Here is a 70,085-nt window from a genome sequence, read left to right as displayed (position 1 = left end):
CACCCTCAAAACAAGTTTGGGTTTTTACAACCCAAACAAATCTTGGATACAAAATCCATCATAGGTGTGTAACCCTCAATCAAATACTCTCTGATATATCCGTTTTGGGCACAAAACTCATTCAGTGAGTTCTCAAGAGCACAAATCCAATTTGGGTACAAAACCCACAGATAAAATCATTGGGGGATTAATCTCACAGCAAATATAAAAAACTAAGCTGTGCTTGAAAAGGAAGACAACCATGTTGGCTGTGGCTCGGCCTGATGCTGCAGATAGCAGTAGCAAATAACAAAAAAAAGAAGCAAGACTCCTGTCGAAAGTGAAAAGGGGAGAAGAGTCAAAAAAAGGGGAAAGTGGCTGACGCCACTTTGTTGAGAAAGCTTCGGTGGTATTGATGGCAACAACAAACAAAACTTAAGGGGGGTATATTCAATTGAGATTTTAAAAGATTATTTTGAGATAAATAAGTCATGTGGTATTCAATTAAGACTTTTAAATAATCTAAACAAGTCTTGTGGTATTCCATTAAGATTATTAGGATTTTTAAATGAGGGTGTCGAAATCTAGTGGTATTCAATTAAGACTTTAAACAAGTAACAAAATGTCTTATGATATTCAAAACCTTGCTAATTTCAAAGGATTTTTTAAAATGTGAGATTGTGTGAGATTTTTTAGTGGGAGATATAAATACCAAGCCCTATATCAAATCCCACCCTAACCCATCAGACTTTTCAAGTGAGATTTAACACAAAAAAATTATTTCCTCATCTTGACCTCCGCCCAAGCAGTTGTGTATTGGGGTATGAACCATGGCAACCAAACCACCACTAACGACCACTGGGTACAGGAAATGTTCTTTCCTCACCTTTCCTCACATGAAGAACAAACCACCTTCAAAACTAGAGCTACGTGCTGTTGGGCTATAAGCTTCTAGCATGTGGACCTCCACACATCTATTTGACAAAGCTGGATGGCTGGGCAAAAATTGCCCACCATCTGTTCGACACAAGCCCCCAAAGGGTGCAGCTTCTGTTTAGATTAATTACTAGAAAATTGTTAATAGAATTCTTGTTGTGGAAGAGGTTGGCATTCAAAGGCAACATGTATTTGGGATGGTGGTGGTGTGGACCCAAATGCGGTGGTGATGCAAGCAAAGGCTTGGCTGGCTGAATATCAGCAAATAAGGGATGACTTGGTCTCCAATATCCCACGCTTGGCTCCAAAAAGATGGGTAGTTCCAAGAGATGGCTTTGTTAAGATTAATGTCTTGGTGCTTGGAAAGCTGAGGATCGTAATGGAGGTCTGGGAGTGGTGGTACGGGATGAGCGGGGAACCTTCATTGCAGCTTGTGTGCGGCCAGTTAGAAAGGCTGGGTGTCCTGAGCAAATCCAGGCGCTAGCTCTCTTAGCTGGGATGCAATTGAGTTTCAATGATATTTTGATTCATGATATTTTGTTTCAAGATTGTACCCTATTTGAGTTTCAATGAAATTTCATCTTTTATCAACAACAAAAATAGATTTTGATACAAATAAATGATTTTGACAGAGGTGAGAACCAAAAGCATTGAAATTGTTGGCATTGATCGATGTGATGTATTGAGTGTACTTGCAAAATCCATACAAAAGTGGAATGGAACTCAATAAACCACAATACACAAATGAGAGAGTGTGTGGTGACTATGGAGAGTGAAGGTTGGCTTTGTGGGTGTTGGGACGGTGAAGAGATATAAACAATATTAGCGTTTCATTTGTAAGGTTCTATTTAGATAATAAAAAAATCTTATGTCGACTCTGAAAGAAATTTATGTGGTCCTTTCAAATCTTATAAATTTTGTAATAAAAATCTTTAAAATCCATAAGTAAAAAATCTTGATTATAGAAATTCATTAAAAAAATCCTATAAGTAATTATATTCTACTTAAATCTGCAAGACTTTTTTATCTCTAAATAGTCTTTTAAAATCTCAATTGAATACACCCCCTAAAACTAGTTGGCTTCTGGGTGTGTGAACAGGCAAGGAAGAAATTTAAAAAAAAAAAGGAGTGGCCACGCTTTTGGTTGGCAGTTCCATATGGCAGCTTAAAGAAAAGGAGGTTTGGTGTCGTTGGCAGAGACCAACATGGAGAAGCGAAAAAAATAGCACCATTACTCAATTCTCTCCTCCCTCCACAAAAGCCCAATATATTTAATGGGTGGCCAAACAATTACCCATTAAATTTATAAAGGCCCAAATTCTCTATTATATAATTTACGGATCAATTTTAAAATCTGCATAGCCATATTTGAATCCAAGTACAAATGCCAATTGTCGAAAATTAGTGGGTTCATCAAAATTGCTCATTATTGTTCTTGGACATTGACAAAAAGAAAAATGGTACAAAACCATCCAATTTTCCTCATGGGTTATCTACCCATGAAAATTTCATTGAGATTAAATTCAAATCTCTCAAACAGAAATTCTCAATTAATGGGCCACACTCACCTATTAATTTCCAATTTTTCTCATGGGTCATCTACTCATGAAAATTCCAATGAGATTAAATTCAAATATCTCAAATACAAATTCTCAATTAGTGGGCTGCACTTACCCATTAATTTTTAATTTTTCTCATAGGTCATCTACCTATGAAAATCTTCAAATCGTCTCAAAGACACCAATTCTAAATTATTGGGCCACACTTACCCATTAAATTCCAAATTTTGAAACTACGCTGGTTTGATCCCATTGAGGGTACGTAGGCAGTCTAACATCTCAATAGACGCAACCGCAACCAAATTCTCATCAATCCAATCTCCACACAAATCAACTCCGAACTACGTTGGTTTGATCCCTTTGAAAGGGTACGTAGACAATCTAGAGATGCAATGTAGATGCAACCATCCCAAACACAATTCCATATCGAATCCCTGGTTTATTCAGCTAAATTCACTCAAACACTCCTCAATCAAATTCATTCAAATTCCTTCTTTTGCGATGAGTTATTTATTCATTATGAATCATTGAACTACGAGTCGCTTGATTCCCGAGAGGGATACGTAGGCATCCTGATGTTGGACTTGGGAGCAGCTGCAAAATCAAACACACACGTTCTGTTTCTTTATTATGGAATCAAAGGGCGTTCCCTTGAAGCAAGGGATTGTAATTAAGAGACACTACGTCTCAAATGGGTCGACCTAAAATAATAAAACCCCATCAATTAATTAGTGGTGGTGAAATTATGTTGGGAGATTCACATTTTCCTTCAACAACAGATATGAATATTTGAAATGAAGTTCAGATTTGAGATTGGATATTTGGGAATTACTGGGCATATTGTATTTCTTTTCAAGGGTTTGGTTACGAGAAAAAGGATTTTTGGGTTTTGTTGATTATATTTTATATTAACGGGATTACTTTGGAATTTTCGATTATACGGTTTTACTTAAATGAATAAATTTAATTTTTTCAAGAATTTGAGGAGTATCAATTAAATAGTTTTCCTTATCGTATATCTTGATATAAGTATACTGAATTGAATTATTTTCAAGTATCCGATAGTATATGTGTATGTATACAAAAGGATTTTGTTGCATAGTATTTTGACATTATTTTCTAAAACGAAGGGGGTTATTATTTTGAATATAAATTATGTTTAATGCTTTGTTTTTGTCCACTCACATTTCCTGTTTTGCTCCCTAGGTTTTAATTATTCAAGGTCGAGACCACCACAACGAGGCATTACCGCTTTCCGCACTATATGAATTCCTCTTTTATCTTCCTCAACCTTCCTTTTCCCCGGTTTGTAAACTTAATCTTTAGTTGCTCTACTTGCACGTTTTGAGTTTGGGTAAAGGGTGTAAAGCTCATTTGATTAGTCTTAACTCTTGTGCATACCTTTACCTTGTTGCATGCTGGAAGTTGGGTTTGTTCTGGTGCTTGTTTACAGTACTGTAAATGGGGAATTGTTCCAGTTACAAGAGAGACTTTGTCGAAATTTGAGTAGAAGTTGAAGTCCCTATCAAGTTAAATTAGGGCTTAAATGGCTTTTTGGTAAAGTGAGTCAGGCATCGGTTAGATGCCGAACAGGAAGTAGGTTCATCACAGATTTCGAGAAAACATTTGAGGCTGGTCCTGTCAAACTATAGAGATCAAAAGTGACTATTTGCCTATTATACATGTTGTTGTAGTATTATTATAAGATAAGCAAAAGTACGGTTGAATTCCTCAATCCAACTTGTGTGAGGTTGTAATATTGTTGCATACCACCTAAGTTACAAGATAATTCAAGTATCGTATTAAAAACACATTAAGATATTTCAAGTATGTATATATGGGTTAGATTAGTTAATCAAGGCAATGTGTCTTCCTTTTTCTCTTTTGCACCCGAATTTGACATCCATCTCCGTACGTTAGAATAAGGGATTTGGAATATCACATTGCTAATGCAAACATATAAAATTACATTACGTACGTGGGTAAAGTAATTGAACTTAATTAAATCGAAATAGGTCAACTATACAACATAATAGGGAACAAATCTGCTAATTAATATTAACAATTGATGGCAACAAATTGCAATTTGTTTGAAAGGTCGAGTGCTGGCATTAGTTGAACCTCTTTAACCTATGGAATGATTATGAAATAGAAAACGTGGACAACTAATTAGTTGAAGCAACCATGACATAAAACATTTCTTTTTATTGTTTTCTTTATAATACAACAGTAATAGCAGGGATCAAATATCCCATATGGGTATGGCTCCACACAAAAGATTTATAAAAAAGTGCAATAAAAAATCCCATGTGGGTCTCGTGTACGCCTGGTGATGCAAGCTAAAGCAACCTCTCTCAGTCGCCGACCATGACATGAAAATGAAACCCTTAGCTTGTTGTAAAAATCTCACCTCTATGTTTGTACAGACTTGCAAGTCGTTTAGCTTTACTTACCTCTGCTTTTAAGTATTAGTTTCACACTATGAGTATCAAACAAACAAAGTCTGGTCAAATTATATATGCTTGCTTCACCTCACTCACCTAAGAAGAAGGAGAAGAAAAAGTTTAGTCAATTATGTACTGTTTGACGTCGGACGTTTCAATTAGCAAAGCTGTATCTATTATTATTCCCTAACTTGAGCATTTGACTGACGTGTGGTTGTTAGTTTTATACAAGGAACATTGTCACCTGGAAATTTTAGACTCTGGCCAACTGTGGCCATGGATACTACGTACGTAAATTTTATATGAAAACAACCAAAATTCTGTACAGTGAAGTTAATTAGCGTACATGATGATCTTCGAAAACTATTTGGGTTTGGAACAAACAATTGCATGTCAAACTTTTGCTCTAAACTAAGACGATCCATATGTGGTCGGCTCTGGAATGAGTGAGGGTCAAACAATTTTGTTGTTTCTAAAGTTGGATCAGTCAAAGTTATGTTATCAAAACTAATTGCAGGATTAACTCACTCACATGTACCTTTTTACAAGGTTGTACTTATTAGGAATGAGTTTGGAATGATTTGAATTTCTGTTTTTCTCTTAGTTTACTAATACATGGGTCCAATTTCTAACTTCCCATATGTTTAGTGATGCATAAGAATTGTCGATTTTTACACGGCTGTACTTATATGTCAAGAATTGTCACATTTTTATCAAAACATCATCTTTCAAAATGTAAAGAAAATGAAAGATAGAAACATTGGATGAGAAAATGGCTTGTCTGGTTCTATTTGGTTTCCTCTGTTTTGCTAATGAAGTTTCAAAAGAAAGAATCTGCAGAATATATTTTGTATGGAGTTCTCCAACTCCAATCCGTGTGCGCTTTCACATCAATCCCACATCAAATATCTTAGCAAGCATTTTCCCTCAAGATATATGTTTTAAATTAAATAAAAAAAGCATATTTATTTTGTATTTAAAACCATACATCAACAAGGCTAGTATACTTATTTGATTCCTTAACTCGTCCACCACTTAATACTTAATTAATTATATAAATATAAATATAAATATATATTAGTGTGACAATCACAAGGGTTTCTTTCATTTTTGTTTGGTTTGGGCTTCCACAGATTGGCACTTGCATTTTCAAAGTAAGCCTGCCAGCCTGCCTCTCATAATCTGTCAGCTAGTAAGACCACAAAAAAATAAAAAATTGGTCAACTAATATATAAAAATGTGAAAAGGAGAACAAGTCAACATTTGCATGATTGGAAACCACTGTCTATGCATTAATTTGAATCGGACTAATAGCCTACCACCATAACTTTTAAAATATCATGATCAGTATCTTTGAAACTAATTTCGGTTTTTCGTTTAATTATGTTAAGAAGAGTGAAATATTGACTGTTGTATTGAGTTAAAACTTGATCCCCACACACAGAATCAGTCAGGCATAGGGTGCTGCTGACTATCATATATGAGTAATAAATGGAATCCTCCGCCGGTCATTCTCGACCAATATCATCTGTCTTAGTCTCTATATAGATAGTCAACTACCTAACAATTATAAACCGTAGAGATAGTCTAAATTACTCTAAATTAAACTAATTTACTGAGAATGAGACTCGAACTTGAATACAAAAAGACAAACTCATTGCTCTAATCAATTGATTTAACCCACATCTATATTACTTAAATTTTTATTAGTGTTTTCTGTTACATTATTTTGTTTATGTTAAAACTACATGGTCGTTAAGGATCCAAAATGATATTGAAATAAGAAGTTGTAATTGTCATGTTAAAAATAAATAAAAACTCCCACTTTGAAGTGCCGAAGTCGAACATCTACGGGGGAACATTTAACCATAAGGATCCGCTTTCTTGTATTGAAAAAATTCTTTCAATCAACAACTGTCGGTTGAACTCAAAATCTCCTCCAATGAACATTAAAAATTCCTTTAATAAACGTATAAGACAAGCCAAAGAAGTCGGTCGGGTGGGTAAGGTAAGAGGTATGCAGGGGACAGACAAAGTTCTGTGCAGTCATTTTGGCTTTTATGGGAAGGAAGATTAAAGATATCTGCTAATGTATGCGTACTTTTTTGATGATGAAAATCCATATGTGCGCATATTGCAGCGTACATATGTACATGTAATCTTCCTAAGAAGGAAGGTAATGATTCGTGCTATACCAATAGTAGACAAGGACCACTTATAAATTTACATGCATACTGCATTTAAAGAAAAAATTACATGCATTTCCCCATGTTCAAGTGACTTGTATAATTTATTTTGCTTTTTTCTTAATAAAATAAATAAACGGAAAAACGTTGAAAACAAGCATGACATTAAATTTACTATAAAAGCTAATAACATCATCAGCGGAAATAAAGAAGTTCAAAAGTCAATGTTGGTATACTATTACTCGTTGTGGCTCCACTAGCATTGTGGTCCAATGATCCAACTCGTCTTTCTTTTAAGAAACTTCAATAGCATTTTAAGAAACTTCAACAGAGCATCCACAATGATGCTCTCTATTTCTTAGTTAAAATTTGGCTAAAAATATAAGAAAGTTATTTTAGGAGCTCTCTAAAAAATTTCAACTATAACTATACTCCCTAATTTGGAGAGTCATAAATGCTATAACTCTTTTTTCATTGGTTCATCTCTTTTTAGGAGGTGGATAGGGAGCGTGGTTGGAGTTGTATTTTTATCATTCCTCCCTAAAATTTGTCTAAGAATGTGGTTTAAGGAGCCCATTGTGAATGCTCTAACAAGCTACTTCAATTTCTAAATAAGTGCCCTAAATAATTTTAAGAGGCACCTCAAACCAAAAACATATGTGCCTGGCCATTGCATAACGAGCTACTCGATGTGCCACACTAGTTGCATCCGAACATACATAAATTTAAAATTAAAAGTAAAAAAAGTGAAACCTATTAAAAAACAATAATCATATAGACCACCCAAAACCGTCAGGACAGATCTCGGCATTTTTTTTTTTTTTCTTTTTTTTAAAGTCATTCATTAAAAGATCATTCAGGCAAAAATTAACATGACACCTAATAATTCCGCAAAAATGGTATATAATTAATTAGAGATGAAGGGCATTATTGGAAACAATGAAAAAAAGAACATGAGGGCAAAGCATAGGTTTCTTAAATGGTGATTTTAATATATTATATATTGCTGTATTTTAGTATTCATGTAGCCCACCATATTAGAATAATGGAACCTGGACTCAGCCACCAGGGTAGACCATTAAAAATGTATCACTTTCTGTCAAATAAATTTACTATAATGTCCTAGCTTGTGACCTTGTCGTCAATTATATATTTTGTCTATAAGCTCCAAGGTTTGACAAGTGGTACGTTGATTCGCATTCAGATTCATTAGTATGCCACTCACTGTCACTGCGATTTCGTCCTGATCGTCGTCTCTGCAAGATTGATATGTATTAGCAACATTTGTGAGACACTGCAAGTTTGATATGTACAGAACAAAAAAATTATATTGTTTTTTTATAAATAAAATCCTTATTATTCAAATTTTCATAGGACAAAAAATAAGGAAAAAAACCACGTAATCAAATAGCTACTTGAAACAATAATTAATTATTTAAGTTTTTAAAGGCTCGAAGGGTGCAACTTAAATAGTTTTATTTTGTATTTGCATTACATGTTTATTTATTGTTGTTTTTTTTTATTTCGTTTATATCTTATATACTAAATGCATTTTGAGGGTTACGGTTCATTACGTCCCCCCAACTAGGTGTATCATTTTTTGATGAATTTCACTCATGATCGAAGAAACTCAGCATAGGTATCCCAACTAAGAGTGCAAACTCAGAACAAAAAAAAAAGATAAAAGATAAAGCTAAAAAAACCGAGCCATAACAATACAAATAAAACTCTCACAAAGTAGAGGTGTAAAACTCTCACAAAGTAGAGGTGTAAAGCTCTCACAAAGGAGAGGTGAAAAACTTTCACAAAAGAAGAGGTGAAAACTACACAGAAAACTCAAAAAGTCTTTGCAACTTATTCCTAAACCCTAATAGGTTGTATTCATCTTCCTCCAAAAACCCCTCCCTTGACTTCTCCTAAACCCTAAACTCGCCTCCTCTTCATTCCTTGCTCCCATCCCACCAAGCACCTTCCTCTCATTTTTATGTTTTTGTTGATATGGTTATTGTAAAAAAAAATTAATATGTAAAGAAATTTGTAATTCATGTGGTTGATATCATTTATTTTAGCACCGAAATCTTTTGCTCAATTCCACCCTCCCATTATATATATATATATATATATATATAGTTAACATAAAATGAGCGTGTATATTTAGTCAGTTAAAAAAAATAAAGAAACTATTGGCTCAAAAGAAAAGAATATAAACGTACTAGAAAAGATAATAAATATGTAGAACGCCACAACGAGTAGACGTTGTCGCATTAGAAGAAGAGAAAATCCCCGCATACTCCCTTTTGACTTGTTCACTGAGATTGAAATAAATAAAAATTCAAAGATGAGGTAAGAGAAGTTGGTGAACATGAAAATTTAGATGATGCTATTGCGACCATAGTTACATGAATATAAACCCTTAATCTGGGAGATTAAAGTTTAGCGATCAAGATTTAGGATGAAACTTTTGTAATGATCTCTTAATAATAATATTAATCCTATTCTTTTTCTTTTTATCGCTATGCATATTTAAAAGGGTTTCTCAAAGATGCCGTCCGCAAAAGTTGGTGGACAAGTGTCACGACACGACTGGCGACATGGACGGAGTGCAGTCTGTAAACAATTGTCCTATGTAAATACATACATACAGTCTACAGATACAGCAACAGGTATTAGGAAGGAAGAAGTCAGGATTCAACCAATATCTCGTTCAATTATTTTCTTAATGTTTCATATCTGCTGCTTTGTTTGACCTGGTAACACGACTTGTATGAGTGTTAAATATAAAGCATTTTCATCCTTTTTCCGAGTACCTTCCCTAAAATGCAATCATTATTTAATCCTATAACACGAAACTCTGATCGAAAGAAAAACGGTTTTTATTTACAAGTACTTATTTAATAGTCGACCCAGAAAAATGACCAATTATTAGTCTACATATGTATACACCCAAAATCAAAGAGCATGGCTGCACTTTCATCATAAATTTAAAAAGAAAAAGTAGCCAACGAGTCTAACTTAATGAAAAAATGTATTGACTCGTAGTAGACTAAAGGTCTTAAATTTAAAATTCTATGACATTTCGGTTCTGTGTATGTATGAGAAAACCCCTCTTATGTAGTTTAAACTATGAATTGTACTTAAAAAAACAAGTAAAAGGTTGTGCAGGGAAACAACAAAGCCTGTAATATTTTACATTGATTCTCCTACTTGTTTTGTGTAAAAAATGAAACAACAAGTTGACATATTAAATTTGTAAAATTTGATTGGACACGCCTTGGATGTGCAATTGGGATTTGGGAATGGACTTGTTGAGACATGAAAAATAAAAACAAATAATAATAATGGCCAGTATGACTTCACTTTCATGCTGCCTAGCTCACCCAAACCAAATTCAACAAAAGTGAGAGCGAGCTTAATTTGACTTTGATATTGCCACCCTCTTCTCCCAAAAGTCACCCAACCCCCCAAAGGGAAAGCCTCCACTCACACATGACAAACAAAGCGCCTATAAAAACGACTCATATCACATCCACTTCCTTCAAACCATTCAAACAGACTCAAAGGCACGTTCCTCACTCATCCCACACAAAACACAAAGCTCCTTTCTCACTCTTCATCAAACACTGATCACAACAGTTTAATTAATCATGGAGCATTTCTATCTCACCCTCCTCTTGGGTTTTGTCTCCTTCATCTCTTTTTCTCTCTTTGCGCTCTTCTACCGCCACAGAGCTCAGTTCACCGGAAACAACCTCCCGCCTGGCAAAGTTGGCTACCCTGTGATTGGTGAGAGCTATGAGTTCTTGGCCTCGGGATGGAAAGGGCACCCTGAGAAGTTCATCTTTGACCGCATGACCAAGTACTCATCTGACGTCTTCAAGACCTCCATCTTCGGCGAGAAGGCTGCCATCTTCTGCGGTGCTGCCTGCAACAAGTTCTTGTTTTCCAATGAAAACAAGCTTGTCACTGCATGGTGGCCTAGCTCTGTCAACAAGGTCTTCCCTTCTTCCCAAGAGACTTCCGCCAAAGAGGAGGCCAAGAAGATGAGAAAGATGCTCCCCAACTTCATGAAGCCTGAGGCTCTCCAACGATACATCGGGATCATGGACACTGTTGCCCAGAGGCACTTTGCTGATGGTTGGGAAAACAGGAAGGAAGTTGAAGTCTTCCCCCTTGCCAAGAAGTGAGTATTTTATTTAACAATATGACATGCATGTTACTTTTTTTTCTTTCTTTATAAATTAGCAATTTAGATCACTGATAGATATTAACCGAGAATATAGATTAATAATGTGATTAAAATCACCAGTCTGATAACATTACATGTCAAGAATGAATGATTATAGTATTAGTAAGTAATAGAGCGGGTCTACATTGATTTTAATTACTGTATGTGTAATTGATGATGTGTGTTTCAACAGCTACACCTTTTGGCTTGCTGCACGGTTGTTTGTTAGCCTTGAGGACGCAACGGAGATAGCAAGGCTAGGAGATCCATTCGCCCTGTTGGCCTCCGGGATCATATCGATGCCTCTGGACTTCCCCGGAACTCCGTTCTACAAAGCCATCAAGGCGTCCAACTTCATCAGAGAGGAGCTGACAAAGATCATCAAGCAGAGGAAGGTTGATCTGGCTGAGGGCAAGGCGTCCCCAACACAAGACATATTGTCACATATGTTGTTGTTGTGCGATGAGCATGGAAGTCACATGAAGGAACACGATATTGCCGATAAGATTTTGGGGTTGTTGATTGGTGGGCATGACACGGCCAGCGCTACCTGCACTTTCATTGTCAAGTATCTTGCTGAGCTTCCTCACATTTACGATGAGGTCTACAAGGGTACGTATCATATATGTCAATCATTTTCTTTCATTAATTTCCAATTACTTCTTTCCATATAGTAATTAAAACTCGAAATAATTTATGATGCTCTTTCTACCAAATCTTAAGGCCTAATGACCTTTGCAGATCTAAGCTTTCATTTTTACTGTGATCAATTAATGAAGTGGGAACTGCTCTCTCTCTCTCTCTCTCTCACACACACACACACACACACTAATAGTCGACCAATAGATATTTCGATGTGAGTCAATTAATTAATCATCTTTGGCCGCCCTGGATAAACATAAACATAAACATAAACCAAACCCATCACCATATATATATATATATATATATATAATATATTATCTTCCTTGTAAGTTGTAGCCTTCCTTCGGTCGGCAAAAGAGATTTTTATATAAATAGTCAAATAAGATCAGCTGCCTACCTGCTTCTCTTGCAATTACATATTTAACCTTTTTCAATTTGGGGGTTTATTTAAATTAATTAATTTTTAACTAACAATGTTATGTAATTAATTTGAAATGATTAACAGAGCAAATGGAGATCCTGAGTTGCAAAGCCCCAGGGGAGTTGTTGAACTGGGATGACCTACAGAAGATGAAATACTCATGGAACGTAGCCCAAGAAGTGCTGAGATTGGCACCACCTCTTCAAGGAGCTTTCAGGGAAGCCTTGGCTGACTTTGTCTTCAATGGTTTCACCATTCCAAAGGGCTGGAAGGTACGCATTCTATCATATCATATTAACTTAATTGTTTGTATTAATAATGTTTAATTGACTTAATTAATGAATGATTAATGACATGAACATGAACATGATGGTTGTGCAGTTATATTGGAGCGCAAACTCAACACACAAGAACGCAGATTACTTCCCGGAACCATTTAAATTCGACCCAACAAGATTCGAAGGAAATGGGCCAGCACCCTACACCTTTGTGCCCTTTGGAGGTGGCCCCAGGATGTGCCCAGGCAAAGAGTATGCCCGCCTGGAAATTCTAGTGTTCATCCACAACTTGGTCAAGAGGTTCAAGTGGGAGAAGATTCTTCCAGATGAGAAGATCGTCGTTGACCCTCTCCCCATGCCGGCCAAGGGCCTCCCCGTCCGCCTTTTTCCTCACAAAAAGTCTGCTTAACTTCACTTGAAAGGGCTGGCTGCCTACCTTCCTTCCTTCCATGTCTATTTAATTATCTAGCTAAGTTGCAGATGTATACATAAAACAATCCAACAAGGCTTTGGTTCTTATTTTTTTGGGATCCTTTTCTTTTTCTTGGTTATTGTTGTATTTGTTCTTCATGTCCACTGTACGTGTTTAATCAGGGCTAAAGCTTGTATAATGGATAAATTAAGAATTAATAATAAACATATTGTTAACAACGCAGCTTCCTAGTGCCTTCTCCATCATGTTCACGATCGATCGGCAAGATATTATATACAATAACTAACTGTTTACAAGTTGTTAAAAGTCATTGCTTTTAGATATCAAAATTCAACAAATGAATAATTTGTACGAAATATAACCATTTTGGAGGTAATTAAAATATGTGTCACCATCATATATGTATATACTACAAGCTGACGGTGGTTGGTACACTCGCATAATTAGGCCAGGTCAGGTCAAAGTGCGCATGCTGCTGCAGCAATACAACATTCAAAAATTGCGTTGCATTTCCATTCCAATAGGAAGATTGACTAATGATCCTTAATTTCTGGCACGACTTGTTTTTCTTTGGAAATCAATATGATGAATTTAAGATGCCCTCTCCAACTTCCAAGTCCTCTTCTTTTTCAGTCTTTTTACCTTGCAATATCCTTCAATCGAAAAACATTTTTGCATAAGACTTCCTGAACCCCGACTCATCTCGAGTCGAGATGCTTCTTTTTTACTAACGCACACATAACAAAGCATCATTAAATTATAGGGAGCCGCTATGAGTCATTTCTCTCTTCTCAGATTTAGGAGCTCCTAAAGGTCTCCCTATTTTAGGAGGTGGATAGGGAGCATGGTTGGAGTTATATTTTTACAATTCATCCCTAAAATTTATCTAAGGATCGAGGTGGTTTAGAAAGTCCATTGTAGATGCTCTAAGTGGTTAGGTTTTACCTTTTTCTTAAATTATGATTTTGGTCCTGTAGTTTATGGGTGAGCTTCTACTTTAGTCCATATAGTTTCAAATTTTTCTTAAATTATGATTTTGGTCCTGTAGTTTATGGGTGAGCTTCTACTTTAGTCCATATAGTTTCAAATTGTTATAATTTAAAGACAATATGGTTTAATTCCATCAATTTATCTTTATGAAATTAGTAATTGAGTGGCACATGTGAGGTGCTTTACACCTCCAAAAAGTTGGATTTATCATCACATATGCCACCCACGAGTCAAGTGCGGCGAAATATAAACCTTTTTACTAACGCCTAAGTAACAAAGCAGCATTAAATTATAGAGAGCCATTATGAGTCTTTTCTCTCTTCTCATATTTAGAAACTCTTAAAGGTCTCCCTATTTTAGGAGGTGGATAGGAGCATGGTTGGAGTTGTATTTTTACAATTTCTCCTTAAAATTTATCTAAGGAGGTGGTTTAGAAACCCCATTGTAGATGCTCTAAGTGGTTAGGTTTTAACTTTTTCTTAAATTATGATTTTGGTCCTGTAGTTTATGGGTGACATATAGTTTCAAACTCCTATAATTTAAAGACAATATGGTTTAATTCCATCAATTTATCTTTATGAAATTAGTAATTGAGTGGCACATGTGAGAGGTGCTTTACACCTCCAAAAAGTTGGATTTATCATCACATATGCCACCCACGAGTCAAGTGCGACGAAATATAAAGCCATTATCCTTGAATTGCAACAAAATATTAAGTCACAATAATCGAAACTACTCAACCAAAGACAAAAATCACAATTTGATCTTTTTGGTTTTAATTCTCAAGTTTTAGGCTAATGCACACCAAAAAAACGAAAAGACAAACATCTTATTTATGTGTTGTAAACCGTTTAGTTTCAAGTTCTCTTTCAAGAATTATTCATACAAAAAAATAATCTAAATCGGTAATTATTTAACCATTTTATTAGCCACATTTTCTTTTCAGTTTTTCAAACAATTTTTAGTTGTTATAGATTTTATATGACCGTAACACTTCGGATCTGGATGATTGCTAGTATAACTTAAAATATAGACGGTTTCAACCATTGAAATACATTATTGAGTAGCCCTAAGAAGAATGTGTGCACTTTTCTTACAATAAGGAACTCTTAACACAGAGAAATTATATATGCATTCACAGCTTAATCGATGAAGACTTGTTTTTAATTTTCTTGTCAAAATTATTAACAGGGAATATTAAGTTGAATCACAATTTTGGAACCTGGAGAGACAATTGAAATGAAACTGGTGGAGTAGGAGTAGAAAGCGGTTGCAATCGTAAATAAATGCACCTCCTTCCTTGGTACGTAGTTGGTTGGTAGAGGCTTAGCTGTAGAGAGAGAGAGAGAGAGAGCACCAGAGACACATGTCATTGCTCCCCTTGAGCAGGAAACCCGAGCTTCCCGTTTGCTTTCCTTTTTCTGACGATGCTGATGCTGATGATGATGAACAAGAGTGAGCAAGTGATCGATCATCGGTGGATCATTCTGGGCATTACCTACATTGGCGGCAGCCGTTAAAGATGTCGTTCAAATCGATCACAAATAGTCATCTTGATTCTTGCCACGTGGCTAGTAGAAAAAACTTGTTGGTTGGTTGTGGTTTTATGATCGACTAAGACAATCTTTAAATGCATTAATTGCTTACCTGTTTAGATTAGCTTGCAATTCTGGTATTAATTCCTGGAACACACTCCTTTTTTTTAATTTTTTGCAGCCTAACTATTTATACATAATCTAAATTTAATCATATAAACAGAGATGAGAGAGATTAAAAAGGGGAGAGAAAATCTTGTGTAATATTGCATTTTTCTTGATTTCCTTATTGATCTACCTCCCAAATGGGTAACATCACAAATTCTTCTATTACCCAGCCGCCAATAGAAAACCAGTAAACAACTCTAAAATTACAACTACTAAGGCATCAGACATAGTATACAGACACCCCACCACAACCTGCATTCATCCAACTACTTCCACATCGCCAAAAACCATCTACCCTGAAGCAAAACAATGAAAAAGAAAAAACAGAAAGAAAAAAAAAAACTTCAATACAAAATGGGTGTCACCAAACAGCCTTCCTGCCCAGCATGCCTGGAGTAGCACCACCTAATGACTCTCAACGATTTACCATGAAAAAAAAATACAAAAGAAAAGGGAAAATTACGGAGTCAGCTTGGAGGCCTGACTGCTCGAGATGACCAAATTACCACCTCAAACTTCGTCAGTCAGTGAGCAATTCATAAAATCACAATGGTACAGTAGAGTGCTGTCACCACATGCATCTAAAATGCCTAGGCACTTCCAGTTGATACAACTGTTGCCGCCTTCTTGTCAACAGACTCGCTGTGGTGTCCACCACTTCTTTCAGATTGTCCTACTATTTCTTTATCACCCTTTTCCAACTGCAATACTTGAGATAAGCTATCGGATATTTGGTCTACAGAATCATGTTCAAATATAGCTGAAGCATCTGTTTTTGAGCTAATGTTAAGCTCAGTTCCTGAGACTTCTTCACTACTATTTCCTTTCAACTTCAGGGCTTCATCAAAACTATTAGAGATTTCCTTAACAGAATCAACAGCAAGTGAATCAGAACCATCTGTAGTCGAACAAGCTTGTTGTCTAACTTTCCTTTCCTTCAAGGATTTTTCCCGCTCATCATAAAATTCAAAATCATCTATAATAGATGTCCGTGCATCATAATCGCTGAAAATTTTCAACAGCTCAATACCCTGTTTCAGATTCACCTAACAATATTTCACCATCAAGAAAGAAAATGTCAGGCAGATGTAAACTCTAAATCAGCAGACAAGCCAAATGTAGACAAGGAGGTAAAAGGAAACAGATTGAATGCATTATGTAAGAAATGTGTACTATAAAAAAAAAAATTGTGACTGATGTCAGGACTGAGATTATCGTTTCAATCACTTCATACTAGATAAACCTTAGACTAGGCAAAAACCCAGAACTTCCAGCCTACCTACAAAAAGAAACACTTTGGAAAGCCATTTTTTAAAATGAAGATGCATAAATTAAGAGTGCTCATTACCACTAGATAAGCCTTTCCAACTCCACTTCAAACTTGGCGTGTTTATTCTTTAGCCGAGTTACATGCATTGATATGTGTAAAATGATTTTTTTTAACCACTCTAGTTAATTCTGAATTTGTGAAAGATACTTCTTTTTCATTTCTAGGTTTTGGGGTTTGAACCTAAATTATAACTCTGTTTTTATCTAGTCAGATGGTTTAGGTTGACAATCCTCAACTGGGTATGCACCCAGGTGCATACCCAACATGATACACCCCACTTGAAGGGGGATTGGGAGGACAGGGTAGCTCCTAAAATAATGCTATCATGAAAAGCATGAAATTTTCCAGCAAAAGGCCATATATAATGCATGATAATGCCTGCAATACATCATACTTTCAGAATGACCTGCACATATGAGACCGTAAACAAATTTTGATTTGGTCAAACATCACGCAGCAAGGGTTGTGTTGCATAAGAGCAATCTTTTTTTTTCTGGAAACAAGATCAAACTTTTTGTGACGACAAACCATGACACCGAAACAATGGTAAATTGACTATCATAAATGACTTATAATCCTGACATTATTCAAACATGTGACTTTGAATTCTACAAAAAATGCATGCAAAATTTTTTTACAAAAAAGAAAATAATCCTACTAGCTTACCAAATCACCCACCCACAACTGAAATCTTCATTAGTTAGTATGCATGACATAATCCTACTAGCATACTACATCTTCAATATATTGTGTTTTCACACTAAAAGTGAAATTTTAAAAACCCATATATTCACAACTGTGAAACTTTGAAAGCCCAAGGCAATCAATCAAGCCTATCAAATATTAATATATGATCATCTGAAATTTCATTGAGTAAACAAATTCCAATATAATGAAAAACATCAACCAAGAAATGGCTTTCTCTAGGGTCGAAGTGGAAACAGAAACCATATAATAAATGTCAAGGTATTAAAACCAAATCTAAGTTCTAAACAAAAATAGAGTTTTTGTTTCTAAATGAAAGTCAAAGAGATGGAGAGAGATATACTACCTCCTGACAATCTCGGCTGTGAGTGACAGGCTTATTATCATTATTTTCAAGTAGAATGTGACGAAACCGAATGTTAGGAACATCCTTAATAATATGCCACTGAACGGGAAATTGCCCACTCCACCTATCTTGCTGCCAGTAATCAGCATCCTTCTCAAAATCTACAGATCCAACCATTTCGGCTACCCCGCAAAACTGTCCACTAGCATTAACCTGTTGTAACCAACAAACTCTAAGAGGACTGACATAACTAAAGGGCGAATATAAAATAGTTTAAGCACAGGCAACAAGTTACTTGTAAGTACCTATAGTTTCAAAAAAAAAGAACATAAGGCCTCTTTCGTTAGGGAGGACTAGACTAGACTAGCAAAATGCCTACACTTTATGTGCGCAATCAACGCATAATATGAACATTGTTGTCTAACTTGGAGTATGAAGGAGGACTATTCATAAGAGGTTGATGACTAAAACTTATCCCTCATAATCCCACCATTTTCAAGGGGATTAGGGGGGACAAGTTTTAGTCATCAACCTCTTATAGATAGTCCCCATTCTTCCTCCAAGTTAGGCAACATATCAATATTATGCCTTGAATGCACATGAAATATAGGCATTTTGCAAGTCTAGTCTAGCCCTTCCTATCAAACAAGCCCTAAAAGTCAGCTTATTTCTTGGGCTGGCATGAAAACTCCTACTGTTTCAACGGGAAGAGATGGGAACAGAGATTTACAGAACTAATTCCATAAGGACTAGTACAACACAGAGACCATGAATCCATACAGTTATTAGGTCCAAAGAATGAAATATAAAAGAAACTGCGGTCATCTCCATGAATCTCAAAGAGAGAAGCACTAATATGCTTGCCACATCAAACATTTTTTTTATCACCAGGCTCTAAATGGGGATCAATACCCAATTAGTATCTTTCTACCTTATACTTTGTGGTGCTGATATCAATTATGTACCAACACAAAACCCCCCCACCCACCAAAAAAAAAAATTAAACTTTCAACAAGGACACCTCGGGCCAGTTGCTCAAACAATTAGGAAATTAACAAAAGGAGCATACCGAAAAGAATAAGAAGACCGGGCAGCTGCCTTTTATCCTCTGTGCCTCATGATAAGCAGCATCAAGTTTCTTGTTTCCATGGGGCGTGCTGGCCCAAACACTGTATTTAATACTTTTATGAACATTGTCCTCACTGAAAGACTTAATGATAAAGAACTTTGCATCCTCGTAATCCGTGATAAAATCCAGCCGGTTAAATGAATCAAGGTTAATTCCGGAAGCAGATAGTCCCATTTTCTTAGCACTAAATGAACTCTGGTCGGAAGCATTCTTTCCCTTCAGCTTTGAAGCCCTTGGTCCTCGATTACGGTCATTGAAGCCATCATGTGAACTATTGAAAACACAAATTGAGTCCCAGTCCCTCTCTCTTCTTCTGCTCTTGTCAACAGTTAGTCGGTTCCGGTCATTACCAAATGAATAAGAAAGAGAAGCATCACCAAAGTTAGAGCTTTGATAAGAACTACCATGAGGATAGCGTCCAGTATATGAACTTGACATCAATCCAAATCCCTGCGCTGGCCCCTGTTGATGAGAAATCTGAAATTAAATCAGTCATCTATTAGTCATCCCCATAAATAAAACACGACCAGCTGGCATAGCTAAGATACGGTTTAGAAAAAAAAATCTGTACATGATAGAGGGAATGCATAAACATTAGCATAAATATAAATGATCAACAGAGTCCACACATTTGATTTTAATTGTAAAACCCAAATTGAGATCATTTAGAGCAAAAGGTTATGAGCCTTAAGAATGAATCTTCAAGTATGGTTAGAATTTCAACTATTCAAGAAAAGTTTACCCATGGATGGGCAGCATATGGTCTTATCTTACAAGCAGCATGAGTGTAGTAAGTTTATATTTACTAAGGAAACATCGGTCACCTAAATCTTGTATGGCAAGGCCCTTTCAAGAACAAGAAACATGATATGTTTTATTTGCCTATCAATTTAAAGGCCCAGAAAAAGAAAATAGCAAGAACTGATTTGATTTGTTTGGTGTCTTATGTAACTAATTTAAAGCTACCAAACCCCTAAAAGTTTGAATCACATCCCTTGTGATATTTCAAATGAAGAAAATAATATTAGGTGAAAAAAAAAACATTTATTATAAAAAGTTTCACAAGAAAAAAATAAAATATTGGCCAGGGTTTCTACTCAAAAACCAGGAAAACAACCACACATCATTACAATGAACCTGTGACTCGTTATCTATTTTTCTTACCACAACACCCATTTCTTTTTCAACCTCTCTCCCACATTTCTATCTATGAAGCGCCCACAGGATACCTGGGGATAAAAATAACTACAAACACCCACACCCCAAAAGAAAAGGAAAAAAAGTGCATATAGCATTAATGCCATTATCTCTGAAATCTTGAATGATGCCAAGAACACATGGGTTGTGTGGCAATAACAGTGGAGAGAACAATAGTAATTGCATGGGGAATGATAACTATAATATATATCATAAAAAAAATAAAAAATAAAAAATAAACATGCCTCCTATGCTGGAACTACATAATTATGCCCAAAGTTGTGTTCATTAGTTAAGTTTGAACAAAAATATACTACTAACGGTGTATCAATTCTTCCGGTCTAGAAACATCTCTTTACCATGGAATGAAAATAGTGAATATTAAATAAAAACAAACCTGCCCAACACTGTGTTCATATGACCCAAGAATGCCCATTGGTGGAGGATAAATTGCTGGAGATGCTAAGGCACTAGAACCAAGATGTCCAGACAGATCTCCTCCGCTAAATGATCTAAAATTTACGAAGTAACCTGATCCTGGCCCAAAGGCCATGTTGTCAGTGCTATTACTTTCTGATGTCATCAGCTCAGTTGGTGAAACTGGAATAGCTGAAGAAATATGAGACATACTTGGAGGAGATGGCTGAGGGTAATAAGATGGAGAGAAAGGGACCTGTTGCGTGGAGTAAAGTTGGCCATCTACCATTACAGAAGGCAAAGGTGTAGCGACTGGTGAATATTGTCCATATGCAATTTCAGGATTGAAGCCATAACCAGAGTGAAACAGAAGAGATGGATTATCGTTGTAAATGACCTAAAAATTCAAGAGAAAGAAAACAAAAATAAGTTTGACTCAAAAGGAAATCTGAAGAATTTCACTAGTGAAGATTATACTCACTGGTGATACAACATGCATTCCATCGGCATTAAGATACTGAGAATATCCATCCCAAGTACCAGTGTTACTGCCATAACCTGAAACCAGTCCAAACTTTAAAATAAGATCCCCTATGATTTTTATTATATACAATGTGAAGAGTAGCTGAACATTGTTATCATCATCAATATCTTGTCACACTGAATTTTATGTGTCAACATCAAACATAGTTCACGAAATTCCAAAAAAAAAAAATTGTTATGCATGGAAAATGGTCAATTTGCAATGGGTTAAATTGCAAGGGAAACGCTAGAACAATGAGATTTTACAGGAATCAGACTGACTTCTAACATCAACCACCACTATTTAGACCTTCATAATCCTCCTAAACCAATGACAGCAGAAAAGGGTCAACAAACTAACCGCCATATGAAATGCTCTGTTCTTGAGATGCATACAAATTAAGCGGATGGGGGTTGCTACGTTCTCCACCAACATCTGAAGACTTGGGTTGTTCTGTAGCATCACTTGAAGGCCCTGTGATGACTGCAGCAGGAGAAGGATTCACTGAAACTATTCTTTCATCTTCGGAAGAAACTGGCTGAAAATAAATTACAAAATTAATGAAACACAGTTACCAAAGCCTTCAAAAGTAAACAGAGACAACAGTCTTAACGAATACACGACCAAGTACCTGGTCTTTCACCATATCTGACTTAACAGGTCTCTCTCCTGCATCCAGAATTGATATTTAGTATCTCAGACGAACAACATATGCAGAGATGTTGGAGAAAGTTGGAGAAAATTGGAAACAGCAGGTATATACCACAGAAACAAAAATTATAATTTAACAAAAAGGTCTACCCCTGCGCACATCCAACATTCCACCCTCACAGAGGATGGAAGCGCAATCACACAGATTGCAGATTGTTCAAACCCATGGGCAACTTACCCCTACCAAACCAGCTTGTCAGGAAAGGGTACTAGAGATTTCAGATACCAGTTATTCAAGGTCTTCAACTTTCTCAATGTGGGATATTTGGATTTTAGTATGCCAACATGCTTCCAGAGATTGACATCCTCTTTTAGGGAACTTCACTCCCCAATGGGTCATTGGTTGCCCCTAACCTCTCTTAGGCAACTCCACTCACCAATGGTACCACTCCTTTCTTTTAGATAGCTTCACTCCTCCAACTGTAACACTAACCTCTCTCAAGTACCTCTACTCACCAATGCTAACTCTCTCCTTAGTCAAGTAGCTGTACTCGCTCATCAATCCAAAAGTATACAAGAGCAAGCAATATTTACATCTTAGCAATATTGATAGCAATATTGATCGAGTGCAAAAAAACTCATGCCAAGAGGAAGGAGCTGAAGATCTGAACATGTGTCATGTTTTCAAATCAAACACATAATACACCAACTGTTGACAATGAAGAGGGCTTTCTATTTCAGTCAGTTGCTTGCAGCGTTCTTTAAAACCATAACTCATACAAAAGCAGTTGCATTATTAAACTGAAAAAAAAAATTCTTTAGGGGGGCCAAAGCATATTTCTTCATAAATGAATTTCAGGCACCCATATAATGGAGAACAATGGTGGGTCACCAATTTCATTACAGAAGGAGATTCCAGTGACTTGTGTTCCTAATAATCCGCTCTTGGCCATTTGGCACAATAACAGTACCCAGAAACACAAAACCATATTTTAGGGTTTGGGGAATCAAGATTCAACTAAACCACAGGGAAACCCCAAGAGCGTGACCAGAAACATAATGCATTCGGCACTAAGTGCTTTAAGCTACATGTGGCAATGACCCAATAAAGAATTCTCATCAAATTAAAGAAAAACACAATCTGGGAATTACCAAAAATTCACATAAATGCTAGGAATAAAACAGCAACCCACAAATTCTTATTGCAAAACAAAAAAAACGAAGAGAAAAAAAAAGATGGATTTTGCACAGGCACACACATAAAAATTTAAATTTAAAAAAAACAGCACAATATTAGCACATATTTCTCCCCAAAAACAAACAGATACCAGTGGAGACGATGCGATCTTGGTCGTCCTGATGCTTGTCCATATATGAAAGATCTATGCGAAGCAACAACGAGGAAAAGTTTCGAAAAATTTAAAATCAAAGGAAGAATTTAAAACGAAAGTAAGAATGAGAAGAGGTTTGGGGGGAGAGGGGGGTTTTGGTGTTTTGAAAGAGGGAAAAAAATAGAGGGTTTTAGGTTTCATGTAAGGACGATTCCATTGGGAAGTACATATGTATATATGTAATTAATTAATAAATTGTATTAATTTGGATTTCGATTAAGGCGCTTTCCTTTTAAATTTTGGGAAATGATATGATAGGTTTAGGGGCTACGTTTGGTTTATCAAATTACGGACTAATTGCGATATACATCCTCAAGTTTTCAGATAATTTCAATTAGGTACATTGTGTGTTTAAAAAGTTGCAGTATCGATACTATCGAACACAAATTAGGTTTCAGTTTCAAAAGTGGGGCTCCATCTCCATGTAAAAATTATCAAAATTAATGGTCAAGTTAACTTTGCTGCATTGCCCCAAATATAAATTATCTAAATACTATACGATTTTTCAAAGTAATTTGCTTTTATATTTCTCACAAAGACAAAAATTTGGCATTGTCACTATGCAACAGCTAAACAACCGTGTGACGAATAGGGTAAATTTTACTTTACTATTCGAAAGTTTCCCGAAATTCAGACTTTGCTATACAAAGCTTTTTTCATCTCAGTCTCATGCATATACTCGATTTTACTATCACTTTCATATCTCTGTTAGTTTCCCTCTCAAGTTTTCCATTAACGTGACATTCATAGTTCTGTGTTGACCACTGAATTTGCACCAATTGGACCAAGAAACAATTAAAAATTCGTATTATTTGTTATGAACGAATAAATTAATAAAGTTAAAATTTTAAAATAAAATGTACAAAAAATAACATTAGAAAAAGTAACAAAAACTAAAACTAAAAACAAGAACATTCAAACCAAGCCCAGAAAACTCTAACCCCATCCATCTTCCCCAACCACATTTGGATTAGGAGGACGAAAAATGCGAAATCTATGGCACAACAACGGCTTGGCCATAATAGCATAATTTGGACTAGGATACTAAAGGTAGCACTGATCAATCAAAGTTGGAATTTCCCTATGAATTTGAATTGGAATCCCAATATCCATCATCGTCAACTCGTCATCGTCATCGCTACTACCCATCGGAGATCCTCACATTCGCATGGCCACTACTCATTGGAAGTCCTCACACTTGCATCCATGTACGTGGCCATGGTTCACACATGCCCCGCCTTATCTCTAGCCCTCGGTTACGGTGAAAAACCCAGAAATTCTTCGGCGTCGAGTCTTGAAAGTTGGCGAAGCTACGATTCTAATCTTGGAGGAGAATGATAGAGGAAAGAGAAATAAGTGTTTTGGTGGTAAAGTGGTTATTAGTGGTGGTTAGAGTTGGCTGGTCTGGGCTCTGAAATTTTTGGCAACTGCTATAGTTTTGGGGCTTGATTTTCGCCAATTGAGGGGTGCAGTTTTTAGAGAAGGAAGAGAGGAACGATTTGAGGGTTGTGACGTTAGTGGCCGTGATAGGACGACGAAGATTGTAGGCTTGGAAAACTCGAAGGCATTGGGTGTGCAACAGTTTCTTCTCATTGTTTTCACGTGATACATGACATGACACTGAGAGAAGTGTTCTTGTTTTTGTTTTTAGTTTTGTGTGTGTTACTTTTTATAATTTTATTTTTATACATTTGATTTTAAAATTTTAACTTTATTAATTTTAATTATTTATAAAATAATACAAATACAAAATTTTAATTGTTTAGTGGTCCATGTGGCACAAATTCAGTGGGTCAACGTGGACCTATGAATGCCACGTCATCATTTAATAGAAAACTTGACAATCAAACTAGCAAAGGTATGAAAGTGGTAGTAAAATTGAAGTTTAGGCATGAGACAAACGAAAAGTACTTCATGCAGCAAAGTTTGAATTTCGGGAAACTTCCGAGTAGTAAAATGAAATTTACCCAAAACAATAACTTTTTCATCACAAAAATGGTCCATTATGTTCGCAAAATTATAACCTTTTGTCTTTTTTTTTTTTTTTTTTTGGGTGACATGGTTGTCCTTAAGGTTACTCTATGTCTATGTTGCATGGATACGTTGATACGATACGATTCACCGATAGAGTGAAATTTCAGAAATTAGGATATGGGTACAACACTAATATGGTGATTAAAGTATCATATATTTAAAAATTAATATTGCATCCATCATAAGTTGAAAACATAAAACTAAACACAAAATACAAGTCTCCATAAACAAAACACAAGTCTTCATGAGATTGTTCAAATCATAAATAATACTAAAGGAAGCAACACAAAACAAATTAAAACATTGAGAAGCCATTTTCCAAATCTCTAACTTTCATTCATCATTGTCATCATAGGTAAATATGATAGCTTCTTATTCCTTCTTCCTATTTCTTCTTATTTTCTGGTTATTCTCTCCCAAATGAAATGAAGACCTAACTTCTATCAAGAATGAGAGGTTGGGCCTTTAAAATTAACATTATCGGAAAATAGTAGGAGTATCGGCATATCCGATACGAGTATCGACATATCTAAAACGAGTATCGAAGTATCGATAAGAGTATCAGTGCAACATAACTCCATGTACATCAATTTAGTCATAACGTTAGTCTGCGTTAAGTTTTTTTGTTGAATTGCTGACGTAACACATATGTGGAGCCCACACATCCAATGATATAAAGACATCATGTGACTTTAAATAAAAATGTTAATTTATTTAGAACTTAAAAACTATAAAAATGTTTAAAAATTTGAAAATCATTTTTTAAAGTAAAAAACCAGAAGGAGAGGGAAGAGAAAGAAAGGTAGATAGTGGGTCGGTGTGATGACCTAGGTTTTACGAGCTATGGGACATGACTACTACTATATTTCTTGTGCATTCTATTTGCCTAATTGTCGTTTGAATGTGTTATATGCTAAGTTTCATTGAGTTTTTATTTCAGTTTTACAATTCTATGATTTAAGTGTTTGCTTATAAGCATATTTTAATATGGTCAAAAGCCAACTCCAATTACCTATGTGTTTTAGTTCTGAAATGCTCAAAATTTATATGAAAACTCCATCATTATCACCTACTTGGATAGGTGTCATGTTTATTAATCAAGCAACTCATGGTAAGACATATTGCATATGAGGAAATCTCTCGAATGACCTAATACAGGTTACTTGGTGAGTACGAGTTCGTACTTATTATACTAATATGTATTGTTAGTCCCCTAATGCCTGAATTTATGTTGGTATGGTTGCATAGCAGTGGCCTTTTGGAATGTGGGTGACTAATATGCATACTCCTTTTCTTGGTCCTATGTGTTGATCATATTTGACAAGAAACTTATTTTAAGAACTTGTAACTTAATTATCTTTCGTGGTGCATAGTTATGTGCTATCCATTGGTCCATGATATATTAATGGGAAACATAATATGATTGATAACTATATAATATGTGGACCCAATATCTACTATATGGTGGGTTCTTAGTATTGGGCTTGAATTGTTCCTATTTGTGTTGGTATTAAGTTTTTCCTTAATGGTGGGAAACCTAATTGACACAATAAATAAGTAGGGCCCCCTCACTAGCAGCCGCACTATTTAAGTTATCCCATTGCAGTGGTGCATACTAAGGCCTAGTTTGGATTGTTATCACTTTTAAAAAAAGTTGTTTCACTGTGCTTTAAAAATAATTAGTAAAGTAAAGCAGACTATGTTTGGTAAACACTATTTTTAAAATGCTGTTAGTAAAAAAGCAGTGTTAAAACCGTTTGGTAAATTTTAATATAAAATTGTTGTAACTGTGAATAATGACTAAAATAGACATGATATTAAAAGTGTTATGCACTAATCATGTGGTGGTAGTGGTAGTGATGAAGTGGAGTTGGTGGTGATGAAGGCGGAGTTGGTGGTTGTGATGGTGAGGATGGCGGTTGTGGAGGTAGCGGTGGTGGTGGTTAAGTGGCAACATGGTGGTGGTGGTGGTGGTCGAGGTGGTGATAGTGGTGGTGGTGGGTGATGGTGGTGGAGGATAAGGTGGAGGTGGAGGAGGTGATGAAGGAGATGATGGTGGAGGTGGTGGTGGTGGTGGTGGTGGTGGAGGATGTGGAGGAGGAGGATGTGGTGGTTGTGGTGGCGGATAGTGGTTGTGGAGGTAGTGAATATGGTGGTCAAGTGGTGGAGTTGGATGTGTCATTTTCTAAAATGAAATGATATTTTGGAGGTGCTTTTAAAATAATCTCGTGATTTCATACCGCTTCATTTGGTATGGGGAGATATTTACCGTATCGTACCAATATAATATAGTATGGTAGCGGTATCAAGATTTTGGGAATAGTAAAATTTTATGTTTTTGTCATTTATGTTTGGATTGTGTTTGTATTTTTGTAAGCCATAAGGCATAATTTTAACTATTTTGGTTTGTAAGCCATAAGACATGAGTTTTAACCATTTGGGTTTGATAAATTTGTTGGTGGATAAATATTGATTTGGTTGATTTGGATATTGAATATGTTGATGAGGATTTGGATATTGAATATGTTGAATCTTTGAATTTGTAACTTAGGCATCACTTATTTTGGTGTTGCATCACTTATTGAATTGTTCCTTTTTTAATTGTCATGGCAAACCATAATCTCATACCGTACCATACCGATTTAAATTTACGGTATCGGTAGCGATATGGGCTCTATTTACCATACCAAACACCTTAAACTGCTTAACTTTAAAGTTAAGCATATTTTTGGCCAAAAAAAGCAATCTCAAACGGGGCCTAAATAATGCGGAAAACCATACTTCTGCTTATGGTTTATTTAGGATGTCTGCTGCTTCATAGGTTAGTATTTTATGTTGTTTATATATATATATATATATATATATATGTTTATTGGGACTTACACCATTACCATCCCCATTAATTTTTTTTCTTTCCCTATTTCCATCTTCATATCCGTGTAATATTGAAATTGGGGATTCCTCATCCCTACCTTCATTGAAAAAGGAGTTCCCTTGCCTCTCCTCGTTACAACAATACTAATAATAAAAAATGCATGAGCAAGAAAAAAAATTGGAACTATTGGATTAGAGCAACAAACAAAACAAAAGTTTTGTCTTTTACTTATATTATTTTATATGTATTATTTGATGTAACATATTATAAAATATGTATTATTTGATGTAACATATTATAAAATTTGTGGAATATAAAATTTATTGGGAGCCATGAGACACAACTAAAAGACACTTAACAATATTTTCATATGTGGAATATAAATAATATATATGTATGTATTTACCAAACTGGACGGGTTTGAGTTGATGATTAGAATACCATCCCCGCCCTACTATGAACATCTTACGTGAAAATTTCTTTGAATCCATCCCCGAACTCAATTTTTATTTTTCATACTCGATCTATTAGTAGCGAAGTTTCGTGAAAACCATATCTCATAGAAAAAATTGCCATGGATATTTTCATTAATTTATTGGGTGGGAAGAAAAAATAATTGGGTACGCATAAAATGTCTCTTTTGAAATTTAAAGGACCGACCAATGATGTCTAGTTTAGTGAAAAAGGCCTTAATTGCAGACTAGTGGTTTTAAGTTCAACCCCAAGTCACTTTATACAACAAATAAGGGTCTTACCCTAATGGGTCAATATGAAGGATAAAAAAAACGGGTGTAGGGACAGATTCTAGGAATTTTGCAGGTATGGTATTTAGGGAGGGGCATGAATGTTATTCTAATCCCCGACTGACCCGAACCCGCCTCGTTTAGAATATATATAATTTATTTTTCATATAAATATATTATTAAGATGTGTGATGATGATGCTACCTCTATAACGAAATTAAATTGATACATCTCTTGTGCTCATAATGCTTTTTTTCTTGTTCAACAAAGTAATTTTTATTGAATTTTTTTCTCGTAAGGGGTCCCCAACAAAGTGGGATGGGGAATTCTCGATTTGAATATTGTGGGTAAGAAGGCGGGATGAGGAAAAATGCTTAACGGGGATGGGGAGAAACACTTATATGAAATTAGGATAACATTATTTTTCTATTTCCAACCAATCACGATATGTCACGTGTGATAACTTTTTCACGTGATAAATTATGATTTTTCAGGTATAGCAAAACAATACTATCACCGTTTTATACAAGTTCTTCTACCAATTGGAACCAAAATCCCTTCGTTTATAATTTAGACTAGCTTGTATTTAAATTTTTTAAAAAAAAAGGCAAAAAAAAGTGATGCGCTAAAAAAGAGTTGGCGGACCATTCTCCCCAGTCTCCAATTATCAATATCAACCAACATACCGAGGTACATGTATAAATACATAAATAAAGTTGCGCTCTTTACTCAACCCTAGTTCTTTAGCAACTTGCATGGTGAGGGACATGAGATGGCTTTCTTCTTTAGCTTCTAGGGCCTCACCTGCACTCAGAAACCTCCCCGAGCAAGCTCATAGAGAATCCTCATCAAAAAACAAACCCAGAAAAGTTCTGAATCAAACACCTTCTGACAACGTTGGAGCTCCTCTTAAAGGTAATTCTCCTAAACCCAACTTTGAGCCTCAAAATCCTAATTTAGTTTCCATTTCAACGAATCCCATTTCAGCTGTTAATCACAAGTTTCGTGTTGATAATAAACGAATTGATCACCTATACATCACTCAAATTCTTTCACGGAATGACTGGTTTTTATTGCTGGACCACGAGTTGAAGGCCAAGAGGATTTTTTTAAATCCCCAGTTTGTTGCTAGTGTCTTGCAAAACCAAGAAAGCCCATTACATTCTTTGAAGTTTTACATATGGGTTTCTAGTACCGACTCGTTATTCGCAAAGAATCAATCAGTTCGTGGTGTTTTAGCCAAGACCTTTTACTGGAAAGGCCCAGTTGTATTGTCTGTTGAATTGCTAAAAGATATTAAGAATTCAGGTTTTAAGGTCAGTGAAGACTTGCTTTGCATATTGATCAGCAGTTGGGGTAGGTTGGGTTTGGCAAAATATTGTGCTGAGGTTTTTGGGCAAATATCTTTTTTGGGTCTTAGTCTTAGCACAAGATTGTACAATGCTGTGATCGATGCTTTAGTCAAGTCCAATTCACTTGACTTGGCTTATCTAAAATTCCAACAGATGCCCGCGGATAACTGCAATCCCGATAGGTTCACTTACAATACCCTCATTCATGGAGTTTGCAAGATTGGTATTGTGGATGAGGCACTTCGCTTGCTCAAACAAATGGAGGGCTTGGGGTATTTGCCTAATGTTTGTACGTATACTATCCTCATAGGTGGGTTTTGTAATTCAAAGAGGGTTGACGAAGCCTTCAGGGTTTTGGAGATAATGAAGGAGAAGAATGTGTCCCCTAATGAAGCTACTATCAGATCATTGGTTCATGGGGTATTTCGTTGCATGGCCCCTAGGAAGGCTTTTGAGTTGTTATTGACTTTTTTTGAAAGGGAGTCTGTATTTTTTAAAGTAGCTTGTGATTCCATACTGTGTTGCCTTTCAAATTATAATATGGCAAAAGAGATTGCTCTGTTTTTGAAGAAATCTGGTGCAAGAGGTTATTTGCCTGACAGTTCGACATTCAACATCATAATGGTTTGTTTGATAAAGGAATTAGCTAATCCTCAGAATGAGGTCCAGGAAATATTTGAAAGTTTTATACAGCGAGGAGTGAAACCAGGATTTAGTACTTATCTTCAATTGATTGAAGCTATGTACAAGGCAGGACAAGGTGATGAGGGGAATCGAATCTTTGATCAAATGATCAAAGAGGGACTTGTGTCAAATGCCTTCTCATACAACATGGTAATTGATTGCTTCTGCAAAGCCAAAATGATGGACAGGGCATCAAAGGCTTTTGGAGATATGCAGCACAAAGGTATTCCTCCTACCCTTGTTACTTTCAATACACTTCTTAATGGATATTGCAAGGTTGGAGAGGTAGGTAAGGCACATGAACTATTGGCATTGCTCTTGGAACATGGGTTTAAGCCAGATACGTTCACTTTTAGTTCAATAATTGATGGTCTTTGTCGGGTGAACCAGATTGATGATGCTTTTGAATGTTTTGCTGAGATGGTTAGGTGGGGGGTCACTCCAAATGCCATCACATACAATATATTGATACGCGCTCTGTGTTTCATTGGAGATATTGCTAGATCGATGAGACTAATGAAAACAATGGAGGCAGATGGAATAAAACCAGATGCTTACTCGTTCAATGCTCTTATTCAATGTCTTTGTAGGATGAACAAGGTTGAGAAAGCAGAGGAACTTTTTCTTGCTATGTTAACACTGGGTTTGAATCCCAACAATTATACATACAGTGCTTTGATCAAGGCATTGTGTGATTCAGGAAAACTTGATGTGGCGAAGGAGATATTTCTCTCTATGGAAGCATATGGTTGTTTTCCTGATTCTTCTATTTGTAATATAATTTTAGATTCACTGGTTCGGAATGCCCATGTAGAAGAGGCCTGTAGTATAATAAAATGTTTTCACAGGAGGAAATAAGTTCCTAATTTGTAGGGTAAGGCTATCGCCAGTCCATGTGTTTTATGCTGCTCTGTTGATATGTTTGCTCAGAAGACATGTCCATCAGTAGCACACGAGGATGATGATTTGCATAATGCATTTTGGAACCAACTGTATCCTGGGTATGTAGCAAGAGACTCCATTTCATCTCCTTTAAATATAGTCGTATTTCTCTTCTTATTTTTGGTGTATGCGCTCTCAATTGTTTCCTTGTCTTCAAGCAGAATTGTGCCCCATATTTATATCAATTTTAAGTTGCATTAATGTATCCTGAAATCATTTCTTTTTTCTTATTTTATATTACTTGAATTTTGACATCATGTGTACTTTGTGTGATTTTTTTACCAGAGAGATGGAAAGTCAGCAAAATTCAGATGTTTTGACTGTTATCCATAGGAGGCGGCGTTAGTACAGTACAGGAGCAAAGACAGATGATGCAGGACAGAGAAATAATAGGAGGGAGGGGAAGAACAAAGATAAAAGAGAGGGTTTAGAAGAATGAGGATTGAGAATTAGAAGAATGAGGGGGCGTAGAGACAAGTAAACAATAGCCTATGTACAAGGCATCACTTGTGGACGTGGCAGTATTGCTGCTAAGTTTTTCTCCTCAACTTCAAACTTTTATCTGCCACCAAGAAAAAGCTTAAAATTGACATAAATTCAAGTTGTGAGAACAGCAGGATGTTTGAGTAAAATTTGCAAAGCTTGCCACAAGTAGTATTTGAAGAGGTTCTTGGCCATTCGGTGAAATGCTATTTATTTCATTGTGTTCCTACCCTAGCAAACCCAGGATGATTGCATGTTTCTTAACCTCTGTTTATTAAACCTCTGTTGTAGGTATGTCAATCAGAATAAAAATAAATATATGCTCCTAAATTATTTCCACTAGTAGTCCTTGAGATGATTTGGCGGCTTAGGGGTCCTTTTGGACCCCCCTGACTTGGCACGCTAGTTGTCTTAAAGAGGTGCTCCTGCATCAAATATGCATCGTCCTTGCATGGGACTTGAACTCGAATCTCCTCCAACTAAGTGAAGGCAACCACTACACCAAAGGCTACTTTGAGATTTGATTTGATCAAAGCTATTAATACAGAGACTGTTGCGTGATTTTAAGTTGTAATTTTCCTGTATTTTGGCATTAAATAAAATACAAATTTGAATTGCCATTTAGCTTGGCCCGATCCTTGCTTAGCATGCCAGTAACATATGCAAACTTAAAATTAAGCATATATTTAGGTTCAATCGTACACAGATCTTTTATGGGTATGAATGATATCCCAACAACTACAATGTCCTATAATCTCACAGAAGAATAAAGACTTGAGAAATTGTCCATATTTATCATCAACATTTACAACACCAGATAAACCTCTATATACGGAAAATCGAGGAAAAAATCAAACAATAATAACTCAAAAAATGTAATCTTGGTGGTACAAGCTATCTTGGTCAGAATTCTCTTAGAAGTCAGAGAAAACCCAAATAAAGAATTTTACTAGTGACGCTTCATTTCCCGGAATATGTTTGCCACCTTGGGGGACAATCTTGGTAGGAATTTAAACAACTGCACCGCAAATACAATGATAGACAAACATTAACAACAATATTAAAATGTAAAGAAGCTACAAGCACGATACATGCAAACTTGAATATCATGTGCATGTTCTTACATATTCTAATAGATCCTTTCACAGGTTAAAGAAAGCACATATCACTTCAAACGGTTTTCATCAGAAACCATATAAATAGAATCAATACCCTAAATTTTCTAACCACACCATTTGTGGTTCTCTATTTGTATTAATCTTTTCTTACAGCATTGCACTTGTAAATGACATATACAAGTTCATTCAGATCTCGCAGTTGAACAAATTAGAGTAGAAGGTTTTGCAATGCTCAAACTGGTTCATAAAAGAAACAATTATAATGTAATAACATGCATACTTTTATACCAAAGTAGCATTCACATTCAGCTTATCTCAGTTCCTATTGGACAGATAGGCAGGACTCGGAGAACCAAATTTTTTTTTTGGGACGAAACTCGGAGAACCATATCATCTCAGTAAGACTCTACCTTTCTCTACTTAGTTGCTGAGCTCAGAGAGGGAATACCAAATATGTGGTAATTTAACAAGACTAGTGTAGTAGATTCCTGTCGTCCCAGAGAGTACTAGAAATGCTAATGTCAGTATATAAAGTTAATGAATTTTGAGGTGGAATACAGCAGCTTTTTATCAGTATATAATAACAAGAAGAATATCTGTCGTTACATAATAATTAGTCTTTTTTCTAACCTGCTCAAGATTGCATTTTTGCAAAAGTCTGAGTTGGATAAGACTAGAAGATGGCCAGCCTAATGGTTATTTTATATTCTGACAATGTATATATTTCACTTAAGTACTTCTGGTAAATAACTGTGAGGCACAGTCAAAGTAAAATGAACATATAGATAATGAGCGATAATTAACCTTGGTATTTATTAGAGATAATTAGCCTTTTGGAGATAATATGTAAACCTATAGACATCTTTGAGTGGAGAGACAAAGAGAGGAGATGCAGGTCTGAACAGTTTTGCAAGTCTTGGTAAGAACAGCCATGAAAAATATGAGTTTTACTAAAAACTGAAATCACTATAATGTAGAGTAGAACATACCCAAAGTTTCACACATGCATCAATGACAACTGGAATCAGGCAGATAAAAATGGTTATGGCAGACTGATCAACATCAATCCCGTAATGCTCAACAAAAATTTCTAACAACGTCTGCCAACCAGACTCAGAATGATACCTGCAGGTATGCAGTTTTATACATCAGAAAGATTGATATGCACACATTTTTGTCACACAAAGATGAGTAAGATGATGATCACAGATATGAAACTGAAGAAATTAACTAAAATAACTGATGCCGCCAGATGACTATCACACATATGAAATAATAAATACCATCATCCCCAAAGCTTCCCTAAATGACATCGTGCATCCGCAACATGCCGCAGGGGTTTCTGCTGCCCCTGCTAAGGTACGACCTCATTACACAGCGTTGCAAATGCAAGACGTCCTGTGAGGGAATTTGCCCGTCCAACTACCAATTGCATTGATCATGCGATTAAGTCAACTAGACCAACAACATTGTGAGACGTTGTGCATTATTATTGGTAGGTTTGTGTTTTGGTTTAGTTTGTTCAATCAATTTCTGATCAATTTTGGTAACCATGATTCACAATCCAAAAAGCTGAAAAACCTTAAGCAAATATTCTTTCAATTTTATTCATAAAAAAGGATCCCTCATAAAAAGGGGTGTGTATATATATATATATATACATATTCGTTATATGAAGATGATCTATTGAATGAAGAGTGCCTTAAACTTGAGACCTAGTACATTATAACTAATTAAATATGAATGGTTCACATTCATCCTACTCAGTATGCATCTCAACCATTCATATTTAATCTAACAAATGATAGTCAAGTCTTCTATCTAAGTCCGAAACTTAGACCTATAAAGTGTCTTTCTCAGTGCGTGACATCCGGTATTTATTTAAAGACCGGATTTGTAGCCCTGGGATTGATCCTGTGGCTGGGCAAAGTTGCTCTCAAAGTCAAACACCAAAATGGGTTCCGGCTGTAAAGAGCAAGAGTGAGGAAGGGTGAAAGATCCCTTCCCACGCCACAAAGATGCAGTCCAAAGGTTGTATATCAAGCGTGTGATTTTCTGTGGCATGGGAAGGGACTTTTCAGCCTTTCTTTCTCTTGATCTTTACAGCTGGAACCAATTTTGGTGTTTGACTCTAAGAGCAACTCAGTCAGCCACAAGATCAATTCAAGGGCTGCAATACATGTCCAGTATTTACCTAAAAACTCGATGTGCTGCACTGAGAAAGGCACTATCCATATATCATGTGTGTGTATATATACGCAGTAATATTCTCTTACCATATAACTGGAAAAGTCATGTTGCCAGACTGAATCTGGACTACACAATTTAACAAAAGCCCACCTAATCTGTAGTCCATATTGACAGCCTAGCAAACATAACATGCTAGGATATCTGGCCAGAGAAAAATTGAGCGTGTGTCTATATTAGCATCAAATCATTTCACATGTGCCTTTACTTTATAGATTTCATAGTAAGTCAATTTTCATAAACTCTGCATGGTAAACTGGAAAAACCACAGTAGTAAAGCACAGATAGTATTACCCTTAAAAAAATATCTGTGATAAGTATAATAAGAAATGCCTTCCCGGTATCTGAAATATTATTTATTATCTTATAACCTGTAAATTTCAGCAAAGCTACCTGCAAAAGCAAGGGAAGAATTAAAGAAAATAAAATACAATCAATTTAACAAGAGTTGAGTGCAGAATTTTAAAGCTAAAGCTAATCTTCATACAAAATTTTTAAAGCAGAAAAAAAAAATATTCTATATGAATCCAAGATTGCAATATTTCTTGAGAAACTAGCTACATAGTGAATCTTAATTGGTATTTCACGAGGTTAAGCTATAATTTCATTGTCATACTACTATTTTTGTGTGACATAAAAAACAATACACATCAGCTTGAATTCAACTACTTAGATCTGATGTGTACTGTTTCTTATTTCACCATCTAGATGTCAAATGTTTTATAGTCTTCACCTATATATATATATAGTCAATCCTTACTTTGATATTGACTGCTGTGAAAATTCTGAGCAGACAAAAGGTGTCATAATTGCATAATTTTGTCGACGAGTATTCAGCAAACAATAAGGGTGCATATTTATCACCCTTAACCACACATATGACAAATTGGAAAGGGCAAAGTAAAAAAATATAGTATTGACAATGACAACCATAGCTAATAATGCAATTGCTGCTCATACTAACTATTTTTGTCTGACGGATGATGATAATGGTTGTTAACTGTAAAGTGTTCCGAAGACATTCATTTTAAGCAATGTTTTTTACTATCATAGGTAACCAAAAAAAAAAAAAAAATCATGCATGAAGGTATACTAAGGAAATAGAGCAATGGTAACTCACTTTACTCTGATTGCAGTATAAAAGAGTGAATAATGAGACCCCGAATATCATATCTGACCATATGTTGGCAAATGCTTTACGATTCTCTAATCTCCATTCATCTCTTAGCTCTAATCTGTTGAAACCATAAGGAAAGTAATTGGACAACATTTTTCATTGAAATTATAGTCCAAAAAATCTAGCTTAAGAATATTAAAACATAAGGGCGTTTTCCAAAATTATCCATGCAATATAATAGACTAAAGTTCAACATTTCTAATGACATTAAACTGTAATTATCAATATAAATAATAATCACATATGTTTGACGCATAGGTGAATTTGAAGTCACCACTGATAAATGTGAATACTGGACGTTTTAAAGAAGAAATGTTCCATAGTTGTCATTTCAGAGATCAATTTCCTAAATAATTTTGTTATGCATATCCAAATGTATAAGTGTGGAATGAGAAAAGAGTTCAGGTATAGATTTAGACCAAAGAATCAAATGGAAGAAAACCTTAAATGAGATACCAAAATCAAGGCAGTGGAATATGTATGAAACAACACATATAAATTGGGTGATTTTGCTGAATTGTCCTTTCCTTAGAACTTAATACTATTATATAATATCAAAGCACACACTCTTGAATCTGTTGTATTATATGGGTTCTTCTCTTCTTCTATACTATTTCTTTTACTTTAGAGACTAAAAAAGAAAATCAAACTCTACATGCTCACTTTTCCAGAAGTATCTCCCTTCCTTCATTGATGTCAAGGTCAATTTTAAGGGCATATCATTAGAATTGTAAAGCTTTCATGGGACCGTGCAATTGTTCTTCCCTTTCCACTTTAAATTGCTCTGAGCATTTTTCTCCAGCTTAAATTTAATTGTGTTTGTATTTAGATCAGAGAAAAGGATATCACAGAGAGGGATTTTTCTTATTCAATTACTATACAGCCTGCTGGTTCCTAGAAATGCCATTATCTTTAGTAGGGACCCTGGCTTCTATATCTCCATATTTGCTCTAGAAAAAGGGAATTGGTATATCCATATCTTTTCCAGCCCTCCACTTTTAACTTCTAAGTACCAGTTTTGGTCACGCTCCGTAGACTTCTTCCACATTTAATGCATCTCCTCTACCCTGTACCTTATTGTCAATCCCACTTAGACTGCTTGTAGAGTTTCTCTGTAGGAAAATGGTTCCACTATCCTCGTACTCATGCATGGCATTGCTTAGAGTGCTTAATTGCTTAAATCTCCACTCTACCTTTTTGCAGAATTTAAAGGTTTTTAGCAGCCTGAATGTAGTAAAAGATCATGGAGGTTTACACAATGGAACTCGCGATTGATGTAATTATGTCATTAAAAGGTTTAAGTGTTTGATTGTTTATGTAGTCATATGTTCTAGGGTCACAAATCATAAACTAGACTGCCTAAATCTAGGCATGTGTGGCTACTTTTAGCCTTCTTCTAAAACTTACTAATTCCTTGTAGTTTACCCACTAATCTCGATTGTGACTTAATGAACCTAATCAACAAAATGGATAAAGATTAAATAAATAATGTTATGGTTTTCCAAAGGAGCGCAAAATAGTGTCGATCTTACGCTTTATGCCTCAATTCCCACCAAACCTCCTCATCAGAAAGCGGTGGAGATTTACCAATTTCCATCTCAAAATGAAATCTTGCTCTCTCAATTTTTAATTCCTCAACCATTTGAAGCTTTTGATTTCTTCTGACGTCAAGCATTTCTGCAGCAAGTGGTACAGTCTTCACATATCTGTTCACAAAAAGTGGGTGCTCGACCCATTATTTCATAATTTAGAGGTAAAACAATGGTTAAAAATAAATTTAATACCAATTCCAGTGCAACAGAGCATAAAGATTGAACTTACAATCTTTTTCCTTTAGTTTATACATGCATGTATTAGACACACAATTATGTATGTAATTTTTGTCATAACCACTGCAATTTGAAACTTGGAAAATAGAACCAACCTACCTACAAAGTTATCAATTGTTTCCTTAGAAGAATGACCTACCTAACAAAAAAGTTTTAAGTTAAGGAGAGTAGAAAGGTTAGATTTAGAGAAGTATGATTTATACTATCAATTAATGTTAGATGCTTGTAGGTCTTACATTTGGCTGATCCGTTGAATAAGACACTAAATCTAGGATCTGCATTGATGATGTTGGGTTTTGAATCTTTTGATATAAAACTAAACCAGATTCCTTGACTAAAGATTATAAGTTCTCTTCCATATGCATCCTATATAAGTGTTAGAATTAGAGCATCTAACACTAACCACATGGCCATGGATGGATACAAGGATCAGAATTCCCAATGTGGGATTGTATATTCTCCACCACATAATTGCATACATGGCTTTCTTTAAAAGAAAAAATATATATAGCAGCCACTAATTTCAACACATGCTTTTAATGCAGTCTTCTTTTCTTGCATTAACAGAGGTTAGCACATTAAGGTGGCATCCCCTGGAAACTTGCCGAAGTTTTTCCTTAAGCTACCCAAGTTAATATCTATGGAGGGGAGATTTAATTGAATATTGGTGATTAGACATGTCACTGGGAAATTCAGCAAGCCGTTGCTGGACAATAGTTACAACAAGGCAACACTTTGTCAGTTAAATCTTTAGGATTCAGAGGGTATCAACTCAGTGCCTGAGGTCTCTTTCCTCTCAAAGCAATTTTTTTTTTTTTTGTGATTTTTTGAAATGTGTGTGTATGTCTTTCTATATCTGATAAGAAAAAGAGATAACGGTTACCTGTCTAAAAAAGGCATCAGAAGATAGTCGTGAACCACAAAATCCAAGGCCCAGGGTATAATTATTAACACCGCCAAAAATTTAGCCTGTAAAATGGATGAATTTGACTTATGAAATTAGTCCCTTAACAAAAAGGAGAAGATCCAAATATGAGACAGAAAAATATCAATATCTAAAGGACAGACGCAGGCTGGCTGACAGAAAATTACACTCAAGCCATGTAATGTAGTTTTGTTGCATGTTGTAGTAAGGTTAAAAACAGAAACACCAATGCAATATAAATTTCAATATTGCATGCTTTGATTTGATAGCTCCTATATTAAAGGTGGAATGTCTCATGTTCATAGTGCACGAACACGGGTTCCTATATCACAAAAGCAAATGCAAAAAGAAAGAGAATCACAATTGCGTATTATTGTGATCACTATACTAGTGATTACAGTTTTGGACTCAGCCCTAATTGTAATTGTTATTGTACAGAGCAATCTTATCTTTTAGATATGCTCTATCCATTATCCTAGTGATTATTAGGAAAGAACTACATTTCTTCAACTAGATTGTTTCCTTTGAATACAATCAATGGAAAATATTTATTACCTTTTGGTTTCCACCATAATTTAATTATTTAAATTGACTTAACAGGAGGAGTTATTATTGGAAGAGATGCTTTGATAGATTGAAGAATTTTGTATACTCGAGCAAAGGAAATGAAAGGAAATAAAAATAAAAACCCACAGTTGTGAAGTGAAGCAAAGAAAATGAAGAATTTTGTTGACAGACATGAGCACTTACCGAATTGAGTGAGGCATAGCGGAAAACACGGTCTTCATAGAGCATGTCGTCGTCGTCGTCGTCATCTTCCTTTCTAAGAACGAAATCAGTGAGAGAGTATAGCAAGCCCTTTTCTTGAGTAGGATCCGACTGCACAGCTTCCCAGGAAGTAGAATTAGAATCCGCAAGCCAGTCCTCCCACTTGCGATTCTCCTCGTTCGTCATATCTTGCTGTGCTTCCCTCAGCTCCACGATTGCTTCAGCCCTCGCCTTCCACGCCTCAAATTTCTCACCTTCATCAGAGCCGTCCATCTCCAAGTCATCCTCCGCCTCCACCAGCATGTCATCCTCCTTCAAACCAAGCCAATTGCCATCCTCGTCGAAAAAGAATCTCTGCCACCAGCTCCTTTCCCTTTTTCGTTTCCCGGCATTTGGGATGAACCCGGCGGCAAACCTCCGTCTTGTATCGCCCAGTTGAGAAACTAATGTCGACGAATTTCTGTGCAGATAAAAGGAGCTCCGCCGCAGCTTCGGTTTATTAAAGATAAAGTTTTTGCATAAGACCATGGAGGACATGATTAGTATGAGCCCACATTTTTCAGCTTCTCAAAGCAGAAATGGAATTCAAACATGAACATAAGTGGAAGTAAATAAGAGAGAGCATGAAGAACAGGAGGTGTTGGTTGGTAAAGAGATATTGAGGGAAAGAGGATAACGGTTTAGTCATTCCTTATATTTATGAGTTCCGCTAATATTAACAATACAAATATTTTTTTTATTTTTTCACATTATTATTATTATTATTTGGTTGCCAAAATTAAAAAAAGTACGGGGAAAATCACAAACACAGTTACTTTAGACATTTGAACCCGGACCATTTGGGAGCACACCAAAGACTTGAGTAAATTTATTTAACATTCCATTGGTTATTTTTTCACTTTATTCAAATTAACATAAAATGCTCATATACTGTTTTTAAATAAAAATAATATAGACTATATAAATATATATATATATATTTTGGTTGTTGGAACAATATTTCATATTAAAAAATATATATTGGTCTTATTTTTAAGAGGCACAATTAAATTCTTTTTTTGTCCTAGTTCGTAGGGTTGAGCATCAAAACCAGAATATCGAAACTATACCAAATCATGACAATCTCATGTCGTTTCATTTGGTGTTAAAGTGTAAACGGGATGATATCGCGTCATCCCGTTACTTGGTACGACACCGGTTCCAAATTTGTGATCCCGTTTGATGCCATACTGTACCGGACAGTACCAAGTAAATAATAAACCCCAATTTCATATTCCTCATCTCCCACGAATATTTCAACTCTTCAAGCTTTGCTTCCTCCGTCTCCCTTCTCTTCTCCTTTCCTTCCCTCTATTCTATCTATTCTTCTCCATTCTCTTCTCCTTTCCTCCCTATATTATTCTCTTTTCTTCTCCTCATCATCTCTCTCTCTCTCTCTCTCTCTCTCTCTCTCTCTCTCTCTCTCTCTCTGTGTTCTCCAAAGTGTATAAAATGGGTGGAAAAGGAAAGCCCCAAAGTCTCTCCTACTTTTTGTGTAGAAAAACCAGGGGGTCGAAGATCGTATTCTTGGTTGGTCTTGAATCAAGACTTGATTGTTTGTTTTGTTGTATTATGCTTGATTTGTAAAAGCCAATGTGAATGTATTCAATGTATCATATAATTTGGGAGGTCTTGAACAAGACTCTTGAATCTTGATTGTTTGTAAACTTTGTATCAGGCTTGATTTATAAAAATTGCAATATTTCTGAATTTTTGCAGGATTTTTTACGATATCAACATTGATACCGAATCATACTGGTCCCATTTGGGTCTGATATGTTTGAACGTGTTCTCAAAAACTCACATCCCGTGTCATCCCATTCCAATTCCCCTATCCGGGATTGACACCAGGATGACCTCCATCCCGTATCATCTCGTACCATGCCCTCCCCTACTAGTTAGAAGGGAGAAGAGTGTTTTGTCAAGTATCGTGAGGTTTGAAACCTGAGATATTAAGACCCTTTTTTTTCCAATAGGCTAGATACCTAAATATATTTTGAGATTTTCTATTCAAGCCCCACACTTCTCTTAGTTCACCTCAACTTTTAATTTAAATTTTTACAATTTCTAAGAAAACCTCACTATCTTCCTAAACTACCTTTAAATACACCCCAAACTGCAAAAATAAGAAATAAAAGAGATTTTTTATTTATACCCCATAATTTTCTTTGTTCACCCAAATACTTAAATCATTAAAAAAAATTTGTAGTATACATGAGATTTTGTTGTTTTCACAATCTGTTTTTGTCATGTCATTAGATCATATGAGACATTGTTAGTTAGTTTGGTTTCGTTTTATGATGACACTAAAAATCAATGACCACAACATCTTCTTTTATTTTTTACCCAACGGAAAAGTGACATTTAGCCTATTGAGATGAAACGATATAATGAAGTCATTTGCTATTTGAGAACATTGCTACAGTAAAAATGGCATTTAAGATGGTAATCGTTATATACTTTTCTTTCTCCACAATCTTTTGTAACATCGAAACAAAAGCATACCTATATTTTATAGGAGATAAATAGGGAAGATAATGAAGGTGTAACCTGATAAAATTTTATAAAAGTTTACAAAACCCAATAGGTCAAATGAAAATAAAACTATTGTGACAAAACATCTAATAGTAAGGGATCAATATACATCAAGATGTACATCAAATGAACCGATAAGCTCTTTCTAATTGTCAGTGCGATCTCGATATGGACTACACCAATCCAATGCTTTGAGGTTGGAAATATCAAGCCAATGATTGATAATAGGTGGCATAGATGGTGTGGTTGCAAGTGTAGCTGTCAAAATAAAATAAAGTTGTCAAATGTATAGTTAAAACAACAAACAAATTTCACAAGGCAAAACTGCCAGCTATAAATAGAAAAAATTTATTATAATACATGCACAAAGTGTTTTTCAACCAATCCGATGGAAATTTCCCGACATTGATATTCAGGCAAAGGATGACTTTCTGTTGGTAGAAACATAAGAGATATAACATTTGAAAAATGCATCAAGACCAGATTGTAACAATTTGCAATAAGGTAACCCATTTATGGTATGAGCATTCACCTATCTTCTAAAGGGTAATCATCAAAATAATCCAAGCGATACTCAACCTCATGCTTACTTTCAACACTCTGAAAGATAAATTCATAAAGAAATTCATCATTTTCAACTCATCAGTAACTCCCTCCTTACTTTATGCCAAGAATTCTCCCTGTAACCTAGCAACCCAACAATGGCTCTAAAGCCACAATTGCCATCAAATTTTAGATCTTGGGCCCCCATAATAAATGGCCTTATAGCAGCTGGAAGTTTGTCATTATATTGTTGTTTCAAGTCTTCGGGATTGACAATTTGTTGCTTATGCACCTGAATAAAAAAAAGTATAAGTTTTTCTTTTGAACTTTTGATGCTTTAATCAAAATAATATGAGTACATACTGGTAGTTTTGGTGGTCGCTTCTTAGGCAGTGTAGTTTCAGCATTTATAATTGCGAGTGCTGATGATTGAGTATCACGGTTCACCTACAAAGTAAAGAAACATAAAGAGCAACAAGTATAATTGTAACATAAAAGTAATATGAAGTACTTACTGTTAATGGGGGTGTTTGTTTCTTTCGCTTTTTTGGTGGAGGTTTCGTATAGACTACACTGTTGGACAATGTTCAAGAATTCCTATTACAATCGGATTCGACAAGCTCAAAGGTTGAAGGCAATCTACGAGTAGACTTGTCAAAATTACTTGGACGCTCTTTTGTCTTGATCTTCACTTGTGGTTCTCTAAGTGTTGAAGATTTTGGATCCATAATCTCTTGTAACTTCATATCGATGTGTCTCTTGGTGTCAGCATCATCACTTTTAAACTAGTTGACAAATATGTCAATCTTTGCATCTTCAGGAGAATCTAAGTTGTCACTAATTTGTGTGGCGGGAAACATATCTAATTTCCTTCAGTGAGGATGAACACAATGAAGAGCAATGGGTCGGAATGCTCGACTTAACTTAGCCATCTCATGAGCACATGGTAATCGTGGCTGCGTCTAATAACGCAGTCATATGCAATGGGATCAGCCCCGACATATTGTATCCTCTTTGACTCACACAAAATTTCCTCCAAGGCAACAATAGACACATACCCTATCAAGTCTTTAAGTAGGCTCACCTTATTAAATTCATGCTGGACAAATGATTGACTCTTCTCAAATGAAGCCTTTATCTCAATGTGTTGCAATACTAATATGGCATGAATCTTGGCCCACTATTTTTCGAAGTTGCACTGGCTTGTGCCAAGTTGTCGCTTCAGTTGTGAATGTGCACTTTCTGCCCTATTTATAAACATTGAAATAAGAGATTTAGTATAAGCTAGGAATAACCTTGCAAGCTTTCATCACACACCTGTTGATATGCCATCAACATAATAAATGTCAAACACTAGGGAACACATTGCGAATGGCATTCATAAGTGCCATTTCCCTATCAGTGACAATCACACTGGAAGACAATTTGTATTCATGATGCTTTTCAATCTATTCAAAGTCCACGTATAGTTTTCTTCATTTTCAGAAGAAATATAAGCAAATGCAGCTCAAAATGTTAGTTTCGTCGATGTCACCCCCACAATTTGTAATAATGGGTATTGAAACCTGTTTGTCTTATATGTGCAATCCATTACTAGTACATGAGGAAATGCATGCAATAGGTTTACACTATCAGGGTGAGCCTAAAAAAGATAGCTTACACAATTGGTGTCATCAGTCCTATGCCAATGAATATACTTGTGAACAGATAGTCTACATAGCAATAGTTGCATCTCAGATCTACTAGCTTTCTCAACCAATCTACATTAGGCTTCTTAATATAATGCCCACCTCTCTCATAACCTAAAGTAACTCTAGCTCTCCTCGTTATAATTTTTCCAACTCCATCAAACCTTTTAATGACAACTACTATGCCACACTTTCGTCCTTGCGCACGATTCCAATTTAGCAATGCTTCTTGATTATTAAATATCTATATAAAAGCATATATGGTAGTTGTAAAAGATTATCAACCACTCAGAAGTTACAACATCATAATAATAGTCTATTTACCTCATCAGTTGTGAATTGTTTAGTTGTGTCCAAAACAATTTTTGTCTTGGTACCATGACTTGGAGTAAAAGTATTTTGTTGTTGCTTCCAAAAAAAAAAAAAAAAAAAAAAAGCTGCATCAATACCTACAACGGGTTCATGAGGACTTCAATACTAGCTTTGGGGAAGGCTTAAGTACAAAATCAGCATTGGCATTAGAAACATATGTACTTCCTCTATAATTGTTAGAATCAAGGGGCACCTGAGTGCCTTGCTTGGCAACAAAATCAGTAGTTGTGACCGAACATTTACACACAGATAACCTTACACAATGCCATCTCCTGCTACCCTTTAAACTTGCTTTAGACAAAGAAACTTTTCTAACAAGTGAGCAGGACCTTTCAAATGAGCCCAAAAGTGTGACACTTCCCAAACTAACAAGGGAAGCCACATAAGCCATTGTTCCCTGCATGCTTCCTACTAAAATTAGCATGGAGACCCCACAACACAACCACCACACACACACACACACACACACACACACACACACACATATATATATATATATTCTAAGTTGTCATCCTAAACTCTCCAGAGTTCCAGATAAAACATGAACTTGTACGTCAATTAGTATAACACAAAGAAAAATTCAAGCTACCCCAATACTGGAATTCCAAAAGTGACAATAATATTATTGTTCTGAGCAAAAAAAAAAACAAATGGAACCCCAAATCCGAAATTTAATAATATCAAGTATAAATTTTAAATCAAAAATCAAAACAACCAAGCAATCAACAACCAAGAGTGCCAAAAAAAAAAAAACAATCAACAAAGGGAAGAGAATAAGATCATTACAGCCAAACAATCAATAAGCCTTTCTATCAGCTCCCACACAAATTTTATAGAGGTGGGCTCGTCAATGTTCTACGTCTTTAAAAGATAAGAGTAATTTGGCAATAAGATATAGATGAGTTTGTACTTTTCTAGAACTTAATATGAAAAGTAGTGGGGTGTGTGTATAGATGTACTAGGATTAAGTATTAAGTTCGATGACCTTTTTTGTTTTTTTACACAATAATAAAACTTACAGCTTAATGATTTAAGTATTCAGGTGAATAAAGAGAAATGCAGGGTTTAAATAGAAAATCTCTATATTTTCTCTTCCTTAATTCTATATATATATATATATATATATATATATATATATACAGAGAGCTTCCATTGAGGGATCCCTCAAATAAGCTTATTTGAGGGACACCCCTTGTAGGGCTCACTCCGGATTGTATTTCACTAATCCAAACCGTCTATTTTGTAGATACACATTCAAAGATCATCTCTACAAAAAATCACTTGAATCCGATATCATTTGACCATTCAATTGAGTTATTAAAATTTTAGTACTTTCTTGAAGCACCGTGTTCATTGATTTTGTAGAACACAATTGGATGTCGAAACGGTTTTGATTTGTCTAATTTTTTGTAAGGATGATCTATGAATGAAGACCTAAAAATAGATGGTTTTGATCATTGGAAAAAAAATTGTAGGGTACTAAAGAGCATCCTCAAATAAAATTGTTTGAGGATCCTCAATAGAAGTGATATATATATATATATATATATATATATATATAACAAAATGTAGAGAATGGTGAAACATTCAAAATACCAAAAAATCTCATTGGTTAATTCAAACATTAAGAATTAAAATTATTAATTAAATAAAGATAATAAAGTAAATTCATATTTTTTATATTAAAATTAAAATTAAAAATAAAATCTAATAATAGTTCCTCCTTTAATGAAATAGAACAACCTATATTATCTTTCCTTAATTCTAAAATAAAATAAAATCATTCATGATAAAAACTCCTACGGAAAATAATTGAAAAAGTCGGATCGACCCGATCGCATGGCTTAAGAGTAGGTCCGATTTAACCCCATTTTAAACTCTGATACCCAGAAGAAGAGTGAAATAGGGACGTTGAAAATGCAGTAGGGTTTGACAGAGAGAGATGAAGGCGGTGGCGGGTATGGTGATTTCCAATAAGATGCAGAAGTCGGTAGCGGTGGCGGTGGTAGGCTGTTCCATCACAAACTCTACAACCGATACGTGAAGAGGACCTCCAAATTCATGGCCCATGACAGCAGAATCATTGCAACATCGGTGACCGAGTATGTCCTTTCTCATTCTTCTTCTCTCTGTTTCTTATTCAACAATAATTTAATTTCATCATAAGCATATTACTTGATCAGGTCCGATTGGAGCCATCGAGGCCTTTGAGCAAACGCAAGCATTGGGTTGTTGCCGAAATCATCACGAAAGCACGCATTTATGAGCCTATTTTACCATTACCACCTTCACCTTATTCTACTTCTTAAGGCTTCCTCTTCAACTGCTATTATTATTCCACGATAAGTAACATTAGCTTCTCCTTTTTCTTTATTTTCTTCCTTATATATTTCATAGCTTAGTTAGTCCTAATGTAATCGTATCAGATTCATTAATTTAGCCATAAAAATCTAACAATTGTGATGCCCGTTTTCCAAATCCTTATTTTTTTTGTTATAAGAAGATTCCAACTCATTATTAACTTAGGCAACAAATTGATGTATTGGCTGTAAATCTAAAATTAGTTAAGGCTGCAATTCTTTTGCAAACCTCCTGAAAGATATAATAAGTTTGGTGCATTAATACTGTGTGTGCATTTCTTCTCAGAGCTAGAGCTAGATGCAATAGTTAAGTTATAAAAAATCGTTGCTTCTCAAAGCTATTGGTTCAAATGCCATGTATACTAGTCTTTGCACTTTATCTGTTTGTCTTGTTTTGCATTTTTTTTTCCCTTCTTATGTTAAAGTAATTTTGTTTGCGTTTCTTGCCATTACCAACCACAAGACTCACGTAAGTTGCCATGTCTAATATCTGTATTTTTTTCTGGTTTAGTTCTCTTATCGTTGACTGCTAAAGTTGCTAGAAAATGTAACTGAACATGACATAAGCCCAGCATATGCGAGAAGAATATGAAAGCTTTCCAGCATGCAGAATCGTGATTTCACTTTCTTCTGGCAGGTGAAGCTTTTGTGTAGAGCATCTGAGAGGCCGACATGACCAGGTTTAGCCAAAGCAAGTTCTTTTAATTTCTCAAATATTTTGTTTGTATGGGAATGTACCTTTACTCTAAAACCTAATTATGAGGAATTTATATCTCCAATTCTGTACTGAATTTTCCCACCCGATACTTTTGATAAATTCTATATATATCATGCTTCTTTAAGTAAGGCATTGAGCTTTGTATTCTTCAGGAAATGCTTGGTTGATTTCTAGAAAATCTATATACATTTGTATATATTTATGTATGTATGTGTTTGTATATATTAGTGTATGTATATGTATGCATTTATGTATGTATGTACTCCTTTAGAAAGAGGCTTAAACATAACAAGCGCATTGATTCGTGTCTTGCCAACTGCGGTTGTATGCATTTGGGAACTTCATGTCTATACCATGCTCACCCACGTGACGGTATCTCTGCTGCCACGTGCAACTTGTGACATCACACCACAACCATGTCAGTTCCACCTGCTCACTTGAGACATGCTCTTAATTTTGGACCCTGTTCGCATCCCCATTCACATCCATTATCTTCCTTCATAAATGATTTCCTACCGTAGTTCTTTCCAGATCCTACTCTTCCGCTATCTTGAGACTTTCTCTTGGTGAGTCTCCTTTACCCATGGATTTGGGGACAACATCTACTTCCAAAAAGGTCCGGCGAGAGAGAACCCCAGGACGATATAAGGGCGTTCGAATGAGGGCTTGGGGTAAGTGGGTTTCTGAAATCAGGCTTCCAAAATCGGGAGACAGGATATGGTTGGGCTCTTATGATGCCCCAGACAAGGCAGCTCGGGCCCATGATGCTGCTGCGTATTGCATTCATGGTGAACGTGCAGAGTTCAATTTTCCAAAGAATAGAAGGCCAGTGCTCTCTAAGGGCTCGACAGTTTCCTTGTCCAAGAAGGATATACAGACTATTGCAACAGATTTTTCTTCAGCTGATGTATCAGAGTCTACTCCAGTGTCGTCTACAATGACAACCCAGGTTCCATCTGATAAACCAGCTTCTCCAAATTTACTGGTTTCTAAGGGTATGGCAAGTGCATATGAAGTGGATAGTGGTTCATTTGCCCCAAGTTGCGCTACTGGAGAAGCTGTTGCTTCACTAGAAAATATACAATTGGATGATTTCCTCATGCTAGATACAGACTGGATAGCTGATTTTTATTAGGTATTTATGTGCATTTATATATGTATATCCAGTTATGTAGGCCAGTCGACAGATGCTGTCATTAATGTGATTATACTATAAAACTAGGACTTGGGAAAGTCAACATGTGCGACATCCTCGAAAGAAGATGACCGTCTTCTTGTTTATCTCCTCATTGGTGCGTCTTGTGCAAAGTGTGTGAGGAAAATGCAGATCACTTGTTCTTGCATTGTTCCTACTCTATAAGGCTGTGGTGGCTCTTGTTGAAGGAAACTGAGGCTGTCTGGGTTATTCCTAGAGAGTGTTTCAAGCTCCTTAGTTTTCAGTTTGTAGGTTTAGGAAAAGGGAACCGAGCTTCAACCTTAAGGGGCTGTTTGGTGCAGTCTATGTTTTGGAATATTTGGCTGGAACGAATTAGAAGAACTTTTGAAGCTTATGATGTGGACATGGACGCTCTGTGGCTTAGAGTGAAATTCTGGGCAGCATTGTGGGCTTCGGTAACTTTGGAATTTTGGGACTATCCTTATCCTATTATTATGAGGGATCTTGTAGCTGTTGTGAAGTGATCTGCCTTTAGTGTTGGGTTTCTGGGTTTTCTCTGGGAACTTGTTTCGTTTCTTTGTTTTTGCATGGGTTTGGTATTTTTGTTCCTTTTTTTTTGCTCTGTTCATGTTGGTTGTGGTGTGAGGATTTCTCATCCTCTTCTTTGCCCTGCTGGGGTTTTTAATATGTTCTACGTTTCTATTAGAAAAAAAGTATGCTTCGATACTAAATTACTAATTGTTTGGATTTGCTAGACATGTGCCTTTTCATCCTGAAGTACTCAGGGTTTGTTGCATGTTTTAAGGAAGCACTTATAAGTGATTTTGCCGAAATTGTTTTTGTTGGAAGCAAGTTGAAATTTTTATCAAAAGTTTTAAGTGCTGTCAGAAAGAAAACACTTGGAATTGCTTCCTGAAGATTTTCCATAAAACACTTTTAGTGCTTTATAATACATAAGCACTTTTTCTGTCTAATGCTTTTGAACTCCCTTGAGTCTCTAAAAGCACTACTAAACGTGCCCTAAAATTTAGCTGAAAAACGAGTAACGTTGGAGATGCTTGTCCGATCTAGATAAACCGTTTACTTTCCACCCTTTTATGGCATGTTCACGTACTTGGAATAAGTATTGGATTCATTTTAATTACTGATTTAGTTTGCTAGAAGCATGAAACTATTTGATTTGATGAACGGAATCTGATAACACTAGTTTTGGACTCTTGCATTAAGCGCTGGTTTACCAATAGAGGACTTGTATGACCGTATAAATGGAGATTAACAAAAGATTTTCTCCGCCTAAGGAAGTCAAGGCAGATGCCTCTGGTTGGTTCTGAATTACAAATATCCTGCTTTTTGTTCGTTGGTCCTTGCTTGGGCAGGAGTGAGTGGATTATAATTCTGAGGCTGGTCGTCCACTCTTCCGTTTTGTGTTGGATGCATTGCAGAGTGTGGATATGATTCATTTTTGCTACTTGTGCTTCCTGGCTGGAGTCTACAAGCCTTTTCAAAGTGCAAAGAACCATTGACTTAACACTTGAGGGTGAGTGTGGTCGCTGCTGAGTACTATGTTACAAGCCTTGTCATTATCTGGCTAAACTCGGCTGAATCCATAGCATTTCCTTAATCCTTGTATTCTCATGACTCTCCTCACCTCTTCCACCCCAAGCCAGTTGCCGGTTTCAGCATGAACCATGCTCAGTAAGGTATAGTTGGCAGCATTCTCAGGCTCCGTTGTAACAAGGTGATGTGCGAAAGATTCTGCTTTCTCTAATCTTCCATGAACCTTGCAAGCTGTGACTAACGAACTCCAGATTTTAGTACTTGGTTTCATGGGCATTGATCTAACAAGCTCATAAGCATCTTCAAGCTTCCCTAATCTTCCAAGAAGATTAATATAGCAAGCATAATGCTCCACGCTTAATTGTATTTTATTGCCTTCTATCATTCGCTTAAAGATCTTATTTCCCTCTTCCTCGAGGCCAGCATGGTTGCAAGCAGATAAAACAGAGAGGAAAGTGACTGCATCGGGCTCTATCCCTCTCTCTTGCATCTCATCAAGGAGTTGCAAAGCTTTCTTACAGTGACCATGAAGGCCATAACTGCCAATCATTGTGCTCCACGAAACAGAATCTTTCCTTGGCATCTCCTTGAAAATTTGATGTGCATCCTTGATACAACCGCACTTGGCATACATATTGATAAGTGCATTGCCAATGAAAATGTCAAAACTTAACCCAGATTTCAAGACATAGCTGTGGACTCCACATCCAAGGTTTAGTGAAGATAGAGAGGTGCAGGCAGAAATGATTGCCAACAGAGTTACAGAGTTTGGTTCAATTCCTTCAGCTCGCATCTGGCTAAAGAGTTTCAGAGCTTTTGCGTTATTGCCGCATTGAGAATAGCTCCCAATAATCAGACTCCACACCACAACGTCTTTAACAGGTATCCTTTCGAAAATTAGCTTGGCAGGACGCAAAGCTTTCCCGTGTTTGCAATACATGTGTATGAGAGCTGCTGAGCAATGATGATCTGAATCAAATCCATTACGAAAAGTATATGCATGAATCGCTTTCCCATGTTCTATAAGTCCCAATTCGGCACAAGCCGGTAAAATGGCAAGCACCGTCACTCTGTTTGGTTTCAATCCTTCAACCTGCATTGCCCGGAAGCATTCCATTGCAATGTCATAACTGTGATTAGCAATGCATCCCGAAATCAAGGCAGTCCAAGAAACTTCATTTTTAACTTCCATTTGATTAAAAACATGTAAAGCCATCAACGAGTCATGACACCTCATATACAAATCTACCAGAGCCGTTGACAAGAACACCGACTCCTTAATCCTTCCATCAACAATGACGAGTCCGTGAATCTCTCTGCCCAGTCTCAACTCTCTTGTCCTTGCGCAAACTGATACGATGCTGGCAATCAACTCCGCTTTTGGTATAGAACCATGAAGATACATTTGCTTAAGCACTTTAAGCCCCTCTTCGAGATGCCCATTTTGTACATAACAATTTATCAAGGAATTCCACGTGATGGTGTCTCTTTCAGGCATTTCATCAAACACCTGACGTGCTGCTTCAACAATTGTAAATTTTGCATACATAGAAATGAGAGAATTGGATACAACTGGGTCTGAGTCACAGCCTGACTTGAGAGACAAGCAGTGAAGTTGAAGCCCAAAGTGATGGGACATTGCATAGGAGCATGCTTTGATGATGGAAGGGAGAATAAAGGAGTTTGCATGGAGGCCAAAGGGATGATGGAGCTCTTGTTTGTATAGTCGAAGGATTTGGTCATAAAATCCTTTGACAACCAAGTCTTTGATTTTAAAATGAAGGGCTGAAATTGTAAGTGCGGGGCTTAGACTTGAGGTGAACCGCCTGATCACATGATAATGCATGATGGATAGTCTTTGATTTTCTGGACATATTATTGACTGCTATGGTAACCATTAGGTTTCTGCATTAATAGTCAGCGGGCATATAAACATTATATGCTAAGATGCAATGAGTTTAACAACATGGTTGCTTGCTTTAGGTGGTGACGGAAATGCTTATTTAGGCTTATGAATTGTTTTAGGTTTTGTTGTCTTTTTTAGCTTGGTGTTTTGACTGTCCTCTAATGAAGTTTTCTATTTTGATAATATAAAAAATAATGCAATTAAAATGGATTTTTAATTTTTATCTAATGAAGTATTTTGTGATTAATTCTATTATATATATATATATATATAATTTTTATATAAGCTGTATTGGCGAAGGGGAAAACCAAACTTATAATCCGAGTACATAAATAAATACTTGAGCTATAAGCTTTTTGCGTTCACAACTGAAGACATGAATATTGGCATTACATTTTGATGCCTTTTATTAATTAAAAAACCCAGCTTGGAAGAATGCACCGAAATCCAGAAGGGGAAGTAGGCTGCTCCCGGGCCGGGCAACATGATTTTGATAAAATTGATGTGGATGGTGGGGATGATGGCCACACCTCAGCTCTTCTCCCGGTCTTCCTCACTGCTTTTACAATCATTTTGCGATCCATAAATCCCAATACCGTGATCTTGTTGGATATCACATCTATTTCAACGCATCTTACTCCTGTGAAATTCATATAATTCAAATTAACCATGCATACATAATACATTATACATATGTTTATGTATATGTCATCAATGTCATGCATGTGTACCTTTGATTCTGCACAAGGCTTTGCGAACTGCCTTCTCACAGGCCCTGCAGTGTAGACGAACCCTTAACTCTACAACCTGAGTGTGTCAACTGGGATCAATATCAACAGTACCATACATTACATAGAAATAAACGCAAACTAAATTGAAGTGACTGAATGGACAGAGAGACATATACAAACCTCCATAAATAATGAACACCAGAGCAGAGAGAGCAAAAACAGATCAATATCAAGTAACCAACTGTATGCCTGCCGGCGCTTTTGAGTTCGATGGATGATGAGTTGCTACTAAACAAATAGCTAGCAGAGCAGGGTGAGCTAAATGATTGCTAAATTTCATAATGATTACTAATTATAACAATCATGTACAGTAGCATGTGCGTGTGGGTGTGGCCATTCTTCCCAGAAAAAGAAAAACTAAAAAAACAAAAAGTACTCGTATTTTTTCTCCAGAAGAAATTATTCAATGTCGATTCCATCATTACCTGGATATTGTGTGTAAGCGTCTATTATAAGCTTTCATAATGACATTGTGTTGTGATCATTTTGTGTGTTGTCTTGTTATAAAATTTCAGGTAAATTATTATGTTTATGTTGTCAAACTATGTGAATTAGTATCGTGTTCTTTTGCTGGACAAATATTTATGTTAAGAAAGCAAGACCGCACAAATGAATGATTAGAGTGTTGATAGTCACATTTTGCTCCTTCAATTTCCAAAATGGTTGTGGTCGTCCTTAAACTTCACTTTCGTTAACAATCGAAGTCTTGTTGTCTCTTATGTTAGTTTCTTCATTAAATTTAGGGGTTAATGAGTATTTTTATGTTGGTTTTAGTTCCCATCATTCTAAAACTAGGGCTGACATTTTAGACCGACCAAACCAAATTAGACCAAATCGAATTGGCCGGTTCGACTCTTCCTCCATTTTCTTAACATTGATGCCCGAATCAAACCGAATCGTCAGATTACCGTTTGGGAACCACCCTTGTATGCTTAAATCATCGGTTTTCGGTAACTGACCGAAACCTAAAATATACATTAATGTTGGAATTGGGGAGAGTCGAACCCTTGACCTCCAAGGCTAAAGGGGGGGTGTATCCAATTTAAACTTTTAATGACTTTTATAGAGCTTAAAAGTCTGGAGGTATTCAATTTAGATTTTTAAAGAGTTTATAAAAGTCTAATGGTATTCAATTGTGACTTTTAAAAAGTAGTTAAAAGGATTTAAAAGTTTTGTGGTATCTAGTTGTGACTTTTAAAAAGTCTTTAAAAGGGTTTAGGGTTTAGTTACTTTTTTATTATAAAAATAAATAGTACAGTCAGCTATACTACGGTCTTGTTTTTCTTTATTTTTTCTAATAAATAGTATGGCCTCACAACTATACTTTTTAAATATACAACCTCGATCTCTTGGACCACAGGGGTCCAAGAGATTGGTAACCCACCATTGGATAACGGTTCAAAAAAATTTCTTAAAAGGAGTGCAAGAGTGAGTGAACCGTTGAATTTACATCCAACGGTGAATGACCACAAATTTCATGGACCCCTACAGTCCAAGAGATCGGGTCTTTTTTTCTTAATAAAAAGTATAGCCATCCGGCTATACTCTTTAAATATATACTTAGATCCTTTTTTTTTAATAATTTTTTTTCCCATATTTTCGTTTTCGTTTGGGGGAGGGAAAGAGAGATTGAGATAGATCATCTTCTTCTTTGGTCCAAGCTACTTGGTGTGCGCCTTTTCCCAGCAAGAAGATCTTCCCATTTAATTAAAAACTATATCTTTTTATGAAAAAAAAGTTGAAGACTTGAAAAGTAGAAGAAGTAGTAGCTAAAGATGTTCTTCTTCTTGTTTAAATTCTTTTTTATGTTTTGGAAATTGGAAGGAAGAAGGATAAAGGAGTGGAGAGCGGGTGGGGAAGCCGTTTGTGGTGTTCTTGGGAGAGTTGTTTCGGGTAGGGTTTTGCTTTATAAATTTTTATGGCTTATTATCGAAAACGTCCCTAACATTTTACGAAACTATCAGATTGCATCCTTAATGTTTTTTTGTATTACTCATGGTCCTCAATGTTAGTATGTGCGATCACAAATGGTCCCTCGTTAGGTTCGGTCAAAAACTCCGTTAGTTTGCTGACGTGGCATATATATATATATCACAAAACATCCCTGAGGTTCACACACCTATCACAAATGGTCCCTACGAAATTTTTTAGTTTTTTAATTTAAAATTCATAAAATTTTATTTTTCTTTTTAAAATTATTTATAAATGAAAAAACCATTTATAAAAGGATTTTAATCTTGAGGACCATTTATGAACCCTAAACCCTTAATTTTTTCATTTTTAAATTTTATGAATTTTAAATTATTTTTTAAAAACTCCATTAGTTTGTTGATGTGGCATATATATGGAGCCCACATCTACAATAATATAGTGTCACATGTATTTAAAATATAATATATATTTTTAAATAATTTAAAATTCATAAAATTTTAAAAAGAAAACCAAAATTTTATGAATTTTAAATAATTAATAATTAAAATTTTTCGCAAAGACCATTTGTGATAGGTGGGTGAACCTCAGGGATGTTTTGTGATATATATATATATATATGACACGTCAGCAAACTAAATGAGTTTTTGGCCAAACCTAACAACAGGGACCATTTGTGATCACACATACCAACCTTGAGGACCACGAATGACACAAAAAAATATTAAGGAAGCAATCTGATAATTTCGTAAACCTTAAGAACGTTTTGTGATAATAAGCCAATTTTTTATTTTTTTATTTTAAAAAGCATAAAGAAGAAAGATTTTTTATTATTAATTTTTCCATTTATATATATATATATATAATTAAACACGTAATGACATTATTTTATTATATATTTAATTCAATTTAAACAAAAAAGTGGGCCATTTACATGACACATCATCACTTGTTGTAAAAAGACAAAAATACCCATGACACGTCATCAAAACTGACAGAGTTATTAATGGAGATAACTGTAGGGAGTAAAGTGGAACACGAAATCACAGTCAATGGGGGTTAAGTGAGTCACTTTAACTTTAGAGGGGGTAAAGTGAGATTTGACCAAGTTTCAGCACTACAAGTAAATAAGCCTTTATATATATATATAATAGTATAATCGTGCTGCTATATGTAAATATAATATATTATTTAATTATGAATTTACTTTATTTTTTTTTTTAGTTTTAAATACTTAAAAAAAATTTAAAAACAAAGATTTAACTATGGTTACTTAAAAGTTTTATGTTAAAAGTCTTGTTTGACTCTTAACTGCTCCCACGTGGACATCACATGCTCTTTATTTTATTTTATTTTATTTTTATACAGAAAATCCTAACAGAACAGACAATATGACTTCTTTTACTAACCACCTTAACCATTTTGGAAATTGAAGTACCAAAATGAAAATAGTGCCAAAGTTCAGGGACTATTGCACCTATAATTTACACTCCAAAACTTTAAATAGTGGGTTAGCCCAAGCCAAGTGTCCTTATCGTATGGGTGGATTTGGTTTGCAATATGTGACCTATGGTACAAACTCACATGGCCGGTCCTGTGATTTTGAGGGCCTTGTGCGAAACTTAAATTAGAGCCCTCACATAATCTAATATGAAAATACAATTAAAAAAAAATTGTCATGACTTAATGTCATAAAATAATTTTTTATAACTAAAATTCATCATAAATTAGCATGTAATAACAATCACAAAATCAAATTCATAATTTTTTTTTAATGTTTTCATTTGATAAAGTTAAATATTTGTACTTTAGGTAATAAAAAATAAGGGGCCGTTCGGTATTGTTTTCACAGCCCTATTTTCGTTTTCCAATTTCAATTTCACAGAACACCCATTCGGTGCAGTGTTTTCCCAAAACACTAAATTTGTTTTCTGAAAAAAATCCAACCTCATGTACAAAAATCGAAAACACAAAAAAGTTGTTTTCAGTGTTTTCTGAAGACACGAGAATGCATCCCATCTACTCCAGCTCTCTCTCTTGACAACTGAGAAAACCACCACCAGGGACAACACCAATCTTCTCCACCCCAAAATCACACAAATCTGCAAATTATAAAAATAAAAATAAAAAAAACTGAGAAAGGAAGAAGAAGAGAAAGAATCAGAGAGAGGAACCCAGCTCAACCACCATCACCATCCAATCGAACCACCACAACCATTAATTAGTGGAATCAGAGAGAGAAAGAGAGAAAGATGGGTGGGTTGTGTTGAAAGTGTTTGTTTCACATTGAAATGTTAAGGGACCTAGCCTGGTTTTATAAGGAGTTGGGTTACTCCCCCCATTGCCAATTGGTTTTGGAGTGGAACCTCAACTTCCTTCATGATATCAGAGCGGGTTGCCCACGTGTGAAAGCCCAACTGCCACACGTGCTCCACGTCACCCAAAATGTGTTGTCCACGTGTTAGGCTTGAAAATTTGCCACACGTGCGGGGGCGTGTGAGAATGTGAAGGTAAGAGTCCCACATTGAAAAGTTGAGAAACCTAGCAATGGCTTATAAGGAGTTGGGCTACTCCCCCCATTGCCAATTGGTTTTGGGGTGGAACCTCAACTTCCTTCATGGTTCCACCATAAAACCAATTGGCAATGGAGGGAGTAACCCAACTCCTTATAAACCCAGGCTAGATCCCTTAACATTTCAATGTGGGACAAAAACTCTCAACACGCCCCCGCACATGTGGCGAACTTTCAAGCCTAACATGTGGACAACACATATTGGGTGACGTGGGAGCACGTGTGGCCGTTAGGCTCAACATATGAAGCCTTGCTCTGGAGAAAAAGGAGAAAAAAGAGAAAAAATAAAGAAGAAAATATAGTTTTAGGGCCTTTAAAAAATATCATTTTTTTCCATTGTTTATAATAATTTTAGCGTTAAAAAATATCAGATTTTTTAAAAATCTTTTTCATAGAACAGAAATTAACAAAAATACACTTGAAAAATAACTCATATATTATTATTCTCAAATTGTATTACGAGACACGTTTTCACTGTTTTTATTTTCTAAATATGTTTTCCAATTAATCTACTAGAAGCATATTTTCGAATCCTGAAAATGCAAATTTGTTTTCTCGTTTTCATCCTCTGAAAATACTCTCCGAAAACATTCTCCGGAAGCGTTGTGAGACAGCCCCTAAGAGTTCAAGAGAAAGTAGAAGGCATGAATTTTTTTTTTAGTTTTGTTTTGAAGGGAAGAAAGTACTTTGTTTTGTTTGGCCACCCGTGCAAACTCATAGCTAAGCTGCCCTGGCCGAGTAGGCTTTGGGCCTTGGGCATCAAAATATAGTTAGAGTAAAAGCAATATATATATATATATATATATATATATTTGGTTAAGAAAGGACCAAAGAGAACATTTGAGCAAGGTGAACTACAAACCCCATCAATGTCGTAAAGCATAGATAGATGCGTCTCCTGCAAGTTAGAGAAGAGATGACTAAAACACAAGGCCTAGGATACATACTAAGCAGTTAGTGTCATGTCGTATTGATAATGTGTAGATAGATATTATTTTCAAATAATAACAACAGGTGCTATCGATACATTATTGACAATATCGATAGAGATGGACGTCTTTACAGAAAGTTTTTGACCAACTGAGACCCAAGTGTTTACAACTCAAATTCAATATGCCATTCAATTCTCTAGGACGGTCAGAATTGATAGTACACAGTAAATGGTCATCAGTTATTGGATGAAGATTTCACATAAATTTCTCCCAGTTGGTGATGGAGCTAGACAAAACCATTCCCAGACGTACAACTTTAATTGGTGCTATGAACCAGCTGCTCATACGCCCTCATGCACAAAGAGCCTACTTTCTGTTGCCAATCTTTACAATTTGCAATACCCTTAACGTAACTTGGGTGATTATTATATTGTTTTTCTACACTGTTATATATCCCTTCAGCCAATTCCACACCCCATGCATCCTTGAGATATCCTGCACTTCTCATTTAATTCATTTGCATTGGTGGGTTTGTTATTGGATACTGATTTTCAGTGGCGATAGCAAATACATACATGTTCCATTCTCTAGCGGCTTATGTAACATAGCTATTTTCTTGAACATCATTGCAGAAAAGTAGTATAAACAATAAGAAAGTTCCAATGGCAAGAGAGCAGGAGCAATTTCCAGCAGAGATCGAAAACCAGGGCTCTGAGAATTTGGGTCCCAATGGTGGATCTTCCTCTGTGTCTGTAAAGGTACGGCAACGCTTGCCGGATTTTCTTGATTCAGTTAATCTGAAATATGTGGAGCTTGGTTATAGTTATCTCATCAGCCGTAGGCTCTACTTCTTGATTGTACCGGTTCTCATAGTGCTCTGCAGTGCTGAAATAGGAAAGCTGAAAGATCTCTTTCCAAATCCAAAATGTGAACTTACGGATGCTCTCTTTATATTGGTATTATTGGGATTCATTCTATATATTTTTCTTGACTTGGCACCTCGATCTACTTATTTAGTTGATTTTGCTTGTTATCGTCCACCAGATGAACTAAAGGTAATTCAATTTACGTATATGCTATTACTATACTAGCTATATAGCTAAACTAGTACATAATTTCTATATTTTGATCTTCAATACTAATAACTAATCTTGAAGTTTTTTCTGGTTTTTCATTTAATTTTCTGTATGTACGGGGCACCAAATTAAAGATCTCAAAGGAGGAATTCATTGAATTAGCAAGAAATTCAGGCAACTTCAATGATGCTGCCATAGATTTTCAAAAACGAGTTCTCAAGAGTTCTGGCATAGGCCAAGAGACGTACATGCCCCGAGTAGTGTTTCACCCTGATTACAAAATAAGCCTAAAAGATGGAAGAGAAGAGGCAGCTATGGTGATGTTTGGGGCCATAAATGACCTTTTCAGAGCCACCAAAATCCGGCCAAAGGACATTAGAATCCTAGTAGTGAACTGTGGAGTTCTGAATACCACTCCATCTCTGTCATCAATGGTAATAAACCATTTTAAGCTGAGGCCTAACATTCAGAGCTTCAACCTTGGTGGAATGGGTTGTGCTGCAGGAATCATAGCCATTGATCTGGCAAAAGACCTCTTGAATGCTTATCCTGGCACATATGCACTGGTAGTGAGCACAGAGGCCGTGTGCTACACATGGTACAAAGGCAACGACTTCGATATGCTGCTTTCTAATTGCTTCTTTCGGATGGGGGCTGCAGCCATGTTGCTCTCTAGCTCCCGTCTCGACAGATGGCGTGCCAAGTATGAACTCAAGCAGGTACATACCTACTACTTGCATATAATTTTCTTTCGTTAAACTAATAATCTTATATAATGTGGCGAATATATATAATGCAGCTGGTTCGAACTCACAAAGGCATGGATGAGAAAAGCTTCGAAAGCATACATTTAAAGGAAGATGCAAAAGGGACACAAGGCGTGTCAGTGAGCAAAGATGTGGTTGAGGTTGGCGGGCATGCACTCAAGGCCAACATCACCACCCTTGGCCCCCTAGTTCTCCCCGTCTCCGAACAATTCCATTTCCTCACCGATTTGCTCTTCAGGAAGAAGAAAACTAATTACAAGCCATACATCCCTGACTACAAGCTCGCCTTCGAGCATGTGTGTATATTAGCAGCAAGCAACAAGGTGCTCGATGAAATACAGAAGAACCTGGAGCTTACAGAGGAGTACATGGAGGCATCCAGGAAAACCTTGGAGCGATTTGGAAACACTTCTAGTAGTAGCGTTTGGTATGAACTCGCTTATTTAGAGGCAACTTCCAAGATCAAGAGGGGTGATCGGGTTTGGCAACTTGCTTTCGGCTCAGGATTCAAGTGTAACAGCGTCGTTTGGAAAGCTCTTAACAATGTTGGGCGGCCTAAGCAGAATCCATGGCTTGATGAGGACAAGGATGAGTGTTTATAGTTGTTTGGAGAAGTAGACTTGATAACTTGCAATTGTTCATTAGCTCAAGTTTATAAGGCTTTGGTATTTGGTAAAATACAATATCCCTCATACCCTCAACTCAATCCTTCATCAGAATTTATTTTTTTTCAACCCATCCTCACCCCATCATCTTCTTAATCATTCAAAGCGAATGCACCCTTGCACTATTTAGATTCTTTGTAGTTTAGGTAGATTTTTATTTTTATTTTTTATTCAACAACATGGTCTATGATATTTAAACTTAGGATCTCCTTCAATAAAGTGGAGACTGAGTGTCACTAAACCAAATGTAATTTATCTAACTATTTATTAATAGGGAAGTGACGATTCGAACTTAGGACTATTTCAATAATTTTATACCATTAGACTAAGAACTAGTTGATGTCTTCATGAGTTTGTTTCAACTCAGAAGGTTTTTTGTTCATTATATGCATACTAGAACAAGTCCAAAGATTTAAATGCGGAAAATCGCGCATAAAAGCTAAACGTTAAAATCGGTAACAATTATGAAATATGTGGATACTTGAATATATATTATAATTAAAAACACAGGCTGTTAGGACTTAAGATCCCACATTGTTAAAATATATCATAGAGTGATTTAAGAGCTCATGAACACCCTTCCCTTACAAGCCATTTTGCCATTTTTAGAGGCAAGTTCTACCTGTGGACTCTTACCATTTGGATTAAGATGATATCAAGTCATTAAATATTGGTAGTTGAGAGAAGGCACCTCAAAGGAAGGAAAGGACTACTACCGGGCCAGTGTCTTTTGACAGGAATTATCGATTTGCCAGTAAGTCAAGCGTCTTTCGCTTGATGAGCTGACGCCCACAAAAGAAGCTGCATCTAGATGATATATATTAACTCTATAGAAAATATCGGGCTTTTAAGCTTCCTCTGCTACAGCGGACACCCTGGTAGCAGGGTGCAGCGCTTTGTCGTGGTGTTGATGGACTATTAGCAAACATAGCAAAACAAGAGATGCATACATACACATCAATTCTCTCTTCTATTACTCATTCAGCGTCAGAAATTCAATCAAATAGAAATCCCAAAAACCAAATATTTTTTAACACCACTTCCTTATCTATCTTACGAAAGAAATGAAACCTGATAAATACACAAGGCTACAATATAATTCCCTTCTCTCACCTCACCTCTCTCTCCTTTCCATTTCCTTTTTCCTCTTTATGTTATACATAACTGTTTTCTTTTCCATTATTTCTTCTGAGGTCAGTCCATCGTCATTGGTTGGGTAATGCAGCACCTGAAGCGGGCCTTACGAACAGTTGTCATGATCTCAGTCTCAGCATTCTCAAGCATTCTCACAACTTCAGTGAAGGGTGGCCTGACATCAGGGTTGGCATCCCAGCATCGCGTCATGATCTCGCCAAGAACAGGTAAGCAGTCACTGGGAATGATAGGACGGACACCCTTATTCACAACTGCAAATGCTGCCTGCACTGCTGTCATGTTCTGGAATGGAAGCATCCCTGTAATAAGTTCCCAAAGAACAATCCCAAAGCTATAAACATCAACTTTCTGAGTGTATTTCCTATGCTGGATCATCTCCCTGCAGACAGCAAATACAATCAAGCAATGCACTTAAGTAGCCTGCACTAAAATAAAAGTTTAAGAAATAACCAAAAAACAATCCGCAATGATGCTAGTCACAAGCATCTAAAGTTGTCGCTACATGATGAAGGATCATTATCAATTTCATTGTGCAAACCGTAAAAAAAGAGCAAACCTTTAAGTTCAATCCTCATTCTGTACACCAGGAAGCTAATTAATAAATGTCCCATTAGCAGTCCTCAAGAAAAACAAATTTCATGAAACAATATTGATATACAACCGAAAAGACACAAAAATTAAAGACACAATACTGATGAACTATTTGGTCATGCGACTAGCAAGCTTTAATTAAGAAACCCATGAGAGGGCATCATTCTTCGGGCAATGAAAGAGAAGGTTTCCAATTTCATTCAAATTATTAGATGAGAACAACACAGGTTTCTCACATGCAAATGAAGTGGAAATTGAAAATTATGCTAGTCTGATAGATACGTAATAACTAATACCAACATTTTCAAAGGCAAGGCGTTTTCAGTCCCACAAGGCAAGGCGTAAGCCTTACGAACATGAGTTTTCTTGACTAAAAATATAACTAATATAAAATATCAAAAAGAAGACCTGAAAAAGATTATAAGAATAAACCATAATGGAATTGGACACCATTTGTAGAATGCATCCTATGCAAAAACGAAACAGGTTAGAGCACTAGAGCTACCTTCATAAATACACAATCGATATAAATGCATTTCACACAGTGCACATCACAAATTATCCGTGTAACTATAGGATCCAGAGTCAAATTACTTTCCAAATCCCTAGTTGAAAATGTAATCTGATCTGCTCCCAACATTTGGAACCAAAACACCTCATCGAAATTCTAAAACAAGACTTAAAATTTCTTTCAGTTCACGCTATTGCTTACAGATACGGAGACTTCTGAGTTCATGGTCAAGAGGATCCAGGACCAATTCTAATTACACTACCGATAAAGTGTAGTCACCATCATATCTAAGTAACTGGGTAATAGCGTGAGTGACCCCATAATTATATTGCACGCAATAACTTTTGATTCTAATAACAATAACAGTAGGTATTGTCTCGCAATGTATAACCCTCTTAAAAATGTAAAGCGGTCATCAGAGATATCATAAAGAATGGAACAACAAAGGAAATTTCCTCATGACCGATACAAGAAGAAAACCAGTATTTATTTTATCCATAGGCACAGCTTTAATTAAGTCTGTATTTATTAACATTACAATTTAAGGTTTATTTAATATCATGATTTAGAGTTTTAATTATTAAGGATTGATTAGTATGCTATTCTAGAAAAAAAGTTATTCTGTGGTTTTTCATTTTTTGTGTGTGTGTCCGGGTGGGGGTGAAATGCAAAAAGGGCTTGAATACAATTTGAGTTCTGTGTTACTATTTCGTTCACATCAACAACTGAAAGGAATGAATCATGGGCTGATTCAGACCCTCTTGGTTAGTATCAAATACAGTGTGTGTTATTTAAATTGTATGCATTGTCACATTTCCTAAATTAGATCAAACCTCGTTACCGCATGATTAATACCAAAGGGTTGTCGAAGGATGTGGTACATGGATGTTTTATAATGTCTTTAAGATAGGTACTTTGGATGGATATATAGTTTTTCATTAATGAGCATTTCAGGTCCCACCCTAGGTTACGTTCGTCATAGAGAGCCTCTCAATTTGATGAGACTTTTACAGTTATCTAATTCTTGATTTTATTTCTTCATTCAATAAGAAAATCCAGGATGATCCAATTGTTAAAATTTAGCTATTAATTAAGGGCTTAGATTGTTGAGAAAAATCCAAAAGCTATCATGTATGGGGACAAATATCTCTGTATATAATGGATAAAGACATTTCTATTAAAAGAGAATCTTTGGAGGCAATGAGAACTACTGCCAAAGCTGAGAAGATCAATTGGAGCAAGAACATTCCAAAATACGATGAAAAATAAAAAAATAAAAAAGTTTGGAAACAAGGACAAAAAATAAAAGAAAAGAACAAGGCCATGGTTGATCTGATGGCATGAGGAAATAAAGTGCCTAGAATCAAGAAAAATATGACATTGAAGACAAGAGTCGGTTGACCCCAAAAAAAAAAAAGGACAAGAAAGTCAAAGCAACATTTCAAATAGAAGCACACCATTCAGAGAGAAAAAAGTCGAGAAAGATAAAAGGCACCCATTAGTTGCCTTGAAAAGGATTTTCTCTGGTAAATCCTCTTCAAGGCAACTAATGGACAAATTTTCTCTTTCTCCATTTATTTCCCTCTCATATAATTTTGAAGGCTAAAGTACCCCCTGAAGTAAGGGTGATAGCATGGATAATTGTTCACAGGAGGTTAAATAGTTTGATATTCAGAGGAGACCCACCTTCTTCTTGTCGGTCTCCTCATTGGTGTGTAATGTGTAAAAGTGGTGCTGACAGTTTGGACCACATGCTTATTCACTGTTCAATTGCATTATCTTTGTGGTTACGTTGTTTAGGGAGGCTTTTTTGAGTTGGATGATTCCGGTCTCGTGCGCTGCTTTGTTGTGTGAGAGGTTTCTTTTTTTAATAGAGAAGAATAAGGGAGTGGTGCTAAGGGTGGTGTGCTGTGATGCTGTCTTTTAGGTAGTTTGGGCGGAAAGAAATAGAAGGATATTTAACTATGTTAGGAGGGGAAGGTACAAACTTATGAATTAGGTATATCTTAAGCTTTTCATTTAGTAAAACTAGAAATTAAGGTTTGATAATCGCCATAACATATTAATTTAAATATTAATTTCTTTAATTTACGTCTCACTCTCTCAAGGGACATTCATTTGGAGAATTATTCAGTTGAGTTTCCCTATTTTGCCTCTCTTTCTCCTCTCTCTTCTTCAACCTCTATTCTATCCTTCTCTCCATCTCTCTTGATTTTCCTCCCTCTCATTCCACAACAAACTCGAAGAGATCATCCTTTCTTTTCCACTCAGGCCCATCATTAAGAAGACAAAAAGGTTTCATATAGAAAAAATTAGTACAAAAAATCAAGAAATCTAGACAACAAGACATTAGAAATCAATAAATGTAATTCACATTTTAAACGTGAGAATACATTTGAATGAAAGAAGAATGTTATGCTGCATTCAAACCGGCACTGCAAGAAAATTCATTAACACAGACACAAACACATAGAAGTCAATGTCTTTCATTTCAAAGACATCAATTTATTTTTTTACTTTTTAAAACAGAGAATTCTTAAGTATTGTGCGTAATGGAAAAAAAGAGAGATGCCTCATATATGAATGAAACTATTATAAACAGATATTGGAACATGGAAAATTGACTATTCACTCACATAAGAGGGAAGTCAAGATTGGATACCATTATAAAAACCACTTAGAAATAAAATAACACCCCCTCAAACGGCACACGTGTGACTTTGCTTGTTTCATGTAACATGGGATGATATATAAAAGTAAAAACAAAAACAAAAGGGATCATATGACAAAATAAAGTAAGAAAATAATGTACAGTTTGTGGGGGTAAATTAAATAGGATACGAAAACAATGAAAGTACGGTAATTTTTTTTCTTTTCTTCTTGAACTATACAAAAAACACAAGATTATCCTCTAATAGGAGAGTTTGTAATGTATAAGAGGATAGGGATAGTTGGGGGAAACACAAAATTGCAGACATCAAATGAATCCCTCATTATCACAGTGTATAGATGAGTGAAACCAACATCATGATAGATGAATGTATGAAAAACTCCATCTACTTGGATATTTAATCTTTTTTTCCCTTTTACGTGGAAAACTACTCATGCCACAAATGAGATTTGAGAGTTCCTAGCATGATGGTCATAGACAAAACCATATCAGTCAATGTTAAAGAGACGAACCAAAAAAATAAAACTAGAAGCATAATCAGATACAGGGAGGGTAAGGTACACGTCTCCTAGCAAACAATGACAAAAGAAACAAAGTAGAGAAGAGACCAATTATCAGTATCAAATGCTAATAATCATTTCTATGCCAAAAAAAAGTTATATTTAAGAAATTCATACAACTTTAACATACTGAAATAAAAGTTCTATAACAGAAGGCTATACTAGAATTGAGAAAGCATATTAAATAGAAGATGTTAAAGCATATAAAGGCCATGAAATGGGATCCCAAAAGTTAAAATAAAGTAGATAAGCCAATGATGGCAACAAAGGATAAGATATTTCAGCCCAAGAGTCAGAAGTCTTACGGAGCCATCCAGCGATACGTCCCAGTCTCTGGTGTCATTCCTTCTGTCTGCACCTCAATACGGGCAACCCCAAAATCAGCAATTTTTATTGATTTGTCTGAAGAAATCAACAGGTTGTCAGATTTTAAGTCCCTGTGAATCAACCCAAGCCCATGAACATATTCAATCCCCCTCGCAACATCCAAAGCTTGCTTGACAGCTAATTTCAATGGAACTGATCGGCTCTGCCGCTTTGCTAAGAATTGCCTAACTGAACCCCCCTTAGCATACTCAGTTACAATGCACCAAACCATTGGTTTACGGCAGGCACCAATAAAACGAACTATGTTTGGATGCTTCAACGTAGCCAGCATCATCACTTCCTGTTGAAACTGTTGCTCCATCAGCTGGGCCTTTTCTGGGTCATTCTCTGGCCGCTCCAAAAGTTTGATAGCAACATCTTCGCCATTGTAAGTGCCTCTATATAGCTTCCCAAAAGCACCTTGTGCAAACGCTTCACCCATGTTTAGCTTTCTTAAGTCAATTGTCCAGTCCTCGTAATTCTCAAGCCCCTCTGTCGAGGAATGGATGTCCATTAGAGCTCGAGCAAGTTGATCATCACTAAGAGCATGTGTGACTCTTCCTCGGCGGTTAACACTCTGTGCAACAGAGTAGTTATCCTTTGCACGTCGTCGCAGCCCTTGGTGGTTCAAGATGTGAGTTTTAGAATCATTAGTATTTGAAGCAACACTGCTGTTGTCTATAGACATGGCAACGGAGCCTCCATCATTGCTAGTTTGCAAACTGTCGATGGACATGTTGGTACCCTCACCCTCATGGAGTTTGTGGTAAAATCCTTGCGACAAATCATCAAAGTTGTTATCATGGTTGTTTAGACCAATTATTCCAGTGAATTTGGCACCGCTCTCCAACATTTCCTTCTCCCAGATAAAAGCAAACCCTTCAAAATTTCCCTACTCCTTCAGCATACAAAATTTCAAATTTCAAACTCAACACACCCTTCTCTCTCAAAACCCTGAAAAGAGAAAAGAATTGACCCACGAAAATTTGTTAACCATACCATTTTCGAAATTGAATCATATAACGAGCAACGGCCAGCAAATACAGAACTCTACGATTACTATAATAGTGATATTTAAATTACTACCATATGTGGAAACTGTACAAGACAAGACTCTCTAGGACTAGCATCATTTTGGCAGAAATTCCAAAGTTTAAAGGAACCGAGAATGGTATATTTTAACTTGATTCACACCACCAAATCAACTCAATCAAGAACGACAGTCAAGCAAATATATATGGAAATTTACTAATTCTTAAGAACAATACATGGGTCCTCATCAGCAAATAGGGAATCAAAGAACACACCCAAAACAAATATTAAGAAAGAAAAAAAATCTGAAATTTAACAAAAAGAACAAAGAAATCGACAGTTCATTCCTATGAAGAGGAGTAAAAGGACATCACAGAATACGAAAAGTCTTAAAAATGGGAAATTGATTCTGATCCCCGGAAACACAAGCTGCCAGCAAAATTCCAGCGAGCTACACGAAGAGAGCAGAGATGGAAACCTACTAATTAGATGTTTGCTCTGATTGAAAAGAGCTAAGACAAAACGTACCTCAGTCAATCCACGGTAACAATCTCCGATTGAAGAAGATCGAATGGAATCGACGACACGGGAAACAAAGACCTCTACTTCTCAGTCTCCCAAGTCGTCCTTTCTTCTATCTCTCACTTTCCTTTTTTTTTTTTTTTTTTTTCTATAATTAATGTTTTTTCTTTTTACATTTTATTACAAGAGGAAAGTCTTGCGTGTAATGAGTCGCACCCTCTCTCTTCATTCAGGTAAACTTTTTTGTTGTGATGAAATAATGTTTTACTTTTTATCGTTTCTGGAAAAAACTCTAACTACAAAACACGCTTTCATTAATATAATTTAATACTAGCATAAGCTAATGAAAGTGAAAGTGAATCTAATGAAGGAGGTGAGGTATTAGTCATGAAGATTTATACGAAGC

At 35.9% G+C, this 70,085-nt stretch overlaps 9 protein-coding genes across 15 annotated transcripts; 4 read left to right on the top strand and 5 right to left on the bottom strand.

Moving 5' to 3' along the window:
* Positions 1 to 10,627: 10,627 nt before the first annotated feature.
* On the top strand, positions 10,628 to 13,328 carry LOC103324310 (beta-amyrin 28-monooxygenase-like). Its single transcript, XM_008226350.3, has 4 exons — positions 10,628 to 11,284; positions 11,523 to 11,941; positions 12,480 to 12,667; positions 12,777 to 13,328. Exons 1-4 carry the CDS (start codon positions 10,749 to 10,751, stop codon positions 13,080 to 13,082), a joined length of 1,449 nt encoding a protein of 482 aa, XP_008224572.1. The 5' UTR covers positions 10,628 to 10,748; the 3' UTR covers positions 13,083 to 13,328.
* A 2,559-nt stretch (positions 13,329 to 15,887) lies between these two features.
* On the bottom strand, positions 15,888 to 23,637 carry LOC103324342 (YTH domain-containing protein ECT4-like). 6 transcript variants are annotated; one of them, XM_016792064.2, is made up of 9 exons: positions 23,426 to 23,637; positions 22,078 to 22,115; positions 21,807 to 21,984; positions 21,405 to 21,481; positions 21,137 to 21,320; positions 20,904 to 21,043; positions 19,250 to 19,786; positions 18,181 to 18,393; positions 15,888 to 16,845 (listed from the first exon to the last, which is right to left on the bottom strand). In XM_016792064.2, exons 1-9 carry the CDS (start codon positions 23,466 to 23,468, stop codon positions 16,390 to 16,392), a joined length of 1,866 nt encoding a protein of 621 aa, XP_016647550.2. In that variant the 5' UTR covers positions 23,469 to 23,637; the 3' UTR covers positions 15,888 to 16,389. The 6 variants fall into 6 exon arrangements, with proteins under 6 accessions (XP_016647550.2, XP_088901743.1, XP_088901742.1 ...); XM_089045617.1 differs by having other exon boundaries at positions 19,250 to 19,771; XM_089045616.1 differs by having other exon boundaries at positions 20,904 to 21,037.
* Positions 23,638 to 29,829: 6,192 nt separating this feature from the next.
* On the top strand, positions 29,830 to 33,226 carry PPR40 (pentatricopeptide (PPR) domain protein 40). Its single transcript, XM_008226349.3, has 2 exons — positions 29,830 to 32,177; positions 32,404 to 33,226. Exon 1 carries the CDS (start codon positions 29,896 to 29,898, stop codon positions 32,032 to 32,034), a length of 2,139 nt encoding a protein of 712 aa, XP_008224571.2. The 5' UTR covers positions 29,830 to 29,895; the 3' UTR covers positions 32,035 to 32,177; positions 32,404 to 33,226.
* A 34-nt stretch (positions 33,227 to 33,260) lies between these two features.
* On the bottom strand, positions 33,261 to 41,338 carry LOC103324306 (CemA-like proton extrusion protein-like protein). Of its 2 annotated transcripts, none has more exons than XR_016123795.1 (7): positions 40,648 to 41,338; positions 39,856 to 39,941; positions 38,676 to 38,849; positions 37,087 to 37,201; positions 36,338 to 36,359; positions 34,709 to 34,844; positions 33,261 to 33,619 (listed from the first exon to the last, which is right to left on the bottom strand). XR_016123795.1 is itself a non-coding variant. In XM_089044978.1 (7 exons), exons 1-7 carry the CDS (start codon positions 41,200 to 41,202, stop codon positions 33,551 to 33,553), a joined length of 1,233 nt encoding a protein of 410 aa, XP_088901104.1. In that variant the 5' UTR covers positions 41,203 to 41,229; the 3' UTR covers positions 33,261 to 33,550. The 2 variants fall into 2 exon arrangements, 1 of the variants encoding a protein (XP_088901104.1); XM_089044978.1 differs by having other exon boundaries at positions 34,709 to 34,846; positions 36,264 to 36,359; positions 40,648 to 41,229.
* A 6,268-nt stretch (positions 41,339 to 47,606) lies between these two features.
* On the top strand, positions 47,607 to 50,807 carry LOC103324305 (Integrase-type DNA-binding superfamily protein). Its single transcript, XM_089047119.1, has 2 exons — positions 47,607 to 47,944; positions 48,714 to 50,807. Exon 2 carries the CDS (start codon positions 49,504 to 49,506, stop codon positions 50,053 to 50,055), a length of 552 nt encoding a protein of 183 aa, XP_088903245.1. The 5' UTR covers positions 47,607 to 47,944; positions 48,714 to 49,503; the 3' UTR covers positions 50,056 to 50,807.
* Positions 50,808 to 51,271: 464 nt separating this feature from the next.
* On the bottom strand, positions 51,272 to 53,683 carry LOC103324304 (PPR superfamily protein). The gene has a single exon (XM_008226347.2). It carries the CDS (start codon positions 53,477 to 53,479, stop codon positions 51,665 to 51,667), a length of 1,815 nt encoding a protein of 604 aa, XP_008224569.1. The 5' UTR covers positions 53,480 to 53,683; the 3' UTR covers positions 51,272 to 51,664.
* A 159-nt stretch (positions 53,684 to 53,842) lies between these two features.
* LOC103324338 (heavy metal-associated isoprenylated plant protein 28-like) lies at positions 53,843 to 54,546 on the bottom strand. Its single transcript, XM_008226387.2, has 3 exons — positions 54,451 to 54,546; positions 54,271 to 54,346; positions 53,843 to 54,179 (listed from the first exon to the last, which is right to left on the bottom strand). The coding sequence occupies exons 1-3, from the start codon at positions 54,454 to 54,456 to the stop codon at positions 53,953 to 53,955; spliced, it is 309 nt and encodes a 102-aa protein (XP_008224609.2). The 5' UTR covers positions 54,457 to 54,546; the 3' UTR covers positions 53,843 to 53,952.
* Positions 54,547 to 60,264: 5,718 nt separating this feature from the next.
* Positions 60,265 to 62,566, top strand: LOC103324337 (3-ketoacyl-CoA synthase 15). Its single transcript, XM_008226386.2, has 4 exons — positions 60,265 to 60,288; positions 60,396 to 60,818; positions 60,974 to 61,558; positions 61,639 to 62,566. The coding sequence occupies exons 2-4, from the start codon at positions 60,426 to 60,428 to the stop codon at positions 62,206 to 62,208; spliced, it is 1,548 nt and encodes a 515-aa protein (XP_008224608.2). The 5' UTR covers positions 60,265 to 60,288; positions 60,396 to 60,425; the 3' UTR covers positions 62,209 to 62,566.
* A 656-nt stretch (positions 62,567 to 63,222) lies between these two features.
* LOC103324303 (serine/threonine-protein kinase STY13-like) lies at positions 63,223 to 69,845 on the bottom strand. Its single transcript, XM_008226346.3, has 3 exons — positions 69,686 to 69,845; positions 68,065 to 69,079; positions 63,223 to 63,805 (listed from the first exon to the last, which is right to left on the bottom strand). The coding sequence occupies exons 2-3, from the start codon at positions 68,976 to 68,978 to the stop codon at positions 63,466 to 63,468; spliced, it is 1,254 nt and encodes a 417-aa protein (XP_008224568.1). The 5' UTR covers positions 68,979 to 69,079; positions 69,686 to 69,845; the 3' UTR covers positions 63,223 to 63,465.
* Positions 69,846 to 70,085: the final 240 nt, after the last annotated feature.

Source organism: Prunus mume, linkage group LG2 (genome assembly GCF_029339155.1).
Source record: "Prunus mume cultivar Tortuosa linkage group LG2, ASM2933915v1, whole genome shotgun sequence".
NCBI lineage: Eukaryota > Viridiplantae > Streptophyta > Magnoliopsida > Rosales > Rosaceae > Prunus > Prunus mume.
The sequence above is the reverse complement of the archived record's forward strand: the minus strand, read 5'-3'. Positions and strand labels throughout refer to the sequence as shown.

What these genes read in the sequence shown, in the direction of transcription:
- LOC103324304 (XM_008226347.2), bottom strand. Translation starts at nt 53,479, where the DNA reads ATGCATTATCATGTGATCAGGCGGTTCACCTCAAGTCTAAGCCCCGCA.
- LOC103324305 (XM_089047119.1), top strand. Translation starts at nt 49,504, where the DNA reads ATGGATTTGGGGACAACATCTACTTCCAAAAAGGTCCGGCGAGAGAGA.
- PPR40 (XM_008226349.3), top strand. Translation starts at nt 29,896, where the DNA reads ATGGTGAGGGACATGAGATGGCTTTCTTCTTTAGCTTCTAGGGCCTCA.
- LOC103324306 (XM_089044978.1), bottom strand. Translation starts at nt 41,202, where the DNA reads ATGTCCTCCATGGTCTTATGCAAAAACTTTATCTTTAATAAACCGAAG. An exon ending in CTGATGCCTTTTTTAGACAG is followed by an intron (nt 38,850 to 39,855) that starts GTAACCGTTATC and finishes TTTTGTGAACAG; the next exon opens with ATATGTGAAGACTGTACCAC. An exon ending in ATGCATGTGTGAAACTTTGG is followed by an intron (nt 33,620 to 34,708) that starts GTATGTTCTACT and finishes TTTGCGGTGCAG; the next exon opens with TTGTTTAAATTCCTACCAAG.
- LOC103324303 (XM_008226346.3), bottom strand. Translation starts at nt 68,978, where the DNA reads ATGTTGGAGAGCGGTGCCAAATTCACTGGAATAATTGGTCTAAACAAC. An exon ending in ACGTATCGCTGGATGGCTCC is followed by an intron (nt 63,806 to 68,064) that starts GTAAGACTTCTG and finishes TGCTGTCTGCAG; the next exon opens with GGAGATGATCCAGCATAGGA.
- LOC103324337 (XM_008226386.2), top strand. Translation starts at nt 60,426, where the DNA reads ATGGCAAGAGAGCAGGAGCAATTTCCAGCAGAGATCGAAAACCAGGGC. An exon ending in GTCCACCAGATGAACTAAAG is followed by an intron (nt 60,819 to 60,973) that starts GTAATTCAATTT and finishes ACCAAATTAAAG; the next exon opens with ATCTCAAAGGAGGAATTCAT. An exon ending in CCAAGTATGAACTCAAGCAG is followed by an intron (nt 61,559 to 61,638) that starts GTACATACCTAC and finishes TATATAATGCAG; the next exon opens with CTGGTTCGAACTCACAAAGG.
- LOC103324342 (XM_016792061.2), bottom strand. Translation starts at nt 23,468, where the DNA reads ATGGACAAGCATCAGGACGACCAAGATCGCATCGTCTCCACTG. An exon ending in CAGATATGGTGAAAGACCAG is followed by an intron (nt 21,985 to 22,077) that starts GTACTTGGTCGT and finishes ATTTATTTTCAG; the next exon opens with CCAGTTTCTTCCGAAGATGA. An exon ending in CGGTCTTCTTATTCTTTTCG is followed by an intron (nt 18,394 to 19,249) that starts GTATGCTCCTTT and finishes TGGTTACAACAG; the next exon opens with GTTAATGCTAGTGGACAGTT.
- LOC103324338 (XM_008226387.2), bottom strand. An exon ending in AGCCTTGTGCAGAATCAAAG is followed by an intron (nt 54,180 to 54,270) that starts GTACACATGCAT and finishes TGAATTTCACAG; the next exon opens with GAGTAAGATGCGTTGAAATA.
- LOC103324310 (XM_008226350.3), top strand. Translation starts at nt 10,749, where the DNA reads ATGGAGCATTTCTATCTCACCCTCCTCTTGGGTTTTGTCTCCTTCATC. An exon ending in GTCTTCCCCCTTGCCAAGAA is followed by an intron (nt 11,285 to 11,522) that starts GTGAGTATTTTA and finishes GTGTTTCAACAG; the next exon opens with CTACACCTTTTGGCTTGCTG. An exon ending in TTACGATGAGGTCTACAAGG is followed by an intron (nt 11,942 to 12,479) that starts GTACGTATCATA and finishes AATGATTAACAG; the next exon opens with AGCAAATGGAGATCCTGAGT.